Below are 62645 nucleotides of genomic sequence, written 5' to 3' on the forward strand. Positions count from 1 at the left end.
AAAGGGAGAGGTAGAATTGGGTAAATTATCTCACAAGAAAGGTTTTTACAGTAGAGGGGAAGTGGAGGAAGGTGAGAGGGAATGAGTGAATCTTATTCTCATGAGATTTAGCTGAAGGAGAGAATAACATACACACTCAATTGGGTATGAAAAGCCTCCTTACCCTGCAGGAAAATAGGAGGGAACAGGATAAGAGAGTGGGGGTGGGGGTTGATAGAGGGGAGGGCAGATTAGGGGAGGGGTTAATAAGAAGGGAACATTTATGAGGAGGGATAGGGTCAAAAGAGAGAATAGAATAAATGGGAGGGGGCAGGATAAGATAAAGGGAAATATATTTTTCCGTATCATGACTACTATGGAAGAGTTTTGCATGATTACGCAAGTATAACCTGTATTGAGTTACTTACCTTCTCAATGAGGGTGGGTGAGGAGGGAGGAAGGGAGAAAATTTGGAACCCAAAGTTTTAAAAACAAATGTTAAAAAATTGTTTTCACATGTAATTGGGAAATAAGATATACAGGCCTTACAAGAAAATAGAAGAGGGAGGAGATAAGAGAAGTGGAGGGAGGGGGAGATAGAAGGGAAGGCAGATTAGGGGAAAGGATATTAGGAATACACAATGTTTTGGGTTTGGGGGAGGTTTATAAAATAGAACAAAAATAAAGAAAAACAAGCGAAGCATGAAGAGGTAAGCAGGAAAGAGAAATCATAAGAGACTTGTTAAGGTTGAACTGTTTATATTCTGCACTGAAATGTGATATTTGTAACTGATGAGTTCTCTGTATTAGAGCAGTTGGAGGGAAATAAATTATATGTATGTATATATAGATAGACAGAGGGCACAGGGCAAGTTGAAGATGAATGGGTGATATCTGGAGAAGAAAAATTAAAGGGTGAGAGAGGATTATATTGAGAGAATGAGAAAGAGAGAGGTAGAATGTGGTAAATTATTTCACATAAAACAGACAAGAAAAGGCCTTTACAGTGGAGGGGAAACAGGGGAAGGTGAGAGGGAATGAGTGAATCTTATTCTCATAGGATTTGGCTTAAGGATGGAATAACATACACACTCAAATGGATATGGAAATCTATCTTCACTTACAGGAAAATAGGGATGGGAAGCGGACAAGAGAGCAGGAGGATGGTAGAGGGGAGGGCAGATTGAAGGAGGGGGTAATCAGAAGTAAACACTTCTAAAGAGGGACAGGGTCAAAAGAGAAAATAGAGTAAGTGGGGAGCAGGATAGGATTAAGGGAAATAGAGTTAGTTTTTCACAACATGACTACTATGAAAGTGGTTTGCATGACTATACATGTATAACCTGTATCAAGTCGTTTGCCTTCTCAATAGGGGTGGGTGGAGTGTGAGGAAGAGAGAAAATGTGGAACCCAAAGTTTTAAAAACAAAAGTTAAAAAAATAAAAAAAAGAATTGTTTTCACATGCATCTGGGAAATAAGATATACAGGAAATGGGGTATAGAAATGTATCCTGCCATGTAAGAAAATTGAAGGGGAAAGGGATAAGAGAATGGGGGGAGAGATAGAGGGTAGGACAGATTAAGAGAAGGGGTATTCAGGATGTATGCCATCTTGGGGTAGGGATAAGGATGAGATGGAGAGAAAATGTGGAACTCAAAATCTTGTGGAAGTGAATGTTGAAAACTAAAAATAAATAAATTAATAATATTATTTTTAAAAAATCCATTGCACATACTACTCATTTTTCAGGCTGTGAAAGTGTTTGCAGGCAATTTGATCACAGTTACAGGACAAAGAAGAATGCCAGTACTTGTACCTTCCAGTGAGCAGAGGCCCTACCTGGGTAAGAATCAGCACAGAGCAGGATCCCAGGGGCCACATATTTCCTCAGATCAAACCAGCTTGCAGCTATGAGCTATACTAGTTCTGAAAACAGCATCACGGAAAGAGTAAAGCTTAGGACAGTGGTCTACACTCACTAGCTAAGTAGAATCCAATTTAAGAATCTAGCTTAATTAGATTTCTCAAATGTTTTAGAACACTTTCCACTTTTCATTTCTTATTAGGAAAATTACCTTCTATCACAATCATCTACCAAAACTTATTCAGTGATTCCTAAATTGGTTGACATCCCTCAATTTCTATTTCTCTGATAATTCAAAGTGAGCTGCCATATATATGTGTATATATGTATATGTATATGTATATGTATGTGTGTGTGTGTGTGTATATATATATACATATACATATATATATATATATATATATTTTACAAATAGGTCCTTTTTACTTTCCTCTCATCTCTTTGGGTTACATTCCTAGGAGTGATATTGCTGTTTCAAAGGGTATGCATAGTTTTATAGCCCTTTGGGTATAGTTACAAATTATTCTCTAGAATGGGTAAACCATTTCACAACTGCACCAACAGTACTTGTTGTATTTCTCCAGTCATTTCAGTCATGCCATGCTCTTCTGACTCCATTTGAGGTTTTCTCGGCAAAGATACTATAGCAGTTTGCCATTTCCTTTTCCAGTTCATTTTATTGATGAGGAAACTGAACAGAATTAGGTGACTTGCCCACGATCACACAGCTAATAAGTGTGTGAGACCAGATCTGAAGCCACAAAGATAAGTTTTCCTGATTAGACCCAACACTATAACCATTCTCTTGACTGGCTGCTCAACTAACAGTGTGGTAGTTTCCTAATTTTTCCATATCCAAACAAACATTTTCCCATTCTGTCATCTTAGCCAATCAGAGAGGTGTGAAGTGGTGTCTCAGAGTTCTTTTAATATGCATTTTGCTAATTGATAGTGATTTGGCACATTTTTTTTTTCTGGTGAGTATTGATAGCTTTAATTTCTTCTTCTGAAACGTGCCTATTCATAGACTTTGACAATTTCTCCTTCGAGTAATACTTTGTATGTTTTTTTTCTAAATGTGGCTCAGTGAAATGAGATGTTTTTCAAAGATATTTGCTCTAAAAATTATCTTTCCTGCTTTCCTTCCAATTTTGGCTATAATAGTTTTGTTTGTGCAAAACATTTTTAATTTGATGCAAACAAAGTTAGTCATTTTGATTCCTCTGATCCTTTCTGTCTTTGGTTTGGTCATAAACTCCTCTTATCCATAGATTTGAGAGGTCCATTTTTCCGTGCTCTTCTAATATACATATATGATATTGCTCTTTATGTCTAAATCATTTATCCTTTCTGACCTTATCTTAATATTCAGTGTGTGATGTTGGTCTATGCCTGGTTTCAGCCACACTGCTTTCTAGTTTTGCCAACGATTTTTTCTCAAACCCTGAGTTTTTACCCTAAAAGCTTAGATCAATGGTTTGCTATGGTTATTTATCATTGTGTATTGTGTACTTAATCTATTCCACTCAACCACTACTGTATTTCTTACCCAGTACCAGATGATTTTGTAACATAGTTTATCATCTGCTGTTGCAAGGCCTTCCAAGTTTCATATTTTTGCATTGATTCCAATGATATTCTTGAGTTTTGTTTTTCCCCAATGAATTCTGTATTCTTTTTTGATTTCCATAAAATGATACTTTGATAATTTCATTGGTATGGCACTGAATTAGCATAGGTATAACTGTCATTTTAATTATATTAGTTTGGCCTACTCATGAGTAATTAAGATATCTCCAATTGTTACAATCTATTGTTATTTGTGTGATGAGTGTTTTGTAACTGAGTTCATATTGTACCTGGGTTTATCTTGGCAGATAGACGCTTAAATATTTTATATTGTCTACGGATATTTTAAATGAAATTTTTTCTAGCTTATTCATCTGGGTTTTGTTAGTAGTAGATAGAAGTGCAGGCATCAAGATGGCCTAGTCATAGGCCTGAAGACTTGGAAACCTGGGCTTAAATCTGACCTCAGACTCTCACTAGCTGTGTGACCCTGGGCAAGTCATTTGATCTCCATTTACCTTAATCTACTGGAGAAGGAAATTGCAAATCGCTCCAGTATGTTTGCCAAGAAAACTCCATATGGGGTCAGAAAGGAACATGACTGAACAAGTCAACAACTTATCACAGTGCTTATTATTTGTGTAGCTTTATTTTGTGTCTTGCAACTTTGTTAAGTTGGTAATTGTTTGAATCTGGTTTTGAATTGATTTTCTAATTTTCTCTAAGTATATCATCACATCATCCACAGAGTTTTCATTCTTCACTGCCCATTTGTATTCAACCATTTTATTTGTCTCATTGTCACTTGTCTCAAATCATAACTGGAAGGAATCATGTTTGTCCTTGTTAAAGGTTGTTTGCTCTTAGTTGTAGATATTATTACTAAACGTTTTAAGAAATGAAACATTTATTTCTATGCTTTCAAGTTTTTTTACATGAAAAAGTCTTGTGCTTTCTCATTTTTTTCTCAATCTATTGTGATAGTCATGATTTTTCTTCTCTTTGTTATTGGTATAGTCAATTTTGCATCTACTTTTATTAATATTGAAACAGTCTTATATTCATGTAAAACACATTGGTCATAGGATATAATCTTTGTGATATATTGCTATAATCTCCTTGCTAATATTTTATTTTATGTTTTTGTGTCAATATTCATTAAAGGATTTAATCTATACTCTTTAACTCTGTGTTTGCTCTTTCTAGTTCAGGAATGAAAAACTATATTTGGGTCCTAGAAGACATTTCCTATCGCTCCTTATTAACCCATTTTTTTCAGACACTTTATATGTTTATTATTGTGGTAAATTGTTTTGAAAAATATTAATAGAATTGTCTTGCAGATGCACCGGGTACTGGAGATTTTTTTCTTAGGATCCTTTTAATAGTTTGATCAATTTCTTTATACAGGATGTTGAGGTTGTTGTTAATTACTTGTCTGACTATGTGCCACAGTAGATGATATGATGCCGAGTTCTTCTATATTCCACTATCTCTCAAAGTCTGTCCTAGTTCTTGTTTTTTTTTTTATTTTCATGACACTATCTATTCAACTAATTCTCTGTCATCCACTTTTCCTTTTCCCTTCAATCTTTCTCATTATCAAGATTTCTTCCAATGAGTGCCATCTTGTCATTATGTGGACAAAGTATTTATGCTTTGGCTTAAATGTTTGACCCTCTGGTGAATAGCCTGAATTAATTTCTTAAAGAATTGACATATTTGATCTCTTTGCTGTCCAAGGGACTCCCAAAAGTCTTCTCCAGCAGCACAATCCAAAAATGTCAAGTCTGGAGCACTCAACTCTCCTTACAATCCAACTCTCAAAATTTCAGTTTTCCTGAGTTCAATTGTTTCTAATTCTCCCTCTCCCTATTCTGTTGATTTACTTCTCCATATTTAACAAATATCAAAAGACTTAAATGGCTGCTTTTTATAATATAGTTTGAATTCTGCGAGCACCATTCATTCCCTTTCATCTTGATTTTTAATTCCTTATTTCCTTTAGTACTCTAGATTGATCATTTTTTCAAATAAATTTAGTTACAATGTTACTAGGTTCTCTAAAGTCCTCATTGAATGTTTGATAAAGCATTTAATCTGTAAACTGACTTTCATAGTGTTGTCATTTACTTATTCTCTGCTGAAACAATCAAACTACCAAAGAATTACTTCATAGAGCTGGATAACGTCACCAAATAAGGGAATGAATTTAAGAGTTTTTTTTCACTTGATTATCTCAGATTAGTTTAACCATGAGCAATTCATATTTATCCAATAATTTAGATCTTCTTCTATTTTTGTGAAGAGCTTTGTTATAATGTGCACATAGTTCCTGTGTCTTATCAGATAAACTCTCAAATGTTTTACACTGCCTGTAGTCATATTTCAGGGAATTTCTCTTTCTAAGACTTCCTGCTTCATTTGATTGGTAATAAACAGAATTGCTAATAATTTGTGAGGGTTTTTTTGTATGTCCTGCCACTTTGCTGAAGTTATGCATTATTTCAAGTAGTTTTTAAGTTGATTCTCTAGGTATCATATCATAGAATCTGCAAAAAGTGATAGACACATCTTGTCTTCTTTTTGTTCCTCAGGATGAACTTGATTCAATGTCCTTAACTCACTGACATGGGGATGGAAATTGTATGGGCTTAAATCTGAAAGTGAGGGACTTGAATTTGTCCCAGGCACATGGGTCTGGAACATTTTCTGTCCTAGAAGAGGAATTTTGGAACACAAGAAACCAGGAGTATAACCATATGGTATGGCATGTCCCCCCTTACCTTGGCGGTAAGGAGATCCTCTGACCTGACACTCATCCCCTGCTATGGAAATCACAAAGGAACGAGTTCCAAAGTTTCTAAATTTGTAGAAGGCAAATGGGTCTCAGATTTGTGGCATACTTGTGAATGCACTGTAGAGGAGACCGAACAACCTTAAGAAAAGGGAGATCTAGATTATAGTATTTTTGTCCTCTTCTTTACTGCAGAAAAATTAGTGCATTCATATATATATATACATATATATTATATATATTATATATATAATATATATTATATATATAATATATATATATATAAAATGCTGTCTATTTTGTCACAAAAACAAACCAAATGGAAGGATGCTGCCTGACAAAAAGGAATGGGGAATGAGATGAGTAAATAATATGACCTCAAAAACATTTTAATTGAAGTACACTTTTGAAAGAAAAGACAATAACTACTAATACATGACTACTTTCTCATTTTTATTATGTCTTATGGCGATCAACTTCTGATATATCCAAGCTACCATTACTGAAAGTATTAGAAGGGAACAATAAATCTTTGGCAAAAGTTTTCTAGACAAGATCATGACTTTACAAATATGTGATTGATGGAAAGGAATGAAAGGCACAATAACTTCTGGTGCTTCTTAATTGGTAACAAATCACCTGACTCAGAAAATTGATTAGATCTTAAACAACCTCCACCAAATCTTCTCGTGGCGATATGTTCAATTCATCCAATCATAGTTGATATACATATATATATATATATATATATATATATATATATATATATATATATAATGACTCCTATAACTCAGATACACAAAGTGGGGAAATATTATAGTGCCAATTTTGTAAAAAGGAAAGCAAAAATTTAGGAGGCTGAATGTACTCATCAAAGTTTAGAACTGGACACAAGACACTCATATCTATAAATTCATGGATTTTTCAAACATTATGTTAAATCATAATTCATAAATTAAGTGTGTGCCATATGTAAGAAATTTTAAAAAAACTGATTTAATTTGACCTCTATTCAGAAATCAGGCAATATGTAACTGCTTTCACAATGCTATTAGATCCAGATGAAAAAGAAATAGGTGATATTAACAGAAAAAAGAAGGCAAATTAGGTGGATCCATTTAAAATATTTTGTTAAGACTGTAGGAGGCAAGAAGCTACATCAAAATGATTGGTGAGGAAGAATTTGAGAAGATCTAGCTCCACAGAGATTAGCTTTGATTTTCACTATCTCCAGGGTATTTCTGTCTGACCTCAGAAGGATCACATAGCACTTGGGAACAAAGATGCAAGTCAGAATCCCAGCACTGGAGGCCAAGATGGAAAAGACTTCCACGGCCACCATGGCTTTCCCTTTGGTGCTCTGATATGTGGGCAAGAAGGTTATCCACACACTGCAGAATACAAGCATGCTAAAAGTCAGGAACTTGGCTTCATTGAAAGTGTCTGGCAGGTTCCTGGCCAAGAAAGCCACTGTGAAGCTCCCAAAGGCCAGCAAGGCCATGTAGCCGAGGACACAGTAGAAGGTAAGGATGGAGCCCTCATTGCACTGAATGACAATGAAGGCAGGCTCAGAGTATATATCTGTCTCCAGGAATGGGGGATAGGTCCCAAGCCAGATGCCACAGAGACACGTTTGGATTAGAGTACAGGTAAAAATGAGAGAATAAGAGGTTGTAGAGCCCAGCCACCTCCCGAGCTTGCTGCCTGGCTTTGTGGCCTTGAAGGCTAGAACCACAGTGATGGTTTTAGCTAAAACGGAGGCAATGGCCACTGTAAACACCACTGCAAATATGGTTTGTCGCAGGAGACAAGTGGCGGTGTTAGGACGGCCAATGAAGAGCAAGGGGCAGAGGAAGCAGAGGCTGAGGGAGCCCAGAAGAGTGTAGCTGAGACTGCGGTTATTGGCTTTGACTATGGGGGTGTCTTTGTGCTTCACAAAGAGTCCAAGGACCAGAGCAGTGAGGAGGGAGAAGCAGAGAGCTGCACAGGCCAGGGTCATTCCAAGAGGTTCTTCATAGGCCAGGAAGGTCACAGTCTTGGGGAGGCATCGATGTCTCTCCCTGCTTGGGTACTGATCTTCAGGGCACTGCAGACATTGCTCTGCATCTGTGAACAAACAAAAAAATAACTTCGCTGTATCCCATTTAGACTGTAGTTTTCTATCTCCAATAAAGCACAGTTTTAGTCATTCCACACTGAGTTCAGCTTCATTTTTTGCTCCTCCTCAGTTAGAAGGACAAGAATTTTAGAGGTTGAATAAGACAAACACATATTTCAGCATCTTCATATCTCTACCTACGGATAGAATAATGTGGTGAATATATTGATTCCCTATCATATGTTTACTAAACAAACGTTGAAGCTGCCTGTCATCTATTTCAATATTAAACCACCTACAATAAATCCTGAAGGGTAACTCTGTAGAGAATCATATGTTTTTAGAATAGAAACGAGGCATCGAAATCAACAATTCTGTCATTTTTTCATAGATGGACAATAGAGGACAAGAAAAAAATCAAAAATTAGATGAAAAAGACTTTTTAATGTATTTCTTTTAATGCAAGGTCATAACCATAAATCTCCATTTTTATGGTACGTGATTCTGCTTATGCAAATCAAACATTCTTCAAAAAAAGTAATTTCCGTTATGATTCTTATTATTTTTAATCAGAAAATATATTGTATACCCATGAAAATGTTTCCTTAGTTTCCACAGTATAGTGAGCATTTCAAACCTGTCTCTTCATGTTTTCTACTCATCAATGTTATAATATTATTGTGTAAGTGTGCATTACTCCAGCCTCAAGGAATACTACTCTTACACTGCCTGCTTCTTATATATTTTACATACAGGTATATTTCTTTTATGTTCTCAGAGCTATTAATAAGCTGTACAATTTTTAACTTTGAGGATTCTTCATGCTTATGAGATTGAGCCAAAAAGTGAAATACAGAGAGATACTCGTGAAAGCTTAGGGGAAAAGATGTTTCTCTGAGTCATTTAATGAATACCATTTCATCAAATAGCAAAATGGCTTAGGGATAATCCAGTACTCAATAAGAGGGATGTCACAGATTTAGTTATCACTTTGCAAATATTAAGGGAAAAACACTTTCAGTAGATTCACAGAGCCTATCAAATATGAAGTAATCTTCCAAATATATTAAATAGACACACTAACAAAAGACCAAATAAATATCTTAAATAGTGCAATATCAGATGAGAAAATTATAAAGGAACTACTGAAGGAGGGGCAAGTCTTGCTTCTGATGGATTGACAAGAGAATTTTATGAAAATTTTTTTTAAAATTAATACCAATATTACAGTCATTATTTTCAATGTTTTACACATGTATTACCAGATACATTTTATGAGTAGAATAAAACTGAATACCCAAAGCAGAGAAGCATAGAACACAGGTGATATATTTTAATATTACAGATAAATATTTGTTAAAAATTTTTAAATAAACTTTTATCAAATAGTCTGTATTGATTCACTCAAGATAAAATTAATTCTCTGCACATTGGATTTACATTAGATGTTGAAGAATAGTTCAACATGAGAAAAAATGACATATTTAAAATATCCAAAATCAAAAAAAAAATGCCATTACATGCAGAAAAATCATTTAACAAAGTAAAACAAATGCTTATTCTGAAAAATATACACAAAAATTAATGTAAAAAGAGAATTTTAATAAAACAATATTACAAGTTTTAAAACAAATATTATATGCAAAGACATACACGAGTATCTTTCCCAATAATTATAGGAAGAAAGTTAAGATAAAAGATCTCTTCCTTATTAATACTCTGGTTAATCTTTCACCATGGGATTATTTCATGAAGACTACCTCAAGAAGCTGGACTCCTGCTCTCCATCCAAATTCATCTCTGCTTAGGTAAAGTCTAGATTTGAAGTTGTAGATTATTCATATTTCCCTTAGGAGTGGGGAAGTTGAGGATTCAGTTTTAGTTTGAGCTTTCCTGCAGGAATGGGGAAGTTTACAACAAAGACCATAAGGGCAGAGAAGGATTATGCATTCTAATAGTAGTCAAACACTGGTGGGTTCTCCTTGGATAGATTTTTGGTGTCACTAACCACAGGATGCCCCTGAGAGTTACATGAATGACCAGAAACACATTGATTGAAAGTGATTGAATAAGTGCAGTATTATTTTAACTCATAAAATATCATTTTGGTAAATAAAAGTCACTTCAGATTAAGATTCCAAAAAAAATACAATTATATTAATTTGAAAGGACTATTTTCCTTTAGCAACCCACCTGTCTGGTTGGAAATCTGCCCTTCAGGGCATGGGGTGCACTCAAAGCAGCAGATAGGTTGACTTTCATGGACTGTTTTCTTGAATCCAGGGCCACAGCTCAGACTGCACATGGAAGTTGGAGTCTGTGTTTCCACCATAGAAAGGGAAAAAATGTCACTATAAGAATGATTGATGAAAGAGAGATTCACTGAGGTGATGATGACTTCAGATGTCTCCTATGGAAGACATTTTGAGGAAGGTATGTGCCATTCTGCAGGGCAAGGATGATCTAATTCTCAATGGAGACTTTCTTCCCATACTTCCATCTTCCACTCCAGATCATCTTTTCACCAATGAACACGTACAGGTTCTTCACTAGGCACAATTAAGCTACTTGATTTTTTAAATTTTTAATTTGTTTTTATTAATATTTTTTGAATTATCAATAATCACTTCCATATGCTTTTGAGTTTAAAATTTTTCTCCCCCTTCCTCCCCACCACCCTCCCCAAGATGGCACACAATCTGATATAGGCTATACATTTACATTCATATTAAACATATTTTCACATTAGTGATGTTGTAAGTAGAAATTAAAATCAATAGGAGGAACCATCAGAAAGAGGAAACAAAATTCAACAAAGAAAAAAAATAATAATTCGGCTCCCATAGCTCGTTCTTTGGGCGTGGATAGCATTTTCCATCACAAGGCCTCTGGAGATGTCTTATATCCTTGTATTGCCAGGAAGAGTTAAGTTTATCAATATTAGTCATCACAGAACATGGCTGTTATTGTGTACAACGTTCTCTTGATTCTCCTCACTTCACCCAGCATCAGACCATACAAGTCTTTCCAGGTTTTTCTGAGGTCAGCCTGTTCATCATTTCTTATAACACAATAGTATTCCATCACATTCATATACCACAACTTGCTCAGCCATTCCCCAATTGATGGGCATCCTCTCAATTTCCAATTCTTTGCCACCACAGAAAGAGCTGCTATGAATATTTTTGTACATGTAAGTCCTTTTCCCATCTGTGTGATCACTTTGGGATATAATCCTAGATATGCTATTGCTGGGTCAAAGGTTATGAACATTTTTATAGCCCTTTGGGCATAGTTCCAAATTGCTCTCCAAAATGATTGGATCATTTCACAACTCCACCAACAATGCATTAGTGTTCCAATTTTCCCACATACTCTCCAACATTTATCATTCTCCCATTTTGTCATGTTGGCCATTCTGATAGGTGTGATATGGTACCTCAGAGTTGTGATTTGCATTTCTCTAATTAATAGTGATTTAGAGCATTTTTTTATATGACTATAGATGGCTTTAGTTTTTTCATCTGAAAACTGTCTGTTCATATCCTTTGACCACTTATCAACTGGGGAAAGGCTTGTATTCTTATAAACTTGACTTATTTCTCTATATATTTTAGAAATGAGGCCCTTATCAGAGAGACTGGTTGTAAAAATTCTTTCCCAATTTTCTACCTTCCTTCTAATCTTAGTTGCATTGGCTTTGTTTGTGCAAAACTTTTCAATTTAATGTAATCAAAATTAACTATTTTGCTTTTCGTAATGTTCTCTATCTCCTGTTTGGTCATGAATTCTTCTGTTCTCCATAGATCTGACAGGTAAACTAGTCCTTGCCCTCTCAGTTTGATTACAGTATCAGCCTTCATATCTAAATCATGTACCCATTTTGACTTTATTTTGGTAGATGGTGTGAGATTTTGGTCTATGCCTAGTTTCTGCCATATTCTTCTCCAGTTTTCCCAGCAGGTTTTGTCAAAGAGTGGGTTCTTATCCCAGAAGCTGGGGTCTTTGGGCTTATCAAATAATAGATTACTACAGTCATTGGCTACTGTGTTTTGCATACTTACCCTATTCCACTGATCCACCACTCTATTTTTTAGCCAGTACCAAGAAGTTTTGATGATTGCTGCTTTATAATACAATTTAAGATCTGGAATGGCTGGGCCACCTTCCCCTGCATTTCTTTTCATTAGTTCTCTTGATATTCTGGACATTTTGTTCTCTCAAATGAATCCTCTTATTATTTTTTCTAACTCTATAAAATAATTTGTTGGTAGTTTGATTGGTATGGCACTGAGTAAGTAAATGACCTTAGGTAGAATTGTCATTTTTATTATATTAGCTCGGCCTACCCATGAGCAACTGATATTTTTCCAACTATTTAGATCTGATTTTATTTGTGCGAAAAGTGTTTTCTAATTGTGTTCATAGAGTTCCTGGGTTTGTTTTGGGAGGTAGACTCCTAAATATTTTATAATGTCTACAGTATGTTTAAATGGAATTTCTCTTTCTCTTGTTGTTGGGCTTTGTTGGTAATATATAGAAATGCCGATGATTTATGTGGGTTTATTTTATAGCCTGCAACTTTGCTGAAGTTGCTTATTATTCCAAGTAGTTTTTTTACTTGATTCTCTGGGATTCTCTAAGTGTAACATCATGTCATCTGCAAAGAGTGATAGCTTTGTTTCTTCTTTGCCTACTCTAATGCCTTCAATGTCTTTTTCTTCTCTTATTGCTAAAGCTAACGTTTCCAGTACGATGTTGAAAAACAGTGGTGATAATGGACATCCTTGTTTCACACCCGATCTTATTGGAAATGCTTCTAGCTTGTCCCCATTACATATTATGCTTCCTGAAGGTTTTAGATAGATGCTATTTATTATTTTAAGGAAGACTCCATTTATACCTATGCTCTCTAGTGTTTTTGATAGGAATGGGTGTTGTATTTTGTCAAAAGCTTTTTCTGCATCTATTGAGATGATCATATGGTTTCTGTTAGTTTTGGTGTTGATATGATGGATTACGCTGATAGTTTTCCTTATATTGAACCAGCCCTGCATTCTTGGTATAAATCCTACCTGGTCATAGTGTATTATTCGTGTGATAAGTTGCTGTATTCTATTTGCTAATATTTTGTTTAAAAATTTTGCACCTTATATTCATTAGAGAAGTTGGTCTATAATTTTCTTTCTCTGTTTTGACTCTTCCTGGTTTAGGTATCAGCACCATAATTGTATCATAAAAAGAATTTGGTAAGATTCCTTCTTTACCTATTTTACCAAATAGTTTATAGAGTATTGGAATTAATTGTTCTTTAAACGTTTGATAGAATTTGCATGTAAATCCATCTGTCCCTGGAGATTTTTTCCTAGAGAGTTCATCAATGACTTGTTCAATTTCTTTTTCTGAGATGGGGTTATTTAAGTATTTTGCTTCCTCTTCTGTTAATCTGGGCAATTTGTATTTTTGTAAACATATATCCATTTCACTAAGATTGTCAAATTTGTTGGCATATAGTTGGGCAAAATAATTCCTAATTGTTGTTTTAATTTCCTCTTCCTTGGTGGTAGTTTCACCCTTTTCATTCTTGATACTAGTACTTTGGTTTTCTTCTTTCTTTCTTTTTAACTAGATTAACCAAAGGTTTATCTATTTTATTGGTTTTTTTCATAAAACCAGCTCTTAGTTTTATTTATTAGTTCAATAGTTCTCTTCATTTCAATTTTATTTATTTTTCCTTTAGTTTTCAATATTTCTAATCTGGTGTTTAATTGAAGATTTTTAATTTGTTCTTCTTCTAGTTTTTTTTTAGTTGTATGCCCAATGCATTGATCTCTTCTTTTTCTATTTTATTTATGTAAGCATTTAGAGATATAAAACTTCCCCTAAGAACTGCTTTTGCTGTATCCCATAAGTTTTCCCATTTTGTCTCATTATTGTCATTCTCTTGAAAGAAATTATTGATTGTTTCTATGATTTGTTGTTTGACCCAATCATTTCTTAGGGTTAGATTATTTAGTTTCCAATGATTTTTTAGTCTATCTTTCCATGGCCCTTTATTACATATAATTTTTATTGCATCATAATCTGAAAAGGATGCATTTACTATTTCTGCCTTTCTGCACTGGATTGTGAGGTTTTCATGCCTTAGTACATGGTCAATTTTTGTGTATGTGCCATGTACCACTGAGAAAAAGTATATTCCTTTCTATCCTCATTCAGTTTTCTCCACAGGTCTATCATACCTACCTTTTCTAATGTTCTATTCACCTCCTTAACTTCTTTCTTGTTTATTTTGTGGTTTTATTTATCTAGTTCAGAGAGGGGGAGGTTGAGGTCCCCCACTAGTACAGTTTTGCTGTCTATTTCTTCCTGTAACTCCCTGAACTTCTCCTCTAAGAATCTGGATGCCATACCATTTGGTGCATATATGTTTAGTAATGATATTACTTCATTGTCTATGGTGCCTTTTTAGCAGGATGTAGTTTCCTTCCTCATCTCTTTTGATAAGATCTATTTTTGCTTTTACTTTGTCTGAGATCAGGATTGCTACTCCTGCTGTTTTTTTACTTCAGCTGAAGCATAATATATTCTGCTCCTGCCTTTTACCTTTACCCTCTGTGTGTCACTCTTTTTCAAATGTGTTTCCTGTAAACAACATATTGTAGGATTACGGTTTTTAATCCAATCTGCTATACCCTTCCGTTTTATGGGAGAGTTCATCCCATGCACATTTACAGTTATGATTACTATCTGTGTCTTTTTCTCCATTGCTTTTTCCCCCCTGTTTAAGCTTTTCTTTCTTCTTTCTTCTTCGCCCCCCACTAGTGTTTTGCTTTTGACCACTGCCTCCTCAGTCCCACCTCCCTTCTATTATCTCTTTCCCTTTTCTTCCCCTTTATCCTTATTCCTTCTTCCCTCCCTTCTATCCCCCCTCCCTTTTCTTTCCCTTTTTGCCTCCTACTGCCTATAGTGCAAGTTAGATTTCTATATCTAACTGATTATGTTATTCTCTTCTTGAACCAAATCTGATGAGAGTGAGGTTAAAACAACACTCATCTCCCTCCCTTCTTTACCTCAGCTCTAATAGGTTTTTGTGTCTTTTCCTGTAATGTAATTTGCCCCTGTCTGCCTCCTCCTTTCTCAGTATATTTTCTTAGCTCAGACTAATGCACTTACTTGGATCCATGTAACCCACTTGATGAAAATTTTTTTTTATCATTACATCAAAGTCAACTTATATCCACCCCCTTTATGTATACTCCTTTAACATGGTATAATAACAATACAGTTCTCAAGAGTTGCAAGTGTCATCTTCCCTTGCAGGGATGTAAACATTTTGCCCTTATTAACAACATATTGTATCTTTCTGTCCCATTTACCTCTTTATGTCTCTCTTGAATCTTGTACTTGAAGATCAAATTTTTTGTTGAGCTCTGGTCTTTTTATCAGGAACATTTGGAAGTCCCCTATTTCACTGAATATCCATCTCCCTCCCTGAAAAATCATGCTCATTTTTGCTGGGTAGTTAATCCTTGGCTGCATTCCAAGCTCCTTTGCTTTATGGAACATCATGTTCCATGCCCTGTGGTCTTTTAGTGTAGAGGCTGCAAGATCCTGTGTAATCCTGACTGTGGTTCCATGATATTTAAATTTTTTTCTTTCTGGCTACTTGCAGTAATTTCTCTATAATCTGGTAATTCTGGAATTTAGCTATTACATTCCTTGACGTTTTCAATTTGGGATCTCTTTCAGGTGGGGAGTGATGGATTCTTTCTGCAGTTATTTTACCTTCAGGTTCTAGGACTTTCAGGGCAGTTTTCCTTCTTGATTTCCTGAAGGACATTGTCCCGGCTCTTTTTTTCATCATGACTTTCAGGTAGGCCTATAATTTTTAAATTGTCTCTCCTGGATTGATTTTCCAAGTCAACTGTTTTACTCATGAGGTATTTTACATTTTCATCTATTTTTTTCATTTTTTTGTTTCTGTTTGATTGATTCTTGCTCTCTCATAGAGTCATTAGTTTCCATTTGTTCAATTCTAATTTTTAACATGTTGGTTTTTTTTTCTGTCAGATTTTGTACTTTCTTCTCCAATTGGTCAATTGTATTTTTAAGGGATTTACTTTCTTCATTGTACTTTTTTTCCAGTTGTACAATTGTGTGTTTTAGGGACTTGTTTTCTTCTGTGTACTTTTTTTCCAATTGGCCAATTGTACTTTTAAAGGACTCCTCTACCTCTCTCATTTGACTTTTAAAATCCTTCTTCAGTTCTTCTAAGAAGGATTTTTGGGCTTCAGACCAGTTCATATTCCCTTTTGATGTTCCCGATGTGGGTTTGATGACAGTGTTGTCCTCTTCAGAATTTCTGTCTTGATCTTCACTCTTCTCATAATAAGAATCTATCATACGCTTCTTTTTACCCATGGTGTTTCTTTATTTCCTAGCCTTTACAGAGATTAAGCTCTCCTCCTGGGGAGCAGAGGGCACTGACCCAAGCTTCTTGTGTTGGGAGCCTAGGTCTTGGTCACTGACTTTGGGAGCTGGGGCCTCTTATGTTGGCAATTGGAGGCTGTAGGGTTCCGGCAGCTTTTGTGGTGTTGGGCTGGAATCAGCAAGGCTGGGACTTTCAGGCAAATCTAGGTTGCCTGCTTTTCCTTTCCTTTAGCTTTGTTTAGCTCCTTTTAGCTAAGTGCTGCCAGGTGTTTATCTGCCTGGGGACCCTCACAGTGCTGTCTCCCTTATTTCTGTTGAGGTAGTGGGAGACCTCTGTGCTGTAGAATGCCTAGGCACCTGGTGGTTTTCTGAGCTGGTTTCCACCAGTTACCCTACCCTCACTGAGGCACTCGGAGGTACAGCTTTTGGCGTTTGCCTGCTGAAATAAGTCATGGACTATATAAGGGGAAATATTTCTTTAATTTCCCCCCCTCAAAGTCCTATTTTTTTTTTTGGTTTTCATAAAGTATCCTCAATATCTCAGGGAATCATGATGTTAAAGAGTATACACTGTAAAGACTAATTATACAGTTTACCTTGCTTAAATCTAAATAAGAATTGGATGTTTTGACTGGTTGATCTTATTCTTGGGCTGACATTTGGAGCCTCCTCTGGGGATTATTGTGAAGGGTGGGGTGTGAATTATCAAATCATATCTACAACATTTAAATTAATAATATCTAAAAGTCATTGTCCTTCTTGGGGACACAAATTCAGGATTAATTACGTACGTATCTATAAAATTTCAGATATTGGATAGTCTTTGGTGCAACAGGTCCTCTTGGGAGAAAAAAAACAAATTCTCCACTCTCCACTCTATTCTTCAAATTTTATCTGATGTGGGATATTCCAAGGTTCTCTAAGTATGAACAATTCAGATCATTATGTAACTTAGCTGGAAAGAGTTTGCAAGTAGGATTGAAAAAAAAAAAGAAATCAGAGCTCTGCTTTACTCAGAGCAGAAATAAAGAGTAAGTGAATACTACAGCCCCAGCCCCATCACAGGCATTTCTATTGTCTGTGGGGAAGTTCCTGCTGCCAATGGAGAAACAACCTTATCTAGGATGCTAAACAGGCAAAGTAATAAAGCTCCTATTATTCACTGGCCCCTTACCTGAGAGAAATCTTTTGGCCAATCAATGTCTTCTTCGTTAATGCCAAATACCTGATTATGAGGGATCACTTCACCAACTTTTACCAGTATCTCAATCCGAACAGGGAAGTATTTATAATTCAGGATATCATATGTCTCAGCAGCCATCCTGGTTCCATCTCCACATGACTCATCACTGCCACGATTAATAGGACTGGGGCACTTCAGGAAGTGGTGAAGCTGAAGATAAGAACAGGAATTTGTTAATCTGTGGGGAAAGAAGGATTCATACCTATGTCCCAAGCTTGAGCATCAACAGCAAAGAGCCTCTGAATTTTGAGCTTCCAGAAGTTCTTATTCTGTCTTTTCTTCTTCTTAAGCTCCTCTTACAGTCTGCACTCTTTTTCTCCTTTTCCATAACCAGCCATGGACAATGGAAGAATAGAAAAGCTGGTAAACAATTATGTGCTTTAGATTCCTCTCACCAAATCAAGAATTCCGTCCAAATATCTCTGACATTTTGAATTCCAAGCTCTTTCCTAAAACCTGTGGTTACAGGAAACTCAGCACCTTCTAGAAGCAAAAGCTTACCATTTATACCCCATTATAGAGACCCTCAATAACTGGGATTTTATTTTCCTTTCTTTGTAAACCTAGAACTTAGCACATATCCTAGGACATAGTGGGTGCTTGAGAAATGTGTTTTGATGGACTGATATTTAGGATAAATTTTACTCCTTGTACAAAAATCTCTTTAATTAAAAAATGCCCAATGTAAATCCCTGAAGTGGTGGATAAAGTAAACTTAGAAATAAAGGACATTTGACATTCAAAGTTATGCAATTCAAGGTAAAGAATGAAACTCAATTACAAATGAGTAAGACACTAAACAATTCGGGAAATTGAGTGATGCAATAGAAAAGATAATTATTTCAATGGAAGAAATTAGGAAACAAATTACATAACGATAAAGTAGAAGAAAATGAAACATCAACACAACCTGAGGAAAATTTGAGAAGCAGAGTTTTCAGCAAAAGCTAGAGAATTATTTTGGATACACAGGATTTGGATGTCATCCTTCAATGGAAAATATTCAAAAAAATCGCCCAGAGAGATTGTAAATATAGAATGAGACGGTCAAAAAGAGAAATGAAGCCTATATTCTTCTCACTTAGAAATGCTAAGATTTCATTTTTCAGGGGGAAAAGAATCTAACAGGCCAAAAATAAATGTTTGGTGTTCAATCATTGAGGCCTGTCCAACTCTTTATGACCTAATGGATGATAGCATGCCTGCCTCTTCTATTGGCCACTGTATCTCAAAGTCTGTCCGAGTTAATGTTTGTACATTCCATGACACTATCTGTCTATCTCATCCTCTGCCATCCCCTCTTTCTTTTATCTTCAATCTTTTCCAATATCAAGGGCTTTTTTGATGAGTCCTAGCTTCTCATTATGTGACCAAAGTATTTAAACTTCAGCTTAAGGATTTGACCTTCCAGTGAACAACCTGAATTAATTTCTTTAAGTATTGAACGATTTGATCTCCTTGCTGTCCAAAAGCATCTCAAACATCTTCTCTAGCACAACAATTCAAAAGCATCAACTCTGCAGCAGTAAGCTATCCTTATTGTCCAGTTATCACAGCCATACATTGCTACTGAAAAAACAAACAACCAATAAACATAGCTTTGACTATACAGAGCTTTGTCAGCAAAGTTTAATTCAGGTAATTATCACATATGCTACTATGGGCAAGAATTTCTTAGAAGAAATAGAGTAGCCCTTAGAGTAAATAAAAAGGTGAGAAAATCAGTACTAGGATACCATCACAGAAATGACAGAATGATATCTATTCAAATCCAAAGCATACCACTTAACATCATAATAATAGACATCTATGTTTCAACCACTGATGCCTAAGAGGTCAAAGTTTATCTGTTCTATGGACGCTTGAAATATCTTCTACAAATAACACCAAAAAGATGTTACTTTCATCACAGGGGACAAGAAGGTTAAAGCAGAAAATCAAAAGAGAATTAGAATACCAGGCAAGGTTGGCCTTGTAGTTCAAAATGAAGAAGAAATACGTATAAGAAAGCCAGCTTATATCATACAAATTTACTAATCCACAACAGTAAATAAGAAAATGAAATAAAATATAATGTAGTAAAAATCATATGAACATAGCTTTCAGTACTAAATTTCCTACCTAGCCAAACAATTTCTGTTACTATATTTGAGAACACTTGTGTGGTATCTGTGTGTATGTATCTATACATAAGTATATAAAGTTTGAGTAGTCCAGTAATTATAGAAAAGGGGGCAAAACTTCGTAAACATGGACATTACTGAGACAAAGTGCCCTTAGCTTTCTTGAAGGTGAACAAAGAAGTAGCAAGTCATTTGTAGGTGGAAATTATTATGTTCCCTGTAAGGTGCCAAAGAAATATAATGAGATAACAACAATGTGTTGATCAGTACATCTGACAGGAAAGAACAAAGAGAACCTTGAAGAGGAAAGAAGGAGGTATGACTGGGAATAGTTAGTGGGCCCTCTAAATGAGTAACACAAATAAAATCCAAGCTAGTAAAGAAAAAGGGGAAAGAGGGACAGTAGATAATCATCAAGTCTCCTGGCTAAATAAAAGAAGGTCATTGAATTTAGCTCATTAAAAATTATTTATCGGGTAGAGCCAGGAGGGCAGAGTAGAGGCAGCAACCCAACTGAATTCTCTCAATATTCTCCTCCAAACATGCATCAAATCACATTCTAAGCAGTACAGCCAATAAAAGGTCACGAGGAGGCATTTTTTCAATGCAAAACAACTTATAAGGTTGGAAGGAGAGGTCTGTGACCCCTTTTTGGTGTCCAAACCAGAGGAAACATTGTAAACACAAAAGCAGTGGCCATTGGAGGCAGCTGCAGCGGCTTCAGCCCAAAGACTAACCGGAGCAGAAAGGAGAAGAGAAAGAGGAGGAGGGCAAGGAGGAGTAGGAGGAGATGGAGAAATAGTGGTATTTGTATTGTAATTATAAAACTGTACATTTGAACATGTATTTTACATTATAATGTATAATTATATGATATTGCTCAGTTAGTAATTATTTTATAAATGATAACTGTGAGAAGAATAATTATATTTTTTAGTAAACTAAGCATTTATGAAAGTAGTTACTATGTGCCAGATTCTGGACTAGGTAATTTACAAATATGATTTTCTTTTATCCTCATAACAAACCTCAGAGGTAGTTATAGTTATTGTCACCATAGTGTAGTAAAAGAAACTGAGACAAATAAAGGTTAAGTGACTTTCTCAAGATCACATGGCTATTATGTGTCTGAGTCTACATTTGAATTAGTTCTTCCTGTCTAGACCCAGTACTAAGCCAAGTACCAGAACTGTCTGATTTTTAAAAGAGAAAAGTAAATAAACCCATTAAAATAACAAAACAGCCAATTCACAGAAGGCTGGAACTTCTCCCTCTGATTTATAAGCAGAGATCCAATGCTTCAAATCCCCTCAGAAACTATATACAGTTGATGCAATTCTTTGTGTTTGGCCTACATTTATCTTTGTTTCAGTCTGATTTTTTTCTCTACCACTCCATTTACTAAGTCAATTTGCTTAGAGATTGGTTATAAGGATCTCATTATAAGATTCACAACCAGAACAAACAACTCCTTATCTAGTTTTTTTTTTTAAACTTCTTTTTGTATTCTATTGCAAAACTTATTCCCAGTGGACAGTAAACAAGGAAATGATAATTGAGCAGACATTTTTTCTATTGTCAATTATAATTTTTCCATCCAACCAAAGTTGTGTCCTCGTCTATTCCTTACTCATTCTCTTTCAAGCAATATAACATCTGCAAAAATTAAAAGAAAAAATAACTTTTTCTATTAACATCATTTCCTCAACAGACTCAGATAATTCTGATCCTTAGTACTCTTGGAACTATTCTTTCAGAGTTGTTTCATGTTTTGCCTTGGTAATCTGTTACATGCCCTTTCTTCCTTCTCCTGTACATACACTGGTGGTTTAGTTTTTTTTTGTTTTTTTTTTTTTGTATTTTATCATTGGCAGATACAAACAAGACTTCTTTTTCTTCCACATTGGGATCATTTCTATTTTAACTACTGAATTACTGTCTTGGAACTTCCTGTCTATCCTGGGATGACTGATCTTATAGAATTTCAGAATAGAGAAATATTCTCATTGAGATGTTTGAATTATGCTCTCTCCAGGTCTAGACTGCTGATTATTCCATACCCAGATGTCCTCTCTTGTATTATGAATGCTACTAGGCTTTGATCACTCCAACATTTCCACCACAACAACCAGTTCCTTCAAGCACTGAGAATCTTATACATTATAAAACTTCTGTTAAAAGGTTCCTCTGCATTTTAGAAAAAGAATGTATCATTGACGCAAGTGTATCCATGTACAAATATCATGTCTGCTGCTCAGTTATAGATGTTGATAGAAGTTAAAATTGATCAATGAGGAATTACACTAAGCACCTTGGCATTAGCAATGTTATGACCCAGGCCACTGTAAAGGCCCTAAATTGGAACAAATTTAATGAAACTCTCCTCCCATATAAACTCGTACCCAGAGAGATGTTTAATAGGAAGAATGCCAACAACTTCACCAACGTGGTTACATCAGAGTTGGAATAAATGCCTATTTTCTGAGGTAATTTTATTGTTTTCAACCAGAAATCAATGTAATCACAAATGAAAAAAAAAAGGGAATAAGAGGTAGTATTGACATCTCTTGTCATTGCTGTAACATTTACAGCATACATAACTAACAATTGAATGTTGGAAGTACTCAGTGTTAAGCTCAGAACTGGAAGAGAAATGTTACCATCCAAGAAAGATCTGGGTTACTTCCAAGTTGTAATGTCTCTTTTGCCTCAGACTGGAGCATTTCGTGGAGAGCATGAGCCACTAAATATACTGCATTGTAGACATTAGAACTCAGTTCCATAATGATCTTATCAAAATTTATAAAAGGTAAATCTGCCCAGGAAACACCTTCTGGGCACATAGTATCTAACATTTGTACATGACTTTTTTCTGAAAATCTACATTTAAGGAGTGATTCAAAGAAAGTCCTTAGGAAAATGTCCTCAGAGTTTACACTGGGATTCAGGCTTCTTACAAAATCTGTGAAACCAGGAATCTCCATCTGGGAAGAAGAAAATAGTAATGTACCATGAAAATGGGTAAGCAGTTCCAAATTACTATCAAAAGAAAAATCCCAAGCAGTGGTGGCAACCAACGTCTTCCCATGAAGTACATAAGCAATGAATGCAATAGCCAGTTCTTGAAGGGAGTCTGTATCTCCATAGACGAAAATCACATTTGATGATGATGCAGTGATCCTAGAAGAGAGTCTATAATATTCATCACCTTTGAAGTTTGGGGGCACACTTTCCTTAAAAGCCACACACAGACCATTCTTGTCCATCTCCTCTTTCAGATGACTGAAGAAATTTTCCCCTCTCATGTTGTCTGAAAGAACCAGTCCCACCCAAGTCCAGCCAAAATGGAGCATCAGTTGGATGAATGCAAGGTGAAGAGTGGATTCCCTGCTGCCCATCTGATAGACATATGGATACTGGACCTTATCAGTCAGGAGAAGATCAAATAAGCCATAGGTGATCTAAATGAAAAAGAAAAAACGACTAGAATGATTATTTGAATTCCTTCAGAGTAGGAATTTCTTCAATTTTCCATTTGTATATCAAACAACTATCAGTGGTTTACACAGAGCAGCTAATGAAGACATGCTTATTAAATTTAATGTATAGGGGCAGCTAAGTGGCTGCAGTGGATAGAGCATCAGCCTTGAAATCAGGAGAACCTGAGTTCATATCCAGCCTCAGACACTTGACACTTACTAGCTGTGTGACCCTGGGCAAGTCACTTAACTTCAAAGCTCCAGGTTACCAGAAATCCACTTTAAGTAAAACATCCCTGTGGAAGGCTCAGGCAACTAGGAGCCAAACATTCATGTGCAAAGCCCCAGTGAGCATGACAATAAGCTTGATTAAGTGCCCCTTTTGCTCAAGCAGGAGAAGTCAACGGTTTTTGTTGTTGTTGGTAAAACAGTCAGAACATAGGTAAACAAAAAGCAGAAACGTAAAATGACCATAGATTCCTATTTTGGGGTAAGGGAAGATCAAGGCACAAATTCAAAAAAGGACATTGTTAATATACCCACATATGAAACCTCAAAGGGGAATATAAACTGGTCTCAAGCCTGAAAAGCCTTCTTAGAAGAACTCAAGAAAGATTTTAAAGGTCAAATAAGAGAGGTAAAAGAAAAATTGGGAAAAGAAATGAAAATCAAGCAAAAGAGAGTCAATAGCTTAGAAAAGGATAGACAAAAATTCGGTATACAAAACAAGTCCCTAAAAAGTAGAATTGGTCAAATGGAAAAGGAGGCACAAAAACTCACTGAAGAGAAGGACTTCTTAAAAAGTCAAATGGGCCAAATGGAAAAGGAGGGACAAAATCTCATAGAAGAAAACAACTCCTTAAATTAGAATGGAGCAAGTGGAAGCTAATGACTTTATGAAAGAGCAAGAATCAAACAGAAAGAAAAAAATGAAAAAAAAATAGAAGAAAACATAAAATACCTCATTGGTAAAACAACTGAGCTGGAATATAGGTCCAGAAGAGACAATTTAAAAATTATTGGTCTACCTGAAAACCATGATGAAAAAGAGTCTGAACAACATCCTTCAGGAAATCAACAAAGAAGACTGCCCTGATGTCCTAGGACCAGAAAGTAAATTAGTCATCAAATGAACCCACCTATTACCTCCTGAAAGAGATCCCAAGGTGAAAATGCCATGGAATATAGTAGATAAATTTGAAAACTACCAGATCAAAGAGAAAATACTGCAAGTAGCCAGAAAAAAATTAAATACGATGGAATCAGTCACGATTACACAGGACCTTGCAACTTCTACATTAAAAGATTGGAGGGCATAGAAAACACTATTTTGTAAGGCAAAGGAGCTTGAATTAGAACCAAGGAAAAACTACTCAGTGAAAATGAGAACTATCTTTCAGGGGAGGAGATGGACATTAATGAAATAGGAGATTTCTAAACATTCCTGATAAAAAGACCATAGCTCAACAGAAAATTTGACCTTTAAATACAAGACTCAAGAGAAGCATAAAAACTAAATAGGAAAGAAAAGAAAACCAACATATTATTAATAATGGCAAACTGTTTACATCCCCACAAGGGAAGATGACACTTGCAGTTCTTTTGTTTTTTTTTTTCAGGCCAAAACAATAATTTATTATTTCAGCATTCAGCAACATCTCAGCCATCAGAAATAAGACCCTAACACTGAAAGATGGAAGGAAGAATTCTCTACAGCATGATTAGATAGGCTGCATCCAGAGGCCCCCAGGGTGCCACAGGTGGGAAGGATGGTGGTTATTGATTCATCCAATAAATTAGGAATCACAGAATTCAGGGGGCCAACTGCTCATTTCTGGGCTGGCTTAAGGTAATAGATGGACTGACCCTGCTCCAAATGGCTTCTCCATCTCAATGAACAACTGCACACCATCAACCACCATCTGTACCAGCTGCACCTCTGAGAAACCCAGTCAGTCAGCATTGGCAATGTCAAAGACACCACTCACATCTGCTGTGTCCACACCCTCTATCCCCTTCTTTTCCAGCCTCAGTTTCTTCAGCACATCACCAAATTTCTCAGGCTTGCCAGATGGAGAAGTTTGATGTGAACACTTGCACATAGGCTTAGGTTGGTGGGGCATGTGAGGGTGTACCCCATTTGAAAATTCCGATGGATTCATAGTTCTTGATCTTAAAAAGGGTTTCAGTCTTGGTGAGCCCCATACAGAAACGTGTGAACCCCTCCTTCATGTTAACCTCTCTTCTGTATGGAGATGACCCTCACATGATCTTCCTCATTGATCCACACCATAAAGGTCTTCTCATTGTGCTAAATATCCCTGCAGTCAGGCCATTCTCAGACCATGCCAGATGCCAAGAGGAGTGGGGAGACAGGCTTGTCGAAGAAAAAGTGGTCATCAATCAGCTGCTACTGTACCTGCTCAGTCGTCTTCTTCAAAGGATAGTACTTCCCATTCAGATCACCATCCAGGCTGGCCAGAGCTTACACAGAGAGCTTCTCCACAGCACAGTGCTCACCCTGGCTACGATGTGAGAGCAGGCAGAATCCTTGGATGTTCTGGTCAGTTGTAACACAAGAACTCAGCATATAATTAGTATATAGGTCATCACCATCCTGCAGATTGTAAGAGTTAAGATCAGTCTTATGCTCATCTGAAGGCTTGGAGCCTCCATGTCAGTCCTCAATGATAGGATCAAACAGTTCCTTCAAGACATCATAGCTCTCTTCATCTCCTGTCACACAGCCCACAGTCATGATGAACGAGGTGCCCTGGGTTGTCTACAACAGTCTGGATGACATACTAGGTCATCAAAACCCCACAATCAAATTCAGAAAGGTAGAAATGCATCCTTTTCAGATCATGGTGAAATAAAAATTACATGTATTAGAAGGCCTTGAAATGATAGACTAAAAATTGGAAATTAATAATCTAATCCTAAAGAATGAGGGCATCAAACAATGAATCACAGAAACAATCAATAACTTCATTCCAGAGAATGGCAATAATGAGACAACACTCCAAAACTTTTGGGATACAGCAAAAGCGGTCCTTAGGAGTAGTTTTATATCTCTAAATGCTTATATGAATAAAATAGAGAAAGAAGAGATTAATGAATTGGGCATTCAACTGAAAAATCTAGATAAAAAACAAATTGAAAATCTCCAATTAAATACCAAAATTAGAAATTCTGAAAGCTAAAGGAGAGATTAATGAAATTGAAATTAAGAAAACTATTTAGCTAATAAAACTAAGAGCTGATTTTATGAAAAAAAATAAAATAGGTGAATCTTTAGTTAATTTGATTTTAAAAAGGAAAGAAAACCAAGTTACCAGCATCAAAAGTGAAAAGGATGAATTCACCACCAGTGAACAGGAAATCAAAACACTAATTAGGAGCTATTTTGCCCAACTGTATGCCAATAAATTTGATAATCTTAATGAAATGGATGAATATCTACAAAAATATAAATTGCCCTGATTAATGGAAGAGGGAATAAAATACTTAAGCAAACCTATTTCCAAAAAAAAAAAAAATGAATAAGCCACTGATCAACTCCCTAAGAAAAAATCTCCAGGGCCAGATGGATATACACGTGAATTCTATCAAACAATTAAAGAACAATTAATTCCAATACTATATAAACTATTTGGAAAGATAGGTGAAGGATGAGTCCTACCAAGTTTTTTGTATGACACATATATGGTGCTGATACCTAAACCAGGAAGAGCCAAAACAGAGAAAGAAAATTATAGATCAATTTTCCTAATGAATATGGAAGCAAAAAATTTTAATAAGATATTAGCAAAGACATTACAACAATTTATCTTGGGGATAGTACACTATGACCAGGTAGGATTTATACCAGACATGCAGGGCTAGTTCAATATTAGGAAAACTATCCGCATAGTTTAGCATATCAACAACAAAACTAATAAAAATCATATGATTATTTCAATAAGTGCAGAAAAAGTATTGGACAAAATATAACACCCATTCCTATTAAAAACACTAGAAAGCATAGGAATGAATGGAGTGTAAGTTAAAATGATAGACAGCATCTATCAAAAACCATCAGCAAGCATTATATGCAATTGGGATGAATTGGGGGATTTGTAATAAGATTGGGGATGAAACAAGGACGTCCAGTGTCACCACTGTTCTTCAATATTATGCTAGAAATGTTGGATATAGCAATGAGAGAAGGAAAGAAAAATAAAAGAATTAAAATAGGCAAAGAAGAAACAAAGATCACTCTTTGCAGATGATATGATGGTATATCTAGAGAACCCTAGAGAATCAAGTAAAATATTACTTGAAATAATAAACAAATTTAGCAGAGTTGCAGGATAGAATTAAATTACTTATTCAATGCCATGCCAATCAAACTACCAAAATGATTTTATAGAGCTAGAAAAAAGAATAGCATTCTTCTTCCAGAAGAACAAAAGGTCCAGAATATCAATGGAATTAATGAAAAAAATGCAAACTATGGCAACCTAGCAGTAACTGATCTTCAACTATATTATAAAGCAGCAGTCAACAAAACTACTTGGTACTGGCTAAGAAAGAGAGTGGTGGATCAGTGGAATGGGTTAGTTTTGCAAGACACAACAATCAGTGATTATAATAATCTACTATTCCAAAGATTCTGACTTCTGGGATAAGAAATCACTACTTAGCAAAAACTACTGGGAAAACTGGAAGACATATATGGCAGAAACTGGGCATAGATGAACATCTTACTCCCTATACTAAGATAAAGTCAAAACTGGGAAGAGAAATGAGAGTGATGCAAGAAAATCAAGAAAAACAACTTAATAGTTTGGTAAAGGAGAGACCCCCAAAATACTGAAGAAAATAATACCTTAGAAATAGCTTAACCTAAATGGCAAAAGAGGTCCAAAAAGCCAATGAGGAGAAGAATGCCTTAAAAAGCAAAATTTGCCAGATGGAAAAGGAAGTCCAGAAGGTCACTGAAGAAAATACTTCCTTCAAAATTTGAATGGAGCAATTGGAAGCTAGTGATTTTATGAGAAACCAAGACACTGTAAAACAAATTCAAAAGAATGAACAAATAGCAAACAATGTGAAATATCTCATTGGAAAAACAACTGACCTGGGAAATAGGTCCAGGAGACATAATTTAAAAATTATTGGACTATCTGAAAGCCATGACTGAAAGAAGAAGCTAGATATCATCTTTCAAGAAATTCTCAAGGAAAACTGACCTGATATTCTAGAACCAGAGGGTAAAATAGAAATGGAAAGAATCAACCAATCACCTCCTGAAAGATATCCCCAAAGGAAAATTCCTAGGAATATTGTAGCCAAATTCCAGAGTTCACAGGTCAAGGAGAAAATATTGCAAGCAGCCAGAAAGAACCAATTCACGCATTGTGGAAACACAATCAGGATAAGACAGGATTTAGCAGCTTCTACTTTAAGGGACCATAGGACTTGGAATATAACATTCCAGAGATCAAAGGAGATAGGATTACAGCCAAGAATCACCTACCCAGCAAAATTGAGTGAAATCCTTCAGGGGAAAAATGGACATTGAGTGAAATAGAAGACTTTCAGGCATTCTTGATGAAAAGACCAGAGCTGAATAGAAAATTTGACTTTCAAATACAAGATTCAAGAGAAGCATGAAGAGGTAAACAGTAAAGAGAAATCATAAGGGACTTATTAAGGTTGGACTGTTTACATTCCTACATGGAAAAATAATTTTTGTAAGTCATGAGACTTTTGTCAGTATTAGGGTAGTTGGAGGAGGAATAAATATATGTATAGATAGATTGATAAATAGAGGGTACAGGGTGAGTTGAAGATGAATGGGTGATATCTGGAGAAAGAAAATTAAGGCGTGAGAGAGGATTATACTGGGAGAAAGAGAAAGGGAGACGTAGCATGGGGTAAATTATCTCACATAAAATAGACAAGAAAAGACTTTTACAGTAGAAGAGAAGTGGGGGAAGGTGAGAGAGAATGAGTGAATCTTATTCTCATCAAATTTGACTTAAGGAGGAAATAACATACACACTTGATTGGGTATGGAAAGTTATCTTATCCTACAGGAAAATAGGGGGGAGAAGTGGAAATAAAAGCAGGGGGATGACAGAGGGGAGCACAGATTGGGGGAGGGGTTAATCAGAAGCAAACACTTCTGAGAAGGGACAGGGTCAAAAGAGAGAATAGAATAAATGGGGGGCAAAATAGGATGGAGGGAAATATAGTTAGTTTTCCACAGCATTACTACTATGGAAATGTTTCACATGACTATACAAGTATAACCTGTATTGAGTTGCTTGCCTTCTCAATAAGGGTGGGTGGGGAGGGAGGAAGGGAGAAAAGGTAGAACCCAAAGTTTTGAAAACAAATGTTAAAAAATTGTTTTCACATGCAACTGGGAAATAAGAAATACAGGCAATGGTGTATAGAAATCTATCCTGCCATATAGGAAAATAGAAGAGGAAAGGGTAAGAGAAAGTGGGGGGGAGGTAAAAGGGAGAGCAGATTAGGGGAAAGGGTATTCAGAATGCATGTTGTCTTGGGGTTGGGGAGGGATGAGATGGCAAGAAAATTTGGAGCTCAAAATCTTGTGGAAGTGAATGTTGAAAACTAAAAATAAATTAGTGAATCTTAAAAAAAGAAAGACTTACGAAGGAAAATGCTATCCATCTTCAGAAAAAGAACTGATATATGGAAATATTTATTGCTTTGTTCCACATTTAAATCTGTCTCGAATGTTTGCCTCCTGGAATGAAGACTTGGGAGGAAGGGTGAGATACAACTTGGAACTCAATATGTGACAAATAAATCATTACTTTTTTGAAAAAAAAATATCCCCTCTCCTGTGTGGGTTCCCGAGATGATCTGATAACTCATACTACAAACAAGGGAACATTACACAATAGAAGACAGGAAAAGCACCAGGTGTTCATGAGAAATAATATTAAATATATTTAATGTGTGTTTAAGAAAGACAATTGATCAAAAATATCTTTCAACAAAAATAATGCAAAACCAAGACACTCTTAATAGATTGTGTCAATGACTTACGGTCCAAAAAACCTACAACGTATACCACGTGCACATTTCTCAGTGGCACATGAAAATACACTAAATAAAAGCAAATAAGGATAGAAATTACCACTATGGAAAACCTACTAAACCACATAATGGGACATACAATGAAATAAGCAGGGTATACAAAAGGTACTACAAAACAGGCATAATGCCAATACAAAGCAAATACAGCATTAAAATTAAAGATTCTTTTAATATGTATGGTTTATAAATTTATTCAGTTATACAAAAAGCACACATTACCTTGTATATCATAAATTAGACTAAAAACTGGGCAGAAAATTCTAACCTTCCTGTGAACTGCAGATTTTTCTGTCCCTATACCTGAGCTAGACAATGATGTAGAATTATCTTAATCCTCCTCACAATGACACTCTTTAAGATCTAAGTCTGCCCTGGTAAGAGACCTTGCTGGGTAGTTCTCTTTCAGTGTTCTGAGGGAATTATCTATCCACTACGAATTTCTATATCTGAAGCATTATCCTGAAGTGGTGTTTCCACTGGATTAATTCAATTGATCTAGATTTGTTTTGAGGGTCTGGGGGTTGCATTTAATTTTCATCTAATTTTTCTACATTGTATATAAATGAAACTTGGTAATATTTACTTTTTAATATTTTCCCCAAATTATCTGACTCCCTACTTTCTACTTTGAGATCAAAAGAAATTTCATGTGGGTTATATACAAGGGCAGTCATGCAAAACATTTTCATATTAACTATATTTCAAAAGAAAATGCAGACCAAAAACAAAACAAAACCCAAGAATAATAAAGTAGGGGGGAAAAGTATGTTTCAATCTTCATTTAGACACTAGCACTTCATTCTCTGGAGATTGACAGCATTCATCAAAAGTCCTTCAGAATTGCCTTCAATCATAACATTGCTAAGAACAGCTATGTCATTCACAGTTGACATTGTGCATTGTGGCTGTTACTGTGTAAAATGTTCTCCTGAACATTTCTCATTTCACTTTGCATCAGTTCATGTATATCTTCCCAGGTTTTTCTGAAAGAATCCACCTGATCATTTCTCTTACAGCATAATAATATTAAATCACAATCACATAACACAACTTGTTCAATTACTGCTTAACTGAAGGGCATCCCCTGAATTTCCAATTCTTTGCCAATCCCAAAAGAGCTACTATAAATATTTTTGCACATACAGGTGCTTCTTGATGTCTTTGGGAGGCAGATTTATAGAAGTATTGCTGGGTCAAAGACTAGGCACAGTTGTATACCCATTGTGATATAGTTCTGAGTTACTGTCTAGAATGGTTAGATCAGACATTTTACCTAGGTTTCAAATTTATTAAAATATAATTGATCCAAGCAACTCCTAATAACTGCTTCAATTTCATCTTCATTTAAGCTGAGTTTACCTTTTTATATTTGATACTGGTAATTTGGTTTTTCTTCTTTCTTATTTTTTAATCAAATAGACCTATGGTTCATCTTGTTCATAGTTTTTTTTTCATAAAATCAAATCAGTTTAATATGTAAGTTAAATGGTTATTTTCAGTTGTATTAATCTCTTCTTTGGTGTTTAGTTGGACATTTCTTATTTTTTCTCCTTCTAGTTTGATCAGATTATGTAATTTGCAATTACCTGTAATCCATTTTCCAACAGACCTTTATTGAATATAATTTTACTGTTTTATGTTATAAAAAGGATGCACTTAATAATTTGGTTTTCTACTTTTGGGCATATAGTTGCTATGCCCTAATACATAGTTAATTTTTATAATGATGCCACGTACATATGAGAAAAGGTATACTGCTTTTTATTCTCAATAATTTTTCCCCAAACAACAATCACATTTAACTTTTTAAAAATTCTACTCATCTCATTAATTTCTGTCATTTCTATTTTATGACTAGATCTATCTAATTCTGAGAAAGGAAGATTGAGGTCCTTGTAACCCTTTAGCCATTTATAATAGCACTCCTCCTGGCCCTCGGACTGTGAACTGGCCCCTGCTTTCTTGTAGCTATAAGTGCTAGTTATCCTCTATGTCTTGAAATTGAGACCAGGGACCATACTCTAACATGAGTGACTACAAGCACTCCTCTCCATGCTTGAATTTTGACCATAATCCGTGCTAACCAGCAAGAGCATGTCTTTTCTCCTTTTGAACCTAAGACTGGGAAATGTTAAGGGGCAATGCAACCATGTCCTGACCCCAACACCAGCAAAGGGTGCTCTGGAATATCCTTCCAATCAGTTTTCTGTCAATCATCCCCCAACAATCTGTGGGCTGAAAGTTCACAAGGCTGCTACAGCCAAGGATGCAGCTGCCTACAAAGTCTTCTACCGGCACCTCAGCAGTCTGTGCTGTGCTCCACTCTGACCATTTTAATGAGAACGACCTTTTATAGCATCCAAGTTGTCATGAGCTGCAAAATTGTTTGCTGAAACATTTGTTGGTTCTGCCAATTTAGAATCTGACGTCGTGTTATTTTAGAGTTTACTGGAAGGGAATCTGAGAGAGCTTAGTTGAGTGCTCGTCTATTGGACCTTCTTGACACCAGCTCCCTTTGTGTTAATTGGTTATTTAGACATAATAACTAGGATCTTTTTCACATCATACATATGTTTATGAACCTTTGTCTCAATGATACAGTCTTTGCCTTCCTGGATCATGAAATCTTTTCTTCCTTAGAGCACACTGAAGTTAGTCAATCTGCACATCCAGGAGACAGACTAAATCACAAATACGTGATAAGTTGTGACAAATTGTATATACTAGACTTTTGTCAGTCTCAATATCTACGATGCAAACAGGCAAGTTGCCATGTGTCTTTACTTCTATGTGCTGAGTATTTTCACCTTGGTCTGCAAACTTCCCTGTTCCATAGCCACCAAGATTTCTTTTTATGATTCTGTCACCTTGTGAAACATATTGACAGGAAATATAACCAAAATAACATTAATTTATTTTGATATTTTTCTTCTCTGATGACAAAGATAGGTGCTATGTTTTGTTTTTTTTTCAATTTCTCCCTCAACTGGGCAACATATTAGCCATAATTTAGAAAGTTGTATTTTGTGGGCTGCTCCTTGAACACATCCCATATCACCATCATGCTGTAAGAACTTATCTGTCTTCTTATTGAGATTCTGCCCCAACTTGTCTTTCTCATCACCTAGCCTGGGAGAAATTCCAAAGCAAAATATCTCTAGGGATTCCTCCAGTGATTGAAGGGAAGCATGTTCTTCAAAGAATGACACTCACTATTTAAATCTATCCTGTTCTAATTCTCCTCCCAAGTTTCAGTAGGGATCAGACATGCAGATATTGATCCATGTTGTTGAAAGGAGTATTCTACCAGACTAATATTGACTCCAATTAGAGCTGACATTCCACTGATACATAAAGGCTTTCAATAAAACGAGATCTAAATACCCCTTACTTAATTTGCAGCAGCAAATTGGCCTTGCAGTTGCAAGCTCCCCCCAATATATCCTATATGTATAAATATTGTTTGTCACTCAAAGGTACTTTAAGGCCAAAAACCTACCTGATTTTTTATGAGTATTTGCTTCAAATATCTCCAGTACAATGAGTGGATCATCATGGTCACTTGGATAAAAGAACACAGTTCAGGACAGCAATGAAATTCACATTCTCACTTTTGAGTTCACTTTGAGTCACTTCAAATCCACATTGTCCACTGCTGCTATGAATCACTGATGAGGTAATTGTCAATGTTTCTTGAGATTCTACTGACCTCCTTTCTTGCCCCACTTTTTTCCCTAAAACTGCTCTTGTAGTCCTCAGCCTAGGGAATACTAAGGTCCCTTTCACTTCTAGAGTGCATTTGGCAGTTTTGTGTCATTTTTCTTTCAAGTGTTTCAATAGAAGTTAAATCTACCTTTGTTCCCTTCTCCAAATTATGCTGTATAAATGTATTTCAAACTGACAAGGTTTCCCTAACCTCATGTAAGTATTCTTACATGGTATGCAATGTTGTGTCTGGTATTCTCCTCAAAGTCAACCGTAATTGGGCTTAATATTTCTTTGAAATCAAATAATAACACAAATAAATGACAGTAAAATTAGAGACAAAATTAGTTTAAATTGAAGATGAGAAATAAATTCTGGTCACGATTGATACTTTAGGTTTTTTTTTGTTTTGTTTTGTTTTGTTTTGTTTTGTGTTAATACTGCAGAATAGAGCTAAGGTGACAGAGTATGGCAACAACTAATGTCTCCCAAATTCTCCTAAAAGCAACTCTGGAATAATGCCTCAAAATGAATTCATGGGTGGCACAACCAACAATGGGATACGGTCAAATAATTTTCCAGCCAAAGACAACTTAGAAAGTCAGCAAGAAACATCTATGTCATGAGGGTAAAGGCAACTTATACACAAGCCTAGGTGGCTTACAGGCATGCCAGTAGCAATTAGCACGCCAGGAAGATAGCAGCAAGGCCCAAATCCCTTACAGCCCTAGCATGAATAGCTTGGGACAGTGACCCTCCACCCCAAAAACAGTGTCCAACTTTAACGTAAAGGTAAAAAAAAAAGGTAGGCTGAAAAATTAATATAAAACCATAACCAAAAAATAAAAGAGAGAAGCTGACTATAGATAGTTGCTATGGTGACAGAGAAGATTGAAACACAAGCACAAATAATATTAAAACAGCTAGATTTGAAGCTTCAAAGAAAAATATGACTTGGTTTCAGGCCCAAAAAAGAATTCCTTGAAGAACTCAAAAAAGTATTTTAAAGATCAAATAAGAGAGACAAAAAAAATTCAGAAAAAAGAAACAAGATTGAGGCAAGAGATTCATGAACAAAGAGGAAATAGTTGGTCAAAAAAGCACAAAAAATGAAAAATAACTTAGAAAATTCAACAAAGAAAACAACTCCTTTAAAAATGAGAACTGGAATGGAAAAGGAGGTATAAAAGCTCGCTGAAGAAAATAATTAATTAATAATTAGATCAAGGCAAGCAAAAGCTAATGACTTCATGAGACATCAAGGAACAATAAAAGAAGTTCAAAAATGTATGAAAATAGAAGAAAATGAAAAATATCTCAATTTAAAAATAATTGACCCATAAAATAGATCCAGGAGTGATAATTTAAGAATTACTGGACTACCTGAAAGTCATGAACAAAAGAGAGCTTAGACATAATATTTCAAGAAATTATCCAAGAAAACTACCCGGAATCCTAGAAACAGAGGATAAAATAGAAATTCAAAGAATCCAGCAATAACTTCCTAAAAGAGATCCCAAAGTGAAAACCCCCAGAAATATTATAGCAAAATTCCACAGCTACCAGGTCAAGGAGTATGGAGTTGTAATATAGGAAGAGTCCAAGAGACATAATTTCTGGCTCATTAATAATCAATTTTAGTAATTATGTCTAGAAGATAATTAATACAATGATGGTCACTTGGCTTTCTCTTGCAAATCAAAGAAAATTCATGGAATCCCCTCAATTCTTGTACATTCTTGAAAGATTTGGCTTTCTTACCAGTTGGAAATCAACCCTGCTTGACTAAGAATTAATAAGACAATGAACATGATGGATGTCTAGGGAAACTAAGTGTCAATAGAGAAAAAATACATACTTTTCTCAGTGCCACCTATACAAAAACTGACCATATATTAGAACATAAAAAACTCACAATCAAAAGCAGAAAAGTAGAAATAACAAATGCATACTTTTCAGATCATAATGTGATAAAAATACATTCAATAAAGAGCCATATAAAGATAGATTAAAAAATAATTGGAAACTAAATTATCTAATACTGAACGAATGGGTTAAAGAACAAATAAAATCAATAATTTGATTAAAAAGAATGATAATTATGATAAAATAAATCAAAAGTCATGGGATGGCACAAAACCAGTATTTAGAGGAAAATTTTTTTCTCTAAATAATTTCATCAATATGATATAGAAAGAGCAGATCAATGAACTGGGCATGAAACTAAAAAGAAAACCGAAAAAAAACAACAAATTGAAAACGGTCAATTAAACACCAAATTGGACATCCTGAAAAACAAAGGGAGAATAACAAAATTGAAAGTAAGAATAGCATTACACTAATAAATAAAAAGGAAAACAGTTTATGTAAAAAAAAACAATAAAATAGATGAGTAATTGGTTAATTTGATTTTTAAAAAAAGAAAACCAAATTACTTGCATCAAAAATGAAGAGAGTGAAATCAACACCAAGTAAGTGAAAATTAAGCCAATTATTAGAAGCAAATGTGCCCAAAATATATGCCAAAAAATCTGACAAGCTAGCTGACATGGATAAATATTTACAAAAATATAAAATTTTCCAATTAAAAGGAGGAAATACAATATTTAAATAACTATGTCTTCATAAATGTACATATATACATATATTATATATATTGAATATATCATTAATGAACTCTCTAAGAAAAAATTTCCAGGGAATAATTGATTCATAAGTTAATTCTACTATTTGAAGGACAATTATTTCCCAATACTTAAAAAAAATTATTTGAAAAAATAGGCAAAAAAGGGACACTATTAAATTCCATTTATTGGATAAACATTGTACTGATACCTAAACCAGGAAGGATGTGAAAAGGAAAAGGAAAACTACTTTGTGACACAGAAAAGCAGAGTGAGAAGTTTCATGTATAAGAAGAAAGGAAATGGAAGACAGAGAAAAGTAGGAGATACACTTTTACCAGGAACATGACTATGGATTAGCAAGATGGTAAATCCTGTAATTTCTTGGCAAGAGAGTTGCTATAGAAGAAGATAGACTCATTAGAGAAGACATACTAGAACCAGGACACCAAATAACAAAGTCCATTAGAGTTGGAAATGGGAGAGTTTGATAAAGAGCATAATTATGGGGGAGGATTGTGCTGCTGCAGCGAGAGCCAAGGATGTGGCTTTGAGTTTACGGCAACAGAAGTCCTTTTCTCTGAGGTACAGTTCCATCAACAAAGATAGCATCAGCTACATACTTTGGAACATGAGTTCCAAGGGACAGCCAACACTGAGTAAAGACTATGATGGTTGAGAGATAAGGAAGGGAAAAAAGGCTGTTATGGCATTAGGGGAAAAGACTATGGTAAGTGCAAGAGGTGGGGACAGGCATAGTTATTTGGAACCCAGAATGAGTCCTACAATAAAATGTGACACCGATTCTTCAAAAATATTTTTTTTTTCCAAATCGAGATGATTGACACAATGAAAACCTCAGTGACGCTGATAATGATGTTCTGGCTACAAATGAAAGCTGGAGGATAGGAGTTAAAGTGAGGAACACGGGAGACTACCAGTTTCCACTATGAAAAAAAAAAGATTCAAGATTTTAGAGAATACAGAGAAGCAGAAAGTTGCTTGCTACAAATAAAGAGAACATTTACCCATGGATCAAAAAACACCAACTCCTGCAAAGAGCCAGCCCAGATGAGACAGGGAGTGACTCCATGCCACACCTTCTGTTTGCAGAATCACTTCTGTCTCCTCAGTCCTTCCTTTAGAAGAATGAATAAATCACCCTGTCTGTTTCCAGAGTTCCAAGTGCCGAACTGTTAGAAGGCAGAGAGTGTATGAACAGCCCTGTCCTCACAACACCACATTACATAAAGGAACTGGAACATATTCTAGTGAAGCACTAGACCATCTCGTATGAGAGCATAAGAAAGAGGACCCGCATGAAGAACTACAATTTCTGGTTCAAACAACCAGATTTTAGTCTGCACACTTGTTAAAAATGCAAGAGACATTTGTTCAAGTGTTTATTTTGTGCGTGGTAATAATGTGCCAAGAGCTTGGGACATAAGTATGAGAAACAGAAAAATAGAATCAATGCCTTTAAGTAGCTTATCATATAATGGGGGAAGACAACCCCATACAAAGAACAGAAAAATGAGGAGAGGAGAAGGGAGAAGGTCCTTTTGGGTGCTGGGCATAATGTGGAAACCCAGAGATTCAGAAGACCTGGAGACCTTTCTCAAAGGGAGGGTCTGTCAGGAACTCTCAAATGGCCAAGAGAACTCTAAGGGTTGTGGGAAATTTCAGGGTAAAAAGGCAACTTTAGGGTTAGAAAAATCATCTAAAGAGATGACGAAAAAGAATATTTTTGTATATGAAACACTTTTGGACTGACAATTCCTTTACTTAGATCAGCTAACTCTTTGAAGTGGGTATCTCAGTTGGATTAGGTCCATGACTTGGCTTGGCTATTACTATTCTCTCTGCTACAAACTCAAGGTGATAAGGGGAACGAAACATTCAACCTTTCAATACTTAAGAGTTAAAAAAATTATTCTATATTATGTCTAGATACGTATTGACAAATGCTAAAGAAAGGGAAAAAATCAGAAGAAAGACGCACAGTATGTTTAGGTATGTGAGGGATTGAGAACTAAGTTCAAGACATGCTTCTTGGTTCTCATTTGAGAACACAACAATTTCAAGAACTGATTTCATTGCATGCCTGAGTTCCAAGAAGTGAGTTTGTCACATGTCTGAGTTTAATGGAGGGTGAAGGGGAATGGCCAATAAGACTAGGTCCATCAAGCATGAGGAGACTTCCTCTGCCTGCCAACATTTGAAACTATGAAACTTCGGAAGAAATTTAGGCCTTGCTGATTCAGAACTTCCTAGGAAGTGTTTCATACCAGGACTCAATAGTTCCCTCTCAGCCATTCCTGTCATGTCAGGAAGCACACTAATGAACTTATACTATCTATCCTCTTTAACCTGCCGACGTGATACCCTGTGGGCCTAAACAAGGGACTTCCCACTATAACTAAAGAGCCTTCTCATCCTGGAAGGTCAGTTTTGCTCTGTCACCACTTCCACTGATTAATTGGTCAGTTCCTCCCAGAACCTCTTACAATCTAACTTTCCAGAATTCTTCTCCACCATTCCCCACACAAGTACTTACATTTTATGCCAAATCCCCACCTTGAAGCCTTCTTTGATGTGTTATCCCCACATAATAGGACATAAGCCTATTGAGGTCAAGCACTGCACTTGTAGTAAATATATCTGTATGCCTAGTGTGTACCACTGAGCTATTGTTGTTTGTCCTTCCTTATTGAGGAGGACCATGACATCAGGGAGATGTTGCCATGACATGCAAGTGAATTGGATTAAAGTGAGGGAAGACTGTGTAGTTACCAGCCTCATTTTCTTTTCCAGAGTCATCTCCAATGGAGAGATATAGATCAAGACCACTAGAGATGGCCCTGGATGAAATGGGGGACATTGACCTTTTTTTTAAGCTAAGGTCTTTAAAAGGTCTCAGTTTGATGAGGAAGTATCCATTTAGATTAATTCTAAGTAAGAAATGAGGCAGAAAATGGCCTCTTTACCTAGTAAAAAAAATAGATCTGGGAAGGGAAGTCTCTCAGAGTTTCTGGCCAAAACAGTAACAAATGCTATTTATATTCACTTGATAAAAAATTATTTCTTAGAAATAACTTAAATTCAATATATAAAGTGTTTCTGATTTGAAGTAATACATCATATATTTGTCAAATTAGGCCCTGATTCAGGAAGGAAGCCAATTCTCAGCCCAAATTGGAAGATCACTCTAAACAGAGATTTGCATGGTGCTTGTTTGCCTAGAGTGCTAAAGGAAGGGAAAACACACAAATCAATTTGTAATTGAAAAGGAATAGATCCCTTTCCCTGGAAATTTTCTGAGGCGAAGAAATGAGAAATCTTTCTTCCATCTAAACTCTTCAGAGTTCTATTCCAATATAAAAGATGAACTAGTAGTGATCCTTAGTTGGGCAGATTTTTACTTGGCTCAAAACCAACAAGGTTGACCCATTATAGCACGAGCTCATCTAGAGGACAGAGTGAATTTTCTAATTGAACAGACCGTCCCCCCGCCCCCTTTTTGTATCTCCTGTTGTCAGAATAGTGCCTAGACCTTCTTGATAACTGTTTATTGACTCACTGATGCTGCATGAGAACAGACTATAACAGATTTGCTTTTTTTAATACAAAGAATATATTGGATGAAAATTAATGACAGTATTGGGTTCCCTTACCTGTGGAACTTTGTAAAGTTTGAGAATGGTGGCCATGGACATGGACAGTGTGGATGACATCCCTCCAATGACAGCCACTGAATTGGGTTGCCTGTCACAACTGTAGTTTGGGATGGCTGGACCCCTCCCTGACAGCCATATCAAGGAGCTCTCCACTGCTAGTCTGTCATGATGGAAGTTATTGAGCAAATGATAACCCAACGTTATGTTCGGCAGCAAATGGGGATTCTTGTTGATCTCATCCACGGCAAATTGGAGAACAAGAAAATGTTGGTAATGTTTGAGAAATACCCTAAAATGAGAGAAAAAAATGTAAAGAACCAGGCAAACTCTATATGTGCAGAAAGAACAAAGTGTAATAGTGGATGGATTGTTGGACATGGAGTCAGGAACTCCCGTGTTAAATCTTGCCCCTAACATTTATTAACAGTGTGGTACTGGGCAAAATATTTCACCACCATGAGTATCAGTCTCCACATCTATGGAATGAGGGACTTGAGAGGGAGATGAGAAAATGAGCTGCACCTTTGAAAAAGTTCTTGCAGATGCTAAAGCACTCCTTGAAGGATTGCTTGAGCACGACAATGCAGCCAAATCTCTGATTAAACAAACTACAGCTCTCAACAAGGGAATAGAAGTAATGAAACAGTATCTAGAAGAAATTCAAGAACTTAATGAGGTTGCAAGACGCCCACCAGGATCTACTTTAGTTATGGGAATTCAGCAAGGAAACAGACAAATCAGAGAATTGCAGCAAGAAAATAAAGAATTAGGCACATCTCTTGAAGAACACCAGTCAACTTTAGAACCCATAATGAGCAAATAAGGAGAGCAGATGTTTAGGTTCCTTATGGCCGGCAAAAAGGATGAACCAGATATTAAACTGGAATGGAGGAATGTTGCTCCTTGGAATGGAGCAACATTCCAAGGAATTACAAGACCTGTGGACCAGATTACCGCAATGGCAGCAGTAATGAGAAAAGCTATTGAAATTGATGAGCAGCAGGGTTGCAAGGAGCAGGAATGAATATTTCAAATTGAACAAGAAAACAAAGGCTTGAGAGAAATCCTTCAAATAACTGGAGAATTATTCCTGAGCCTCAAGAAAGACGATGCATCAGAGAGTACATCTTTGTCAGCATTGGTAACCAGCAGAGATTTGAGCCTGAGGAAGAGCTAAAGAACCTGGAAAATCATGAGCTTCTATCGCACGGCTCCTAATAAGGAACCAGGGTTTACTTAAAAAAGGTTAATGAATTGAGCACCAGAAAAATTACAATCTTAAATCAGCCCTTCATTTCATTCTTTTTATATTATGTGTCGTACACCGGCAAATGACATTTTAAAAAGATAGCAGCAGAAGATCAATATTGAGTCATCATTGACTTTGTTATTCCTATTAAAGTTTTTAATGAAAAAGTGGAAACTTTAAGCTATTGTTATTAGATAAATTAAAGTTCTGATATATAGAAACTACTGATCGTACTAGGCCCCTGCCACCATGTTATTTTTCTTAACTTTTTTTTATCCAAATATTAAGTACACATAAAGCTCTACATAGAATTTATGCAATTGTACCATTTTTTTTAAAAAATCCACATTTTCTTAGCTTGGACTTATAGAAAAGGAAGTGTGTCCATTCCTAAATTTGATATGAAGGCTAGCAAACGGTAATATATTTTACATGTACTGGGCCTACCTTTACATTTCTTAAGAAATGCCTTTCAAAGATGTCAAGCTTATCCAAAAACGTTTAAAAGATTGACAACATTTTGGTTTTGTGGCATAGGCCATAAATTGTTTGATCTTCAAGGCTAGATCCTAAGAGGTGCTTTTGTTTTGGCCAGCAGCATACCAGAGTTGATCATGACATTTTGGGGAATAACTGTCCATAACTTACTGAAGGTGAAGAAATGTAGAAACTATCTTTTCAGTAATGCAACACAAAGCTATACTACTTTCTGAGAAAGAAAACCATATAGAAGACAAGATTATTCAGTAGGTTGAACTACTACTTTAGAGGGGGAAAGGTTAGGTTTGGATTCCTGAATAAATATTAATTTGGTCAGATTTGTTTTCTGGTTGATTTTAGGAATATTAATCTGTCCATTACCCACCTGTCTCAGTTGGAAGGCCTGATATAGCTAGCCAGGAATAGAGAGATTTGAAGTGGGCAAAAACGAATAAACAACAACAACAAAAAAAAAAAAACAATGTATTTATTTTAGCCTTGTTAATAGTAAACATCAACTTTTACCTAGTTTATAAAAAGAAACCTTCATTCCCTATAAAAGCTTGTTTTTCTTATTAGATGCCAACGGGAGCAAAGAAAGTCTCTCTGAATCTGCCCTTTAGCTCATCTGTTCCCAATAACTTTCAGATTTTTTATGGCCATCACAATGAAACAGGTATTTGGGAATAGTTCATTTTCTTGGATTTTATAAAAACTGCCAGTTATTTACTACTGTGAGAGATGATCTCTGAGGATTTCTCAGGAGTGAAGCCTCCTCAAAGAGTTAATCGTTTCTTATTCCGTGGAAACATTAGCAGCCGGTTGACCTCATAAGGAAACATGCTTTTCAACACATCCAGTACTTTACCAGACCACCCCCCCCTTCCCAAACTTGTTTTTTGGCAGGGGAAGGAATAACACACCCCTCCCCCCTTCTAAAACTGTTTACTCTTGCAAAAACTTCCCACCTTTCTTTGTCTCCTTGTGTAACTGTCTTTGTTCTCTGTTGCTGGGGTAGGCTTTCTGCTAATGGACTGTGCCCTCAAGGCTTGCACCAGTGAGCTGAGAGGAAGGGGGTTAAGGAGGCAGAGTTGAGGTTAGGGGCTATTTAATCTTTCTTTGCTGAGCACACCCTTGCACTCTTCCACCAGAGCCATTTTTGGTGGACAGAGGGTGCCCTTTCTCTAGAAAGCTAATAAAGAAACCTTTCTCTTTGCTGCATCTGAGTCTCCAGAATTTATTTGTAAGGGTCTTCACATCCCACACATTACCACCATGTGAATTTTCAAAACAGACGACCAAGTGAAAAAGTAATTGAAGTTTGGACCATTATTTAAATAAAAGATGTAGTAGAAACTAAGCTTTCTCAAATGAGCACAGATTGCAAATTCCTTTTAGATCCTCTGTTAAAATAATACTCGTATACCAGAATCTGTTAGTGTGCGAAGACTCACATATTGTTAAGAATAAAAGCAACAACTGTTTCCTCAAACTTACCTTCCCGAACATTGGGTGTTTTTTTATTTAAAATAAAACATTATTCCAGAGATCTTAGTGAAGATTTGCAATAAAAAAAAAAGATATTTTTTTTTCCTGAAATTGGTAATTGTCTTCTACCTTACTTTGATAAGAAGCAGTAATTGGCTTGGTGGCAGATTTCTCCAAATAATTTTGATTTTATCCCATTCAACTTAAAAAAAATAAAACAAACAGCACTGTTAAGATTTAGTATGTGGCAATCTTGAGGCAGCTATTATTAAAAAATGCTTGATGGGTATTTTTATAAATAAAGTTGTGATTTAATTTATCTCCTCTTGACCATCATAGATATATTGTGTTTTTTGAGATTTAATTTTAGGGTTTTACAGAGTGTCATTTTGTGTAATAAGTTTTCATCACATATGCATTATTTTTGTAATCGAGAAGCTTGAAATGTGTATTGTATAATTTTATCAATAAAGGTGATTGATAAAATTAAAAAATAAAAAGGTCACAAAAGATGGTGAAGGATAATAAATATAGGGGCCCAAGGAATGAAGATGTTAAATGCTTATGAAGTTTACCTTTCACCAGAGACGTACCAGAATATGATTCAAATGCAGCAAATAGGGAAGTGTCATGCCAAGTGTTTTATTTTATGAAAATCCTTTTGCTTTTTTTGTTTTTGTTTTAGGCAATTGGGGTTAAGTGACTTGCCCAGGGTCACACAGCTAGTAAGTGTCAAGTGTTTGGTCTGAGGCCAGATTTGAACTCAGGTCCTCCTGACTTCAGGGCTGGTGCTCTATCCACTGAGCCACCTAGCTGCCCCAAACATCCCCTTTACATCATTGGGGAGACTAGCAAATGCCAGAAGAGATATATAGGAGAAGAGCTGTTTATGCTCCATAGAAGAGATGACCAATTCTTGTCAGGAAGTCATTGATTGAGGGGAAAAAGAGGGAGCAAGGTAAAATATTGTAGTTTGGCAGGCATTATGAATAGAGAAATGATTGGATATGTATTTTCATCAGAAACTAGATTAAATGGAGAATGAGCATTTATGTGAATACTACATTGAATATAGGAAAAAGGGAAGGAACAAATCCAACTAATAGCTTCTGTTTTCTCAGTATATTTCAAGGCAATGTCCTCAGTTGAGAATGTGGAAAATCAGGTGATTTTAGAAGTTTGCAAATGCAAATAAAGATTTCGAAAGCTGCTGTGGAAAGAAGAATAAGTAGTCACTTGGGAAGCAGTGCCTGGATTACCTTGCCTTAGTGAGAGCCTAATTGAGGTGACATAATGTAAATTTGTAGTAGATCCATTCTACAATGCTTTATGATTTTTTTAAGTCTGTTCAATAGCACCTGAGTAGTATTTGAAGAAGTAGATACTGGGAGTAATTGGGAATTAGGGTTTGGCAAAGCACAAATAGAAGTTATTGGGACTGTTTGGGAAATCACTTAATCATAGAATTTCCACAGTGGAAAAGACCAACTCTTGATCCAACTTCATGGTTTTATCATCCAATTATTTCTTATGTGTGTGTATGTATAAGTGTGTGTGTGTGTGTAAATATATGTGTGCATATATATGTATAAATCTGTGTATATGTATATGCACATATATAAACATTCATACATATATATCTATATATATGTATATAAAAACACCCATTATGGTCATCACTGTTCTAAGTGCTAGAGATTAAAATAAAATGTTTTAAAATTCTGTGTATGTCTACTTTTTGTTTGATTGATGAGAAACCACCTATACACATACTCAAACAAAATAAAGATACACAATATGTACATAAAAATGAATGCAATGAACTTTTTGTGGTTTGGTTATACTAACTGGAAAATTCAGGGTAAACTTCTTGTAGCAGGAAGTACTCAAGATCAACTTTAAAAGCAGTAAAGGATTTTGAATTTCCAAGTCCATGTGAAATCATCTTCCAAGCATGGGTAACTGCCTATGCAAAGATATTTATAAAAGGACGTATGGTTTCATATATGAGTTGCAGCAAGTAAATCAGGTGGGATTCAATGTAGATTCCTTGAAGGGGGAGTGTTGTGCAATAAGTCTACAAAAAGAGATGAGGCCTGGGTCAGAGACTGAAAGACTATTGTAATTTAGTAGATGAGCTCTTATTCTCTCTTATAGACTTTGAGTACCCAATGATATTCTTTGGGCCTAGAACAGAGGAGTTATATGGGCACGCACTCCAATGTTTTCAAATGCTGTTCTGGCAACTCTGTGAAGACTCAAACCATTCATCACCAAGGTTAATATCTATGAAATATATGATGAGGGGTCTTCTGCCCCTTTATTTAAAATTCCCGTTGAGGAGGATCCCACAATAACCAATGGTAACCCATGCCATATTTGCATAACTTGAATCATTAGAAAGTGTTTCATTTCATCACTCCTAAACATGGCCAACTATCTCTCTTAGTTATGACCTGGAGAACTAAGCCAAAAAATATTTTTGTAACAGGTATCATGTTCCCCTTTGGCTTTTTTAAACCACTGTGATTAATTCCAAATGATTTACAGGTGCCATTGACTTAAGGCCTTTTGCCATACTTCTTGTCCTTTTCTACTTCCTCTCAAACTTTTTGTATTATTTTCTACAGTGTCGTGCCCAGAAAGTAGCATAAGAAAGCTAATGTAGTGTGACTAGTGTATTGTTCTTAGAGACAATCAAAATCTTTGTAATAGAGAATTCTTCTCTTTAAATCACTTAATAGTTCACCACAATCCTCAAACTGTTTTTGTGATAGTAACCACACCTCAGTGCTGGTAATCTTATGTTTTTGATTTTGAAGGCAGAATGAGGAATGCATTTACCATTATTAAGATTCTCCTTATTTGGTTCAGAGCCATCCCTGAGTGTTCCAAGGTTGTGTAATGTCCTGAATTCCTTGTGCCATATTATATCAAACCTTCCCAGATCTGTGTCATCTGCAAATTTGATAAACTCCTCTCTTGTCCTTCACCAAGTCCGTGGTGCTTGAGTCATTTCATTGGAAACGACTTGGGTTTTTCCCAGTATATATAGAAAATGGATTAGTAACAAACTTTTTTGGCTTTTGAAAAAGAAAAATCCCAACAGTTAATATTTTTAAGATAGATAAACTTTCCTCATGTGATTGTTGCACTATCTTCTCCATTCACAGAGTAGATGTGTGATCAAAATAAAGACAAAATGAAGAAATTCTGGTAGAAAAGAAGGAAATAACCTACAGTATTTAATTAGAGGAAGAACTGAGAAGGAAAACTTTGAGGGAAGAATAACCTGCCATGCAAAATGGAGAAGTATTAAATGAGAGTAAAGGAAATAGTTGTCAGAGATTTCCAAAGCCCAGGTCTTAGCAAAATTTCACCTGATGGGTACATAAGACACAGAAGGAACTAGAAATATTGTGCCTTTCACACACCTCATTTAGGAGCTATCCTAGAAGAGAGCCCACTGCCATTATCACTGACCTCATTGTAATTCTCTCCTAAGCACCATTCCCAATCCAGTCCAATCACTATGTACCCCTCTAAAATTTCAAAACCAAATTTAAGAAATAGTAGGAACGGAAAGGAAAGAAAGTGAAGTAAAAGGATTTGGAGTAATAATGACTATTGAAAGGATTGCATTGAATCCCAGACTCTAAACCTTCAAAAGGAGAAGCCTCATTACTCAGAAGAGGAATTATTTGCACAAATCATCATCTCAAATATAGGCAACATTACAATGACAGTAAATAAAGCAATTCTTGATGCCAGGGTCATTTTTAATTCACTAATTCCCTAGCTCATGGACTGTACATGGTGTTCTGCTTGCACATTTGAGAGAAATTGCCGTATAGTTTATATTAGGTAGACATAGAAGGATTAAAAACTCAGTGTGGTTAAAAAAACTTGTTGATTGTCTGATCATTATGGCACTTGTGGTCATTGTAAACTTTATATCATTTGATGTTTTAGATATATTTTAGTTTTATACTCATACTGGTAGAGCTCCAATATGGAGTCACTCAGATCATGTGGTCCTAAATTCCATCAAAGTTTATAAGCAAAGATAGGCATTTTGCCTTTTCTCTGGTAACTGTATCTGGCAGATGAGGCTTGATGTTTAGGATTGGATGAAACTGTGCACTGACTTGAGTATTTTGAATTCATTGTCTTTTCTGGTGCCTAAGATAGTTAATGCTAAATCCTTCCCCAGTTTGTGGCATAAAGATTCAGAAACTCCCTCTACCCAAACCTCACCCAAGCTTAACAGTCATAAGTGACCTTGAGCACTTCCTCCTCCCATATGGGTCCAATAAGGAATATTTACTCCCGTATTTGACACCAATAACCAGTTGTGAACCAGCCCATTCTTAGGAAAGTGAATTTTGCCACCTGAACCCCAACTTTGAGTGTATTTCCTCCTTGATGTGTCTCTCGCATCCTTATAGTGGGTGAGATTTTTCATTTGTCAGATGAATTTCTGACTGTTTAAAATGCTGTACATGAGGGGCAGCTAGGTGGTGCAGTGGATATAGTACGGGCCCTGAAGTCAATAGGACCTGAGTTCAAAGCTGGCCTCAGACCAAACACTTGACATTTACTAGCTGTGTGACCCTGGGCAAGTCACTAAACCCCAATTGCCTAAAAAAACAAAAAAAAAACAAAAAACAAAAAAAAATGTTGTACAGGGTATGCATGGATAGCGCCTATTTCTCTGCTTGCTGCAGTGAACATTAATGAAACCTTTAATTTATCAGCATCCTGAGCACCAGGCTTCTAAACATTGTCAAACCCAGGTATTTGCTTTAAAAATGCTGTGAGGGTAAAGAAAACACAACCAAAAATCAACAAACAACTCAGTCAGAAATATGGATGACTATTTCATCAATCAGAAAAATAAAAATAACCACTTACTGTGTAGATGGAGCAGTCCAAGTTGGAGGACTTTGGAAGAAAACCTTGTCATTTAGTTGCACTAACTTTAGTTATAAGGAGAAGAAGCCCCCTATGACTAAGTCCCCTTCTTTTCTATATATGGGACTGTAAGCTCTTTCTATATGGCAAGGACTCTTCTGCATGTGGTACTCAAAACGAGAAAATTGCAAAAGCAGGATCACAAATACCCTTGAGAACAAAAGTTCCAGTTTCTCCATGCCCGTGGCCAATATCCCAGATGTCTAAAGAGCCAGGGAGCAGGGCACTGGGAGATGACTAGGGATTGTTGTTCATTCAACTACAGGCACATTCTGTGGTTGCTAAAGATTTTTCTTTCCTAATGGATACTCAAACTTTGAACAGTCCTTCCCCCTTGGAAATGCAGGATGCGAGACATACAGCAGGCCTCTGTTTAGGACAAAGGCAAAAGCTAGTAAGAGTAGGGCATATTTATGGGGCAGTTTTGCCTCCTGGATATTATTCTCTGTGTTCCCTATGGATGAATTAGGAAAAGAAGACCATCTTCATGCCTCTCGAGCGCAAGTTAAACAATATGTTGAGCAGAGTCTGAGAGTGAGGGTCTCTTGGGACTGACCTGCCCAGAAACTCTGCACCTGCTTCCTTCATCTTGAAAGCTTAAAAAACTTAAGTATAAAAAAGATGTTTGTGAATCTCCTTCCCTGCCTTCAGTCCCTGGCGCCTTCACAGCTTCCATGGGTTCTGAGATGCCACGGGACCCTCTGATCTCTCTCAAGCTAGGTTTCTTGGGCCTTCCAGAATACTGCTTCCAGTCTCCCCATGCAAATCTCTTCAGTGACTTAAAATTACCAGATGTTGCATCAGTCAGAGGACAGTGTGACCTGACAAGGGCAGAGATTGTGAATGATAGTGATGAGGCCCACACCCACAATTTCCCAGAATGAGATGAATTTTACATTTGTCGCGCCTTGACAACATTAAACCCACTGCTTTGGAAGCGCACTCTAAAGGACTGCTGAATGAATGAATAATCATAATAAAATTAGAATTCTCAACAATGTTTTTAGGCTGATAAATCACATTCCTCACAAGGCTGCCTGTTACCTCACTAGTGGAAACCATGAGCTCAGTAGGGCAATTACCTCCCACAGCCAATTGAGAAGAATTGGAGAATGTGAAAGTGTCATAACTGAAATGAATGAAAAGTCAGAGAGATAGAGTTTCTGAGTAATTAATAACCAACTTATTAAAAAGCTAGCAAATAATCAATAAATTGGTGGTCAGTTGTCTTTCTCAGTAACCAAGGACAAAACCATGGAGACCACTGAATGCTCAAAAACGTTTGTAAAAGGGAGACTCCTGAAAGGTGAAAATCGACCTTGACTGATCAACTTGATTGATCAGTTAATGAGAGGGTAGATTTTTTCAAATGAGGAAGTGGGCTAAAAGCCCTCAGTCCTTCCTGTTGAGAATGTGGTTTGATCATAAGACTCAGTCACCTCCAGCAATCTGGACAGTGGAATCCATCTCTACCCAGACGACACAGGGTAGTTTTCTCCTTCATAAGCTGAGTTGCCCTACGTTCCAATGGGGGAATTCCAAAGGCATAAGCCTAGTGCTTTATGGCTGGAATTCACCTAGATTATATGCTGTTGACACTCTAAAGAGAAATGAGGTCTTCTACATGGAGAGGTTTGGGGGCAATCTTACCTATCAGTAAAGGGGATGGGCCATGAATATGGAAATAAAAGAAAATGAAAAACCTGGATCCCAAATTAATAATTGGTTATTAATATAATAGAAAAATAATCACTTTTCTCATACCAATATAATGCAAATTAATAGTACAAACAGACTATATGCAAAATAAACAGACAATAAGTAAAAGAGGGAAGGCACCAGGACAAGGGTGGGGAACTTTCAGTCATAAGGCACCATGTGGCCTTCTAGGTTCTTAAGTGCAGCCTTTTTGCCTAATCCAAATTTCACAGAACAAATCCTTTTATTTTTCTTAATGCATTTTGCTCATCTTTTACATTTATATTTTATTTTTAAAATGAACATATTTAAAATACCAAACAATAAAATAAGTTCCAACAAAATAATCCTTCCATATTGACCAGCATTATTAGAATATTAGTAAGTTATAAGGCTAAATTGACGTCTGTTTTACTCTGCTATACTGCTACACTGTTTTTTTTATTAATTTAATTTGAATTATCAACAAGCACTTCCATAAGCTTTAGAGTTTTAAATTATTCTCCCACTCCCTCCCCACCTTCTTCCCCAAGACCGCACACAATCTGACATAGGCTATACATATACCTTCCTATTAAACATCTTCACATTAGTGATGTTATAAGAATTAGAACAAAAAGGAGGAACCACCAGAAAGAGGAAACAAAACTCAGCAGAAGAGAAAATAAATAGCAATTCAACTTCCATAGTGCTTTCTTTGGATGTGGATAGCATTTTCCATCACGAGGCCTTGGGAGATTTCTTAAATCCTTGTATTGCTGGGAAGGGTTATGTTTATCAATATTAGTCATCACACAACGTGGCTGTTGTTGTATACGACATTCTCGTGGTTCTGCTCACTTCACTCAACATCAGACCGTACAAGTCATTCCAGGTTTTTCCGAAGTCAGCCTGTTCATCATTTCTTATAGCACAATAGTATTCCATTACATTCATATACCACAGCTTGCTCAGCCGTTTCCCAATTAATGGACATCCTCTCAATTTCTAATTCTTTGCCAACACAAAAAGAGCTGCTATGAATATTTTTATACATGTGAGTCCTTTGCCCATTCATATGATCTCTGGGATATAGCCCTAGAAGTGTTATTGCTGGGTCAAAGGTCAAAGGGTATGCACATTTTTATAGCCCTTTGGGCATAGTTCCAAATTGCTCTCCAAAATGGTTGGATCATTTCACAACTCCACCAACAATGCATTGGTGTTCCAATTTTCCCACATCTTCTCCACCATTTATCATTTTCTTGTTTTGTCATGTTGGCCAATCTGATAGGTATAATGTGGTAGCTCTGAGTTGTTTTGATTTGCATTTCTCTAATCAATAGAGATTTAGAACATTTTTTAATATGACTATAGATCACTTTAATTTCTTCATCTGAGAATTTCCTGTTCATGTCCTTTAACCATTTATCAATTGGGAAATGATTTGTATTCTTATAAATTTGACTTAATTTTCTATATACTTTAGAAATAAGGCCATTATCAGAGAGACTGGTTGTAAAAATTCCTTCCCAATTTTCTACTTTCCTTCTAATCTTGGTTACATTGGCTTTGTTTGCGCAAAAATTTTTCAATTTCATGTAATCAACATTATCCATTTTGATTTCTGTAATATTCTCTATCTCCTATTTCGTCATGGATTCTTCTGTTCTCCACAAATCTGATAGGTAAACTATTCCTTGCTCTCCCAGTTGGCTTACAATATCACCCTTTATATCTAAATCATGAAGCCATTTTGACTTTATTTTGGTATGTGGTGTAGTATTTTGATCTATGCCTAGTTTCTGCCATATTGTTTTTCAGTTTTCCCAGCAGTTTTTGTCAAAGAGTAGGTTCTTATCCCAGAAGCTGGAGTCTTGGGGTTTATCAAATAATAGATTATTATAGTCATTGACTACTGTGTCTTGTATACTTAACCTATTCCACTGATCTACCACTCTATTTCTTAGCTAGTATCAAGGAGTTTTGATGATTGCTGCTTTATAACACAATTTAAGATCTGAAATGGCTAGGCCACCTTCTCCTGCATTTCTTTTCATTAGTTCCTTTGATGTTCTGTACTTTTTGTTCTTCCAAATGAATCTTGTTATTATCTTTTCTAACTCTATACAATAATTTTTGGTAGTTTGATTGGTGTGGCATTGAATAAGTAAACTAGCTTAGGTAGAATTGTATTTTTATTATGTTAGCTCAGCCTACCCATGAGCAACTGATGTTTTTCCAGTTATTTAGATCTGACTTTATTTGTGTGAAAAGTGGTTTGCAATTGTGCTCATAGAGTTCCAAGGGTTTGTTTTGGGAGGTAGACTCCTAAATATTCTATAATGTCTAGAGTAAGTTTAAGTGAAATTTCTCTTTTTATCCCTTGTTGTTGGGCTTTATTGTTAATATATAGAAATACCGATGATTTATGTAGGTTTATTTTTCATCCTGCAACTTTGCTAAAATTGTTTATTATTTCAAGTAGGTTTTTCCTTGATTCTGCAGGATTCTCTAAGTACATCATCATATCATCTGCAAAGAGTGATAGCTTTGTTTCTTCTTTGCTTATTCTAATACCTTCAATTTATTTTTCTTCTCTTATTGCTAAAGCTAATATTTCCAGTATGATATTGAACAACAGTGTGGATAATGGACATCCTTGTTTCACCCTCGATCTTGTTGGAAATGCCTCTAGCTTGTCCTTATTACATAAGATACTTGCTGAAGGTTTTAGGTAGATGCTATTCATTATTTTAAGGAAGACTCCATTTATTCCTGTGCTCTCTAGTGTTTTTGATAGAAATGGATGTTGTATTTTGTCAAAAGCTTTTTCTGCATCAATTGAGATGATCATGTAGTTTCTGTTAGTTTTGGTATTGAAATGATCAATTGTGCTGACAGTTTTCCTAATATTGAACCAGACCTGCATACCTGGTATAAATCCTACCCGGTCATAGTGTATTATTCTTGTGATAAGTGGCTGTAATCTATTTGCTAATATTTTATTTAAAAATTTTGCATCTATATTCATTAGAGAAATTGGTCTATAATTTTCTTTCTCTGTTTTGACTCTTCCAGCTTTAGGTATCAGCACCATATTTGTATCATAAAAAGGGATTGGTAAGACTTCGTCTTCACCTATTTTCCCAAACAGTCTACGTAGTATTGGAATTAATTGTTCTTTAAATGTTTTATAGAAATCACTTGTAAATCCATCTGGTCCTCGAGTTTTTTCCTAGGGAGTTCATCAATGGCTTGTTCAATTTCTTTTTTTGAGATGGGGTTATTTAAGTATTTTACTTCTTCTATTAATCTGGGCAATTTATATTTTTATAAATGTGTATCCATTTCACTAAGATTGTCAAATTTATTGGCATACAGTTGGGCAAACTAGTTCCTAATTATTGTTTTTGGTGGTTGATTCACTCTTTTCATTCTTGATATGGGTAATTTGATGTTCTTCTTTCTTTTTTAATTAAATTAACCAAAGGTTTATCTATTTTATGTTTTTTTTTCCATAAAACCAACTCTTAGTTTTATTTACTAGTCAATAGTTTTCTTAATTTCAATTTTATTAATTTTTCCTTTGGTTTCCAATATTTCTAATTTGGTGTTTAATTGATGATTTTTAATTTGTTCTTTTTCTAGTTTTTTTTTTAGTTGTATGCCCAATTCATTGATCTCCTCTTTTTCTATTTTATTTATGTAAGCATTTAGAGATATAAAACTTCCCCTAAGAACAGTTTTTACTGATTCCCATACCTTTTGGTATGCTGCCTCATTATTGTCATTCTCTTGAATGAAGTTATTGATTGTTTCTATGATTCGTTGTTTGACCCAATCATTTTTTAGGATCAGATTATTTAGTTTCCAATTATTTTTTAGTCTAACTTTCCATGGCATCATGATCTGAAAAGGTTGCATTTAATATTTCTGCCTTTCTGCATTGGCCTGTGAGGTTTTTATGCCCTAGTACATAGTCAGTTTTTGTGTATCTGCCATGTATCTCTGAGAAAAAAAAATATATTCCTTTCTATCCCCATTCAGTTTTCTCCAGAGGTCTATCATACCTAGCTTTTCTAATATTCTATTCACCTCCTTAAATTCTTTCTTATTTATTTTGTGGTTTGATTTATCATATTCAGAGAGGGAGAGTTGAGATCTCCCACTGGTATAGTATTGCTGTCTATTTCTGCCTGTAACTCTCTGAACTTCTTCTCTAAGAATCTGGATGCTATACCATTTGTTGCATATATGTTTAGTAATGATGTTATTTCATTGTCTATGGTGACTTTTAGCAGGATACAGTTTCTCTCCTTATCTCTTTTAATAAGATCAATTTTTGTTTTTGCTTTGTCTGGGATCAGGATTGCTACCCCTGCTTTTTTTTTTTTTTTTACCTCAGCTGAAGCATAATATATTCTGCCCCAGCTTTTTACCTTTACCCTGTGTGTGTTGCTCTTTTTCCAATGTGTTTCCTGCAAACAACATGTTGTAGGATTATGATTTTTAATCCATTCTGCTATCTGCTTCCATTTTATGGGAGAGTTCATCCCATTCACATTCACATTTATGATTATCTTTGTCTTTCTCTCCATCCTTTTCCCCCCTCTTGATGCTTTTCTTTCTCCTTTCTCCTTTTCCTTCCTCACTAGTGTTCTATTTTTGGCCACTGCCTCCCTTCTATTAGCCTCTTCCCTTTTCTTCCCCTTTACCCTTACTGCTTCTTCCCTCCCTTCTATCCCCCTTCCCTTTTCTTTTACCTTTTCCCTCCTACTGACTTTAGGGCAAGTTAGAATTCTATACCTATCTCATTATGTTATTCCCATCTTGAGCCAAATCTAATGAGAGTATGGTTCAAACAATGCTCATTTCTCTCCCTTCTTTCTCTGTGGTATAATAGGTTTTTGTGCCTTTTCCTGTAATGTAACTTACCCTTGTCTGCCTCCTTCTTTCCTGTTTTCTCAGTACATTTTCTTATATCAGGTTAATCCACTTACTTGGATCCATTTAATCCACTTGCTTAGATTTTTTTTTATCATTACATCAAACTCAACTTATATCCATCCTCTTTATGTATACCCCTTTAACATAGTGTAATAACAATATAGTTCTCAAGAGTTGCAAGTGTCATCTTCCCTTGTAGGGATGTAAACAGTTTGTCCTTATTATTAACATATTGCATCTTTCTGTCCTGTTTACTTTTTCATGTCTCTCTTGAGTCTTGTACTTGAAGATCAAATTTTCTGTTGAGCTCTGGTCTTTTTATCAGGAAGGTTTGGAAGTTCCCCATTTTGTTGAATATCCATCTCCTCCCCTAAAAGATCATGCTCATTTTCTCTGGGTAGTTGATCTTTGGTTGCAATCCAAGCTCCTTTGCCTTATGGAATATCATGTTCCATGCCCTATGGTCTTTTTTTTTTTTTTTTGGTGAGGCAATTAGGGTTAAGTGACTTGCCCAAAGTCACACAGCTAGCAAGTGTCATGTATCTGAGACCGGATTTGAACTCAGGTCCTCCTGACTCCAAAACTAGAGCTTTATCCACTGTGCCACCTAGCTGCCCTACCCCCCAATCTTTTAATGTAGAAGCTGCAAGATCCTGTGTGATCCTAACTGTGGTTCCATGACATTTAAATTATTTCATTCTGGCTTCTTGCAGTATTTTCTCTTTGACCTTGTAATTTTGGAAATTGGCTACTCTATTCCTTGGTGTTTTCAATTTGGAATCTCTTTCAGGAGGTGATAGGTGGATTCTTTCCATGGCTATTTTATCCTTTGGTTCTAAGACCTCAGGGCAGTTTTCGTTGATGATTTCTCGAAAAATATTGTCTAGGCTCTTTTTTTGTCCTGATTTTCAGGTAGATGAATAATTTCTAAATTGTCTCTCCTGGATTGATTTTCCAGGTCAGTTGTTTTGCCAATGAGGTATTTTATGTTTTCATCTTTTTTTTCATTTTTTTTTTGTTTCTGTTTGACTGTTTGTTGCTCTCTTATAGAGTCATTTGCTTCAATTTGGACAATTCTAATTTTTAACAAATTGTTTTCTTCTATTAGATTTTGTTACTTCTTCCCCATTTGGCCAATTGTATTTTTTAGGGACTCTTCAGGCGTCCAGGTCTTGGTGTTTACCTGCTCCATCACCTGCGTTTTAGGATCTCCTCCTGGTCTGCTGAGGTGAGGCTTTCTGCTAACTTGCTGGGATGCCTCCTGTTCCATACTGCTCTCCTTCCCCCAGGGCAAGAGGGGCCTTTCATGTCAATCCCTCAAGCTACCTGGGCTACTGGACTGCTGCACCCTGTCTTTCTTCTGGCATTAACTGTTCTGTAGTTTTCCTTTGGCAATGTTTTCTAGGCTTTCGGAGGTTGATATGGGAGGGTGAGAGCAACTTACCTTTTACTCTGCATCTAGGCTCCCAGATGTTGTATTTTTTGGAAGTGATTGTTGAAACTTCAAAATAAATTAATTAAAATTAAAAAAACAAATAAAATAAATTCTTGTCAATTGATTGCCCATAGGGGCTGAGGTCGGAATGAACACAGAGACTTGGAGGACAGTCTCCAAACAATATGGCAGCCTAGACTTGAAATGATTTTCCCATGGTCACTAAGCTAGTAAATACTAAAGCTCCAATTTGACCTGAGGGCTCCTGCTTCTGAGGCCATTGTGATTTCTATGGTAATCCACTGCTACTTAAAATAAGAGTGGTATGAGGTCAGAGAAGGAAGAGATTGGGTTGAGTCCTGGCCCAATCAGGTACTGTCACTGGAGGTTTGATTTTCCTTGAAAGGGGTTGTTTCTTAGAAGTCACAAAGCACCCCAGGGTACAAGGAACAGGTAAGAGGGTCAGAGTGAAAAGTCTCCAAGGTCCTGGGACTGTGATGCTTGTGCTAATTCTGTCCTTTGGATGTGGTGTGAACTAGGAGTTCCAGGTTCAGCAAGGGATCATTGCAAAGCATCTCTGGAGGGTGGACAATAAGAGCCAGCATTGGTTTAGCTCTTAAAAGCTTGTAAAGTGCTTTCTGTTTTTTCAAGCCTAAGAGATGTTCAGTTTGCTTCCTGATTGGCTGATTCAGATTCCCAGGTCAGTCTGACCTCTCTGGATATAAAAGGAGCTCAAGCAAATTAAGGTGGTTAGTAAAGTCATTAACCATTCCATTTCCACAAAAGATGAGGAAATTGGCAAACAGAGTTTAAGTGACTTCTCTAAGATCACACAGCTTAGTAAATGTCTGAGGATGAATTTGAACTCAGTAACATGAGTCTTCCTGCTGCCAAGACCAGCGCTCTATCCACTGTACCACCTAGTTGCCTTCGTATAATTCTCTTATTTCTTTATCTTGGATATAACACCTTTGATATTTGAAAATGGTTTTCTTCCCAGATATTAAAAAAGGAGAAACATCATGGAGGATTGTTTTCTTATCCATTCTGCTGTTCTCCTTCATTTTATTGATAGCTTATTCCATTCTCATCTAAAATTATGAGTTACATCTGCATTGCTTTGGTATATTTCTTAAAGGATTTTTTTGGTTCTCTTTTCTCTTTTCAATCAGTATTCCCTCTGCTACCCTTCCCTAGTTTTACTTAAACTACTTTGATGCAACCCTCATTACTACAGTCTCACTTTCCTCATTGCCCTTCCCTTCCGTTTCCAAACGGTTTCCTTAGTTTTGTGGTTTTATTTACATTAGAAAAGTTGGGTATGACATAACTCTGAAGAAAATTGAATTGGGATAGAAAGGAATATACTTTTTTTTTTGGTAGTACATGGCACATGCACAAAAATTGACCATGTATCAGGGCATAAAAACCTCACAATCCAATACAGAAAGGCAGAAATATTAAATGCATCCTCTTCAGATCATGATGCAATGAAAATTATATATAATAAAGGGCCATGGAAAGATAGACTAAAAAGTAATTGGAAACTAAATAATCTAATCCTAAAAATTGATTGGGTCAAACAACAAATCATAGAAACAATCAATAACTTCACTCAAGAGAATGATAATAATGAGTCAGCATACCAAAACTTATGGGATTCAGCAAAAGCAGTTCTTAGGGGAAGTTTTATATCTCTAAATGCTTACATGAATAAAATAGAAAAAGAGGAGATCAATGAATTGGGCATACAGCTAAAAAAAAAAAACTAGAAAAAGAACACATTTAAAATCCTCCATTAAACACCAAATTAGAAATATTGAAAACCAAAGGAGAAATTAATAAAATTGAAGAAAGCTATTGAACTAATAAATAAAACTAAGAGCTGGTTTTATGAAAAAAAAAAAGAAACGATAAAATAGATAAATCTTTAGCTAATTTAATTTAAAAAAAGAAAGATGAAAACCAAATTACCAGTATCAAAAATGAAAAGGGTGAAGCCACCACCAAGGAAGAGAAAATTAAAACAATAATTAGGAACTATTTTGCCCAACTCTATGCCAATAAATTTTACAGTCTTTGTGAAATGGATACATATTTACAAAAATATAAATTGCCCAGATTAACAGAAGAGGAAGCAAAATACTTAAATAACCCCATCTCAGAAAAAGAAATTGAACAAGTCATTGATGAACTCTCTAGGAAAAAATCTCCAGGGACAGATGGATTTACATGCAAATTCTATCAAACGCTTAAAGAACAATTAATTCCAATACTCTATAAACTATTTGGTAAAATAGGTAAAGAAGGAATCTTACCAAATTCTTTTTATGATACAATTATGGTGCTGATACCTAAACCAGGAAGAGTCAAAACAGAGAAAGAAAATTATAGACCAATTTCTCTAATGAATATAAGGTGCAAAATTTTTAAACAAAATATTAGCAAATAGAATACAGCAACTTATCACATGAATAATACACTATGACCAGGTAGGATTTATACCAAGAATTCAGGGCTGGTTCAATATAAGGAAAACTATCAGTGTAATCCATCATGTCAACACCAAAACTAACAGAAACCATATGATCATCTCAATAGATGCAGAAAAAGCTTTTGATAAAATACAACACCCATTCTTATTAAAAGTGCTAGAGAGCATAGGTATAAATGGAGTCTTCCTTAAAATAATAAATAGCATCTATCTAAAACCTTCAGCAAGCATAATATGTAATGGGGACAAGCTAGAAGCATTTCCAATAAGATCGGGTGTGAAACAAGGATGTCCATTATCACCACTGTTTTTCAACATCATACTGGAAACGTTAGCTTTAGCAATAAGAGAAGAGAAAGACATTGAAAGCATTAGAGTAGGCAAAGAAGAAACAAAGCTATCACTCTTTGCAGATGACATGATGTTACACTTAGAGAATCCCAGAGAATCAAGTAAAAAAACTACTTGGAATAATAAGCAACTTCAGCAAAGTTGCAGGCTATAAAATGAACCCACATAAATCATCGGCATTTCTATATATTACCAACAAAGCCCAACAACAAGAGAAAGAGAAATTCCATTTAAACTTACTGTAGACATTATAAAATATTTAGGAGTCTACCTCCCAAAACAAACCCAGGAACTCTATGAACACAATTAGAAAACACTTTTAGCACAAATAAAATCAGATCTAAATAGTTGGAAAAATATCAGTTGCTCATGGGTAGGCCGAGCTAATATAATAAAAATGACAATTCTACCTAAGGTCATTTACTTACTCAGTGCCATACCAATCAACCTACCAACAAATTATTTTATAGAGTTAGAAAAAATAATAAGAGGATTCATTTGAGAGAACAAAATGTCCAGAATATCAAGAGAACTAATGAAAAGAAATGCAGGGGAAGGTGGCCTAGCCATTCCAGATCTTAAATTGTATTATAAAGCAGCAATAATCAAAACTTCTTGGTACTGGCTAAGAAATAGAGTGGTGGATCAGTGGAATAGGGTAAGTATGCAAGACACAGTAGCCAATGACTACAGTAATCTATTATTTGATAAACCCAAAGACCCCAGCTTCTGGGATAAGAACCCACTCTTTGAAAAAACCTGCTGGGAAAACTGGAGAAGAATATGGCAGAAACTAGGCATAGACCAAAATCTCACACCATCTACCAAAATAAAGTCAAAATGGGTACATGATTTAGATATGAAGGCTGATACTGTAATCAAACTGAGAGGGCAAGGACTAGTTTACCTGTCAGATCTATGGAGAACAGAAGAATTCATGACCAAACAGGAGATAGAGAACATTACGAAAAGCAAAATAGTTAATTTTGATTACATTAAATTGAAAAGTTTTGCACAAACAAAGCCAATGCAACTAAGATTAGAAGGAAGGTAGAAAATTGGGAAAGAATTTTTACAACCAGTCTCTCTGATAAGGGCCTCATTTCTAAAATATATAGAGAAATAAGTCAAGTTTATAAGAATACAAGCCTTTCCCCAGTTGATAAGTGGTCAAAGGATATGAACAGACAGTTTTCAGATGAAAAAACTAAAGCCATCTATAGTCATATAAAAAAATGCTCTAAATCACTATTAATTAGAGAAATGCAAATCACAACTCTGAGGTACCATATCACACCTATCAGAATGGCCAACATGACAAAATGGGAGAATGATAAATATTGGAGAGTATGTGGAAAAATTGGAACACTAATGCATTGTTGGTGGAGTTGTGAAATGATCCAATCATTTTGGAGAGCAATTTGGAACTATGCCCAAAGGGCTATAAAAATGTTCATACCCTTTGACCCAGCAATAGCACTTCTACGGCTCTATCTGAGAGAGATCATACAAAGAGGAAAAGGACCCACATGTACTAACACATTTATAGCAGTTCTTTTTGTGGTGAAAAAGAATTGGTAATTGAGAGGATGCCTATCAATTGGGGAATGGCTGAACAAGTTGTGGTATATGAAGGTAATGGAATACTATTGTGCTATAAGAGATGATGAACATGTATGATATTCTCCAGGTTATACTCACTTCACTTTGCATCAATACATTTAAGTCTTTCCAGGTTTTTATGAAAGCATACTACTCATCAATTCTTATAGCACAATAGTATTACAATGTAATCATATACCACAATTTGTTTGTCCATCCACCAATTGATGGGCATTTTTCAATTTCAAATTTTTTGCCACCTCCAAAAGACTGCTATAAACTTTTTTGAAAATATGATACCTTTTCCATGTTTTTTTAAATATGATTTCCTTTTCCTTTTACTCTTTGGGATACAGACATACTAGTGGTATTGCTGGGTCACAGGGTATATACAGTTTCAAAGCCTTTTGGGAATAGTTTCAAGTTGCTTTCCAAAATGATTGGATCCATTCACAACTGCGCCAATAGTGCATTAGTGTCCCAATTTTCCCACATCCCCTCCAACATTTGTCATTCTCGTTTTCTCTCATATTAGCCGATCTGATATGTGTGAGGGGGTACTTGAGTTGTATTGATGTGTGTTTATCTAATAAATAGTGAATTATAGCATTTAAAAAAAAGAAATGATTAACAGGCTGACTTCAGAAAAAACCTGGAAAGACTTGTACGGTCTGATGCTGAGTGAAGTGAGCAGAACTAGGAGAATGTTTTACACAATAACAGACATGTTGTGTGATGACTAATATTGATAGATTTAACCCTTCTCAGCAAGACAAGGATATAAGACATCTCCAAAGGCCTCATGATAGAAAATGCTATCCACATCCAAAGAAAGAACTATGGAGTTTGAATGCAGATCGAAGCATACTATTTGCTATTTTTTTTCTTCTGTTGTATTTTATTTCCTCTTTCTGGTGGTTCTTTTTATTGGTTCTAATTCTTACTAACAACATCATTAATGTGAAAATATGTTTAATAGGAATATATATGTATAGCCTATATCAGATTGTGTACCGTCTTGGGGAGGGATGTGGGGAGGGAGGGAGAGAAAAATTTAGAACTCAAAAGCTTATGGAAGTGATTGTTGATAATTCAAAATAAGTTAATTAAAAATAGAAAGAAAAAAAGTGCTGGAATGTTCTGCAAATCTAGCCAAAAGGAGAAGAAAAACTACCCACATCAATCAGTCAATCAAACAAGCATTCATTAAGCATGCACTATATATAGGAACTGT

General features: G+C 35.7%; 1 protein-coding gene and 2 pseudogenes across 1 annotated transcript; 1 reads left to right on the forward strand and 2 right to left on the reverse strand.

Annotated features, from left to right (window-relative positions):
• Nucleotides 1-7369: 7369 nt before the first annotated feature.
• LOC114029962 (vomeronasal type-2 receptor 26-like) lies at nt 7370-49081 on the reverse strand. Its single transcript, XM_027844607.1, is given in 6 exon segments — nt 7370-8316; nt 10502-10625; nt 17916-18134; nt 22768-23568; nt 40709-41000; nt 48843-49081. Coding segments are annotated over 6 exon segments (2622 nt in total).
• LOC114029967 lies at nt 25415-32776 on the reverse strand (annotated as a pseudogene).
• LOC114029966 lies at nt 41223-41888 on the forward strand (annotated as a pseudogene).
• Nucleotides 49082-62645: the final 13564 nt, after the last annotated feature.

Source organism: Vombatus ursinus, unplaced genomic scaffold (genome assembly GCF_900497805.2).
Source record: "Vombatus ursinus unplaced genomic scaffold, bare-nosed wombat genome assembly UNPS02014943.1, whole genome shotgun sequence".
Lineage (NCBI taxonomy): Eukaryota > Metazoa > Chordata > Mammalia > Diprotodontia > Vombatidae > Vombatus > Vombatus ursinus.